Source organism: Physcomitrium patens, chromosome 20 (assembly GCF_059467195.1).
Source record: "Physcomitrium patens ecotype Gransden chromosome 20, ASM5946719v1, whole genome shotgun sequence".
Taxonomy (NCBI): domain Eukaryota; kingdom Viridiplantae; phylum Streptophyta; class Bryopsida; order Funariales; family Funariaceae; genus Physcomitrium; species Physcomitrium patens.
Genome location: NC_143429.1, coordinates 1584567 through 1656655, shown reverse-complemented (window position 1 = coordinate 1656655; position 72089 = coordinate 1584567). Strand labels below are relative to the sequence as shown.

The 72089-nt window shown below is 32.0% G+C and overlaps 2 protein-coding genes, 1 long non-coding RNA gene and 1 pseudogene across 6 annotated transcripts in view; all 4 read right to left on the bottom strand.

Annotated features, from left to right (window-relative positions):
* Positions 1 to 28721: 28721 nt before the first annotated feature.
* On the bottom strand, positions 28722 to 29965 carry LOC112273558 (glucan endo-1,3-beta-glucosidase 3 pseudogene; annotated as a pseudogene).
* Positions 29966 to 31281: 1316 nt separating this feature from the next.
* On the bottom strand, positions 31282 to 37787 carry LOC112273556 (sugar transporter ERD6-like 6). Of its 4 annotated transcripts, none has more exons than XM_024502480.3 (20): positions 37462 to 37787; positions 37160 to 37207; positions 36742 to 37012; positions 36462 to 36524; positions 36201 to 36290; positions 35866 to 35925; positions 35375 to 35440; positions 35089 to 35154; positions 34772 to 34847; positions 34381 to 34445; positions 34147 to 34239; positions 33976 to 34056; positions 33768 to 33852; positions 33486 to 33532; positions 33297 to 33359; positions 32956 to 33015; positions 32750 to 32821; positions 32488 to 32547; positions 32201 to 32315; positions 31282 to 32059 (listed from the first exon to the last, which is right to left on the bottom strand). In XM_024502480.3, exons 3-20 carry the CDS (start codon positions 36970 to 36972, stop codon positions 31947 to 31949), a joined length of 1506 nt encoding a protein of 501 aa, XP_024358248.1. In that variant the 5' UTR covers positions 36973 to 37012; positions 37160 to 37207; positions 37462 to 37787; the 3' UTR covers positions 31282 to 31946. The 4 variants fall into 4 exon arrangements, with proteins under 4 accessions (XP_024358248.1, XP_090101410.1, XP_024358249.1 ...); XM_090245284.1 differs by having other exon boundaries at positions 36201 to 36259; positions 37462 to 37747; XM_024502481.3 differs by lacking the exon at positions 37462 to 37787 and adding an exon at positions 37346 to 37422.
* Positions 37788 to 41554: 3767 nt separating this feature from the next.
* On the bottom strand, positions 41555 to 42189 carry LOC112273672 (60S ribosomal protein L14-1-like). Its single transcript, NM_001378216.1, has one exon. It carries the CDS (start codon positions 42116 to 42118, stop codon positions 41714 to 41716), a length of 405 nt encoding a protein of 134 aa, NP_001365145.1. The 5' UTR covers positions 42119 to 42189; the 3' UTR covers positions 41555 to 41713.
* A 28739-nt stretch (positions 42190 to 70928) lies between these two features.
* The window catches only part of LOC149987247 (uncharacterized), a 1432-nt gene continuing 271 nt past the window's right edge, over positions 70929 to 72089 (bottom strand). Inside the window, exons 1-2 of the long non-coding RNA XR_016499011.1 lie at positions 72077 to 72089; positions 70929 to 71485 (exon numbers count right to left, since the gene is read on the bottom strand). The exon at positions 72077 to 72089 is cut by the window's right edge and continues 271 nt beyond it. This is a non-coding gene — a long non-coding RNA (uncharacterized LOC149987247). The remainder of the gene's footprint in view (positions 71486 to 72076) is intronic.

The window sequence follows — 72089 nt, the reverse complement described above, 5'->3', positions numbered from 1 at the left end:
TATGGCACTATTTATAAAGAGAAATTCTAAATATATCAAAAAAAAATTTATTAGCATTAATATATAATTTTATCATACTTTATTAATATTTTTTGATCCATTTTTAGTTTGATTAAGTATTAGAGATCTAATATAGTAATTAAATTAAAGTGGCCCAAAAAAATAGCTTTAAAAATATTACCTTGTTTTATATAATAAGCTACAAGATTTGTAATTTGTTAATATAATTACATATGTTTAATGTCTTTTATTTTATTTTATGCGATTGAATGATATTTTTGACAATACACATAAGATGATGTTTCTATTTTGAAGTAAAATAAAATATTTATTGAAAGTCTTGTAGCTTTTCTTCATAAAATTATATGCTTGATTGATAGTTAATAAATTGATTGACTGCATATTTATCTTAAAGTAAAAATTTCTTAATTTGATACTCTTGAATCTATACATTATATTTTTAAACTTATATTTGATTTATATATTGTTAAGATTTTCTTTTAATATTAATTACTAATTTTTTATCTTTTTATTTTAGCTTTATTAAATATATAATTTTTATAATTTTTATTTATTTATTTATTTAAAATTTACTATATCACTTATTCAACCATTATCAATATATCATGTGCTTACACAAATTTATCTTTAGTCCTTCTTAATACAATATAGTTAAAAATAAATTCTATATTAAGTTAAATATGATCTTTAGGTTTTAGTGCCAATTTCTTTATTATTATTTTTATTTTACAAGTATGACTTTAATATTGATAGATGAAATAATAATATTGGTATTAATTCTTAAATCATTATTAACTATAAAAAAGTATCAATACACTTTAATTGACTCTATACAAAGGTTAAGTTTTTGTACGTCCACATTTTTTATAAAAGATGTTAAAACGCCTTATTTACTACATAGGCCAAAAATCTTATTTCTATTATTAATAATAGTCACCTTTAATATTATTTATTTATTTATTTATTTATTTTTTAAATATTAAGGACTTCTTTGACAAAATCTTCTTTCTTCTCTTCCATCTTACATGTCAAAAATAACCTTAATTATTTTAAGAATAACTTTAAGAATCTAAAAAATTCTCTATAAAATTTTTAAGGACAAAGTCGAATAGCTCATTAATACTAGATCCTTTGTTTTTTAGATATAACTTGTGGCAATAATGTGGATTCATTCTATATTTTTTATATTTCATAATACAACACATATATTTTTACTTTTCTATTATACACTTATTATTATAGTCTATATAATTGAATATAGAATTTTTTCTATGCATCTTTAGTAAGATATTTTTAAATTATATGCTTTAAGTATTAAATCAAATTCTAATCTTTCTTGATATTGAAGATCTCTTTAACTTGACTAGTGGTCTTTATATACTATAACAAAACTCCAATCCTATTTTCTTCCAAAAGAATAGAAATTATTTATATCTCTATTTAATTTTTTGGAAAAATAGACATAATATCTATAGAAATCAGTAATAAAAAATAAATTAAAGCTTCATTAGATAGGTATTATATAATAAGAATTTAAATTTATTATATTAATGCATAGATTTTATTAATATATCTAATTTTCTATATTTTCAACTAATAACAACCATTAGTATAGACATGAAGAGTTATCAATACTGGTATTTTATCAATAATACTTATCAATTATTATAGCAATTTTTTTTTATAATCTTAATATAAAAAAATATTAAAATATTCAACTTGTAATAGTGGACAAAAGATAATTGATCTACATGCTCTAATTGCTAATTTTTAGTAAAACATATATCAAACAACTTTTAGGATAACCATATTAAAAAAAATAACATACTTGAAAGTAATTTAGTATATGTTGGCAGTTGTTCTACATGAAACTTATTCCATCCCTTCTTGTTGTCCATCCTATATAATATTTGGTGATATTGGTTCAATAATAATAACAACTAACAACAACTCTTATGCTACCAAGTACAATCTTAATCCAAAATAACAACTCTTTTTACAATTTTCACCAAAATGAGTAAATGAGAAAACCATTAGCAAGATTAAAAAATAAAAGAATTAAGAAAATAGCAAAAAAAAAATACTCACTTAGTTGGTCAATAAGTCCACAATTTTTTCCTACCACCACACTTCTTAGAAATACACATGTCTATTCATATGGACTCAAGAGTGTTTAATATAGCCTTTACATGTCAATATCTTAACATGATATCACCTCTACTACAAAGCATGTGCAGAAATACATCTATTTCACCTACCATAAAACTGAAGGTAGAAAGCATGTTTTCAAAAAGTTATAAAAACACATTTAAAAAAAAAATGGAATGTATAATGAAGTCAATCATGGATAACTGGGCCACACTGATTTTGACCTACAAAAGGTAAGTAAAATTGATTTTAATAATTGGACACCAACATGTTGCCCTTGTAAATCAGTTCAGAAATAGTTCAAAATAGTATGAGCATTGCTGGGAACCTAGAGAGTTCCACTGGAGGGTATGGTACAAATATCATACCAAGCTTTTATTATACCAATGACTGGTCTTCTATTAGGTACAACCTGAGTAGGTCTTCTATAAAATTGGTGGCTTAGTGTTTTGAGATTCTACATTGCTAGTTTCAATGGAGAATTAGGAATTTTGGTAAGCAGTAAATAGAGTGGCCTCCACTGCTGCTGAAAATTTTCTCTCTATACATGTACATAGAATTGTGAACACATAGGCCAAAACATGTTAGATTTTGTGAGAACCAAATGTCAATCACTTGGGCAAACATGAAGCTGCAAAGATTTTGTTAGAACCAAACATAAGTCAATTAGGCAAACGTGGAGCTGCAAAGATTTTATTAGAACCAAACTTCAGTCAATTATGCAATCATGGAGCTGCAAAGATTTTGTTAGAACCAAACATCAGTCAATTAGGCAATCATGGAGTTGAAGAGAGTTTGTTAGAATCAAATGTGCAAGGCTCCCTGCCTTGCACATAGGTCAGATTCTCTATAGACTCTCAACCTCTCATATGTGCATTTGCCAAAAATAGATTTCAAGAAGCTTGGATTTTAAGAGAGTTTTAAACTACTTTAATTAGTAACGCCTCATTAATTCTTAAGTCATATGAGGTTTGAAAATTATTGTCCAATAGGGGGTTCAAATATGGCCTTTATAGGTGGTATTTCACCTGTGATGAGATCTTATAATATCCTTTGATATTTTACAATATCAATTCATACTTCACAAGTTATTCACCTTACGAGGTGGATGATTTTGAAATTTAAATATCAAATGAGAGGTGGATAAAATATCAAAAACCATGTTGCTTGCCTTCGTTCTCTTCTTTCTTTGACTTCATAACACACCATTGACCTACCATGCTTTACTTTAATTCTCTTCTCTCTTTGATTCCATACCACATTGGTTACTTACCATGCCTCTACACTCCAAAAATTAGCAAATCTTAAAATTCTATGATTCTATATCACAATGCAACTTCACCATACTTTAGTATTTCAAAAACAAAATGGATCCTTTAAGACTTAGAAATGTTGACCACTTTTGTAGTTAATGACGAATTTGATGAAATGTTTGAAGAACAATGCCAGGAGGTTAGTAACAAGTTTGAAGTCAATTTCTTTAAGTTCAATTATGTAAAAGAACTTATAGTAGTTTATAATGCAATCAACAATTGTTATTACATGTTTATTTAAAATATCATACATGAATTGTACAATTGGATTTTGAATTATTTTATGCAGGAACTTATTTTTTAATTTTTCCAAAATATAATATTAAAATACAATGCTACTCTCAACCATCAAAGACCATCTTATTTTTAAAAATAAAAGCCATTGCGTATAAATTGATATTGCCTAGTTATTGGTTATAGCATTAGAATATTTTAGATCATATGGAAATAATGCTAATATTAAAAGATTGAGAAAGACTTGAGATGTTGGCAAAAACATAGTAAATGTCTTTACAAATTGTATGATTTATCTCATTTTTTTCACTCAAACAGTAATATATGTGGTAGCTAGATATTGCTTGAAGGTTTCAAATTAACTAGTCTTTTAGTCTTTTAGGATTTGAGGGTTGCATTAGACTTGTCAATGGGACACAATTCTTCCTAAGTTAGAACCTTAAGAATTTTGAAGACACATTCTTTGACAAGAAAAAGAAATACTTTGTGAATACCCAAGGTGTTTGTGATCTTCACTACTATAACATCAATCTAATCATTCATTGGCTTAAATTCTATGTAGATGTAATAATGTTTATGAAGTTGGAGATATTTATTAATTTCAAAAAATACTTCAATCTTAGATAGTACTTGTTGGCAAACTCAGCGTATGATATGAGCTAAACTATTATTTCTAAGTATAAGTTTCTAACCACCAAATAATTGATCAACAAGAAATTTAATTATTTCTTGGTTAAAGTACAATTTTTAAATAAATATTGCATTGCAATCTTAAAAGGAATAAAAGTTTTGCTTAAAAAAAATCCATATTCAATTCAATTGAACAACATATATCAAATTTATTATGGATTAGATTTTTGCTTGTTGCATTTTGCATAATATGTTGGCTGATTTGGACAATGTGTGGATAATTGAATTTATCGAAACTAGCCAAGTTTCATCAAAGAATTCTATTACCATGTTAAGAAAGGTTATTTTTTAGAAAAAAGATTTGGAATAAAGTTATGGCATACAATTATGCATTGGACATTTTAATAAGAGATGATTCAAACTAATATATTGCAATTAAGTTTAGGATTTAGGATCTTCAACCATTAAGATTGTCAATACATGGTGTTTTTTGTGTATTACATAAGTAAAAATAAAAACAATCATTGTGATTCTTATTGCAGCTTTTTTCTTATTTGTATTGTAATGGGATGCATTGTGGAATCTCAAGGCTTCTAAAACTATGAAAAACAGAGTAAATTGAAAAACATAGTTATAGGCAAGCAAAACTCAACTCTTTTTACATAGCTATTATATTTTGTATATCATACATATTTGTATTAATATTTTATACTCAAGTTAATTAATGTATCATATGATATAATATTAGATACCAAATTCTATCAAATATATGTACTTAAATTTGATTAGTGGTTTTTCATCTATTAAATTTTTTCTATTAGTTGACTTTATTAATATCAATTAAGATTTAGAAACTAAGGTTGAAAAAAATTCTTGATTTGATATTCTTATCAAGTCAAGTCTTGTGAGTGATTTTTAAAAGAAATAAACTTATTGTGAGATTTTTCTTAGCTATGGTGATTTAGCCATTTAATAGATCTTAGGATGTTTTCTATTTACACACTTGCATTCTTGGTGTAAGTTATCAAAATAACTCACTTCGATATTTAGACCGAAAAATATAATTATTATGCTTAAAATCACAATATATGGTGAATAGTATAGAAATCTTTAGACAAATAAAAAAATAAAAATGGAATCTTAGTAAGTCTTAGAGGTAATTATCTGAGCTGATTTAGTATTTTAATTTATTATTAAGTATTAAAGATTAACTATTAAGATCAATATCTATATTGGTATTCTACTTATATGTATTACTTGTAAAAAACTATAAATATTAGTTAGTAGTTAGAAGAAGCATGAGAAATAATCTCATGTCTTTTAAATTATTGATTTAAAAAATAAGATTTATAATTGATTTATATTTATTTTATTACTATAAAAAATTATTAAGATAAAAAATGATAGCATTAAATTGGTATGAGCATAATTAAAAGCTCCAATGGTTAGTTACAATTCTTTTTGTAATTTTTAACATACTTTTACTAATTTTAATGCTAATATAACTAATTGATAGATTCAAATTAGTTTTTTAGTTAATTGTGATTTTGATCATATCTTTAGGTTATCAATTAGATGGATACTTCTAATTAGTAGATTGATTGATTATTTTAAAACTCAAAAGTAAAAATAGTAAATTTAGAAGGTCTATGATTTTTTTTCTTGAATTACTTTAAATTTTCTTTAGTGATAAAACTACAATTTTAGTAGAATTTTTCTTCTAATTCTTAGGAATTATATCTTAATTTAATCCAAAATCTTAATTTTTAATCCAAAAGCTAATTTCTAATTTTACTATGGTTAGAAAGTCCTTTAAACCTAATTCCTCTATCTTTTAAATTAATTTTGAGCTTTTTCAGCTTAAATTTTATTTTTCAATTTAATTGGATTAAAAATATAAAGTATAATTGTTAAATTAATGATGATCTTAAAAGGATGGAGACAAGCTAAATTTTTTGGTGGATTTTCCTCTCATAGTGATTTTAATCACTACTTGAAGTTGAAAAAAAAGAAAATTGGAAAAAATCACAAGCATATTAATTCAAGGCCAATTTCTAATTAGATTTTGGATTTGCCAAGAGTTCATGCTTAAGGGAGTTTAAATTGAAGAATGGTGATTATGAAGGCTTTGATGGCAAGAACCCTTGCTGATTTCCAAGTAGGCTAATTAGAATTAGAATTGTAGTTGAAATTTACAACTAAATTAGCAAATTAATTGATTCTTATGATTTAGAACTCAGATTTGGGCTTGTGAATAGTCGATCTTAGGATAAAAATATGTTTTAGAGACATTGGTGGTATTATTTTCACCAAAAAAGTGTTAGTTTTTGAGTTCAAGGCATTTCCAGCCTTGAAATCGGGGTTATGCTGAGAATTATTGAGGACCCTTGATCTTGATTAGGGACTTTTTGATTTTGATGGTGGAGATGTGTCTGCCACTTTTGGACCTCCTCCCACCTAGTTAAGAGGGCTTGGGTGGCTGAGCTCCCTCTCTCTCTCCATCTTCTTGTGGCAAAGCCATGGCAAAATGTCCCCCCATCTTGTAAATGCAAAACTTCTTCTTTAAACTTATATGGCCTTGATTTTAACTCGCTCAATCTATCTCTTTTTATTTTCTTTTTGTAAAACTTTATAATCAGATTCTATTCACTCTTAGCTTTGTAACTGCATAAGGCATGCTTGATTTAAGTTGTGACAAATTTTTGGTGAGTTTTGAAGGTGGCAGGGATCTACTACTTAGCAGTGTAGGAGCATTGGCTTAAAAAATCTATAACTCGGTGACCTGTGACTCAACTTTGATGTGAATTATTGAAATGAATGCACTCTAAAATTTAATTTACTGAAAAATTTAAATTACTAATTTTTGAGCTATATCAAATTTTTAATGAATTTTTAAATGCAAAGAGATCTGCTGCCTTGGCAGTTTTGAACAACCAGCTTTGAAAAATTGTATCTTAATACTTACCTATATTTTTGTGCTAAAATTCATTAAAGAAGAAAATCTACTAAGTGTGGTTTTAGAAAAATTATACTTGTCAATTTTAAACTATTAACCGATTTTTAGTGAATTTTTAAGTAGAAGAGGTCTGATGCCTAGGCAGCTCAAGTCACCTTGCTTTGAAAACACATATCTCGGAAGTCAAACCTCTGATCACCATGAAATTTGGTAGATAAGAGCAACTCTAAGTCAACCTCAACCACAAAAAATTTCAAGCACATAGGAGTTGTAGAAGAATTTTGAAAAATTTCCAAACAACAAGGGATCTGCTACCCCCAACTCGACATACTTTAAGTAAGTTTTCCTTCCCTATTCATCCTCTAATCACATCTTTTAGCACCTAAATTGCTATATTATCACTCATTCGTCTTATTATCATTAATCAATGTTATTTAATAATTTCAAAGAACTTTTTACCTCATTCTGGAAATTAATCTTAAATTCTTATCTTTCCATCTATTTTTACCCTTCAAGAATAAAATAAATAATAAAATAAAAATTAATCTGATATTTTAATTTTTTCTTGTTTCTTTTAACCTTAAGCTTTATACTTTAACTTTTAAATTTTAACTTTAACTTTTAACTTTTAACTTTAACTTTCAACCTTAACCTTTAAACTTTTACTTTTAATTGTCAACTTTTACTTTCATTACTTTTGAACTTTCTCTTAAATTTTAATTATTAATTCTAACTTTAATTTAATTTAATTTTTTAATTTTAATTTTAATTTTTTTAATCTTCCAACTTTCATCTTTTATCTTAAAAATCTTAACATCATTTTAATGCTGAACTTAAATATTTAAGGCTATTTATTACTGAATTTCCAATTCCAGATGAAATTTTGTCATCAAAACTTCATTTGTAGATAACTTCCTATAAAGAATTCCAATTTACATGGTTAATACCATCTTGGAAAGTCCTAGACTAGCACTCTAGTGTCGTATTCATTGTTTATTTTATTTTATTTTATTCTAATTCGTAATTTTCAAAGTTTAGGTTTGATGAGATAAGTCTTGCAAGGTACTTAACTAAATGAACTACAAATACTAAAAATTTAATCATAAAAATGTGTAACTATCTTGTTGTGCTATTGGACTAATCTTGATTATTATATCATTTTGTTTTTCCTATCTTATATATGATTTGCATCTCCACATGAATTAATATTGAATTCTAATCTAAATTATAATCTAATTAAATCAAATTTAAATGAGGGGAAAAAATCCACTCATAATTGGTATTAGTAATATTAAAATATCATAATTTTTTTTAGAATTTATTTAGAATTTTAAAGGATTTTTTAGAGCAATTTTTAAGACTTTGATAAAAATAAGTTTTATCACTTTGAGAGCCATTATGAAGAAATAGAGTATGATTTGAAGGATGCATAAGATTCTCAAACTAATTTGTTATTTTTAAATACCATGGTGAAATAAAAAATATAGAAATATTAATTCTACTAGTAGAAAATAGCAAGACTAGCAGCTAATATAGTCCTTATTAGAAAGAAGGTGCATAAATTCTATATAGACTGTAGCACCTTGAATGTACTTAAGAGGATAAGACTAAGGCCTTGTGACCTCTTTTAGGTACCTATATATACTACATATGAGCCTTGGTAAGATTTAGGATTTAAGATTTAGGATTTAGGATTTATTAATGTAATTTATTAAATACTAATTACTTTTTAAGTAAATTTTTGATTTTCTCTTATTTTTCTAAATTTTATTTTATTGAAATTATCTTTTATTATCATAGATTTTGTAATTTGTCACCATCAACTATATAGAGGTTCCAATTTCTTTTATTTATTTTTGATTTTTTGCTTTTGTATTATTGGAGATGAAGATCCAATATAGATTTTTGGATTTTTTTTTTTTTTTTTTTTTGGTACCTTCTAGTTGCAAGTATTATTTTCAAAGATTTTTTGTAAATACTCCATTTTTTATTTATATTAGTTTATATTAATAGGTATATTATAGAGACAAAGTTTGATTGATGGTCTATAAGATCCTTCTATTTGTATGTATATTGGACCTTCAATGATCCAGAAGTGATGACTAATAAAAAATAAAGCTTGGTAGTATTTGCAAGCACATGATGCCCTTTTAGCCTTTAGATAGTCTCAAGTATTCAAATAGTCTCGTTTATTAATTTATTGCATTAGACTATTTAGATAATGACCACATTGAGGATTTTAGGCCAACAATAGATACATATGAGGCTTTTTAGCATGTTTTAATGTTGGATATTATTAAAAGACTTTGAATCTTAGATGTAGATATGTTTTGTGAAATGAAAGATGATCTTTGTAATATAGTGAAAGATTAGTTTTTAGGAAGAACTGGGGGCATTTTTTTGCCATATTGGAAATTAAAGTTTTGAATATGAATGAAAAGGAAGTATCAAAGGTGTCACGGACCAAAAAATACAAACAAGAAATCTAAACAAGAAGTTCAAGAAGAAATGACAAGAACTAGATTATCAGATGAGTACAAGAGCAACGCCAAGAGAATTGAGCTAGAACTTCAAGAGATGCGTTGTCGAGACTGAAGAACTCTTCAGCCTCGACTCCTATATATACTACTGGCCTATGGTTCTAAGGAAGCGCATCAAGAAGCTTCCCAAGAATTATGAAGCTTCTCGAGCAACTACCCAAGAGCTAGGAAGCTTCTCAAGTAACTTCCTAGAATCTACTAGAATATTCTAAGAATCTTCTAGAGCTTTCTAAGGGAATCTTTAGGGAATCTTCAAAGAATCTTTAAGGAATCTTTGAAGAATATTCTGAGAGAATATTCAAGGAATCTTCTGGAAGTTTTTAGAGACTTCTTTCTAGAAGGTTCTAGAAACTTGTCTCTAGAAAGGTCTAAGGACTATGTCCCTAACATCACCTCCTCCTTTAGCTTCGAGGTCTCCGAGAAGCAATGTTATCATCAGTCAATACCAACGCAAGAAAATGAAGATCTGTCCCATAACCTCTGCTATGAACTCCAATTGTTGTTTACGAGGCATGTGATTCAATGGTCCTTGAAGCCAACGGTAGTGGCCCACGCCTTCAACTTCTGAGCAAGCATGAACCTTCGTGTCTTCATTGTGAAATTGTCTTGCAAACACTCCTTCTGGCTGACCATTGTAGGCAGGCTCGACCTCAAATACAATCACCAGCGATCTGTTGCTCGAAATCCTTCGACGTCGTCGTGGTGCAAGCAGTTCTTCATCTCGCAGTCATCTTCGTGAGCTAGTTGCTTGAGATGACATGACAAGTGTAGTATCTTGGCTATCCATATTCAAAGGCTAAAACAATAAGAACAAACTTGGGCTACTAACAAAGTTCTACGCTATCTTGGAGAGAATGACTACATCAACTATGGATTTTGGTGGTGCTCTCTCCTCTTTTCTGTTTTCTGGATAAGCAAGCTTCAGTAAGAAGCTATCGTTGAACCGGCTTGGGTTTCTCAGGATATCGTCGATGAAACTCTTGTACCTTTTGCGGCGCATTTGCAAGATTTTCGGTCGGCTCCCATGTTTGTTCATTAATATCGTAACCGCTCCAATGCACAAAGTATTCTAATTTACCCTATCTTTGCCGTGAATCCAGGACCTTTTCCACCTCGTATTCTTCGTGGTTCTCTATTTCTATGCTAGGTGGTGGACATTGTACTCTTCCAGGAAAAGACGATTCTCGATAAGGCTCCAACAAAGAAACATGAAAGACAAGATGTACCTTCATAGTAGCTGGTAACTCCAGACGATACGCTACAGGATTGATCTGCTTCTGGATAACAAATGGTTCCAATCTCCAATAGTCCAATTTGTCACATGGCCGCTTGGTCTTAATATTTCGTCGAAGCAGCCAAACTTTGTCTCCAATCGTGAATTTAGGTGCCTGATTCCGAAATTTGTCCGCGGATGCCTTGTAAGATTCTTGGGCAGTTTGCAATTGAAGCTTCAATGTAGTTTGAAGCTGCAAAAGCTCCTTCACCAATCCTTCAGCTGCCGGATTGTTAATCATTGACGAACTCCATAAGTCAAGCTTCGGATGGTATCCATAATTAGAAAAGAATGGCGTTTGTTGAGTTGACGCATGAAGGGTGTTGTTATATGTGAACTCGGCTAGCGGTAGATATGCGGCCCAATCATCTTTTTAATAGTTGATGGTGCAACGTAAATATTGCTCTAAAACTTGATTCACCCGTTTTGTTTGGCCGTCCGTTTGAGGATGAAATGCCGAAGAAAGTTTGATATCCACCTTCAATATCTCAAAAAGAGATTTCCAAAACTTTGAAACAAACTGGGTTCCTCGATCCGATATGATATCATCTGGTAGACCATGATATTGATACACATTATCAAGAAAGAGTCTTGCTGTGTCTTCGCTTGACGATGTCTTCTTGCAAGGGACAAAATGCGCCATCTTTGTAAGCCGGTCTACGACAACAAAAATGCTGTCAAATGAATTCGATGGTGGTAGATCCGTAATAAAGTCCATGGAAACCGAAGACCATGGTCGGCGCGGAATAAGCAATGGCTGTAGAAGTCCATAAGGCCGATGTCGAGGGTTTTTGGATCTTGAAGAAATGTCACAAGATACAACAAAATCTTTCACATCCTTCCACATTTGATGCCACCAAAAATCACGAGAAATAAGTTCCAAGGTCTTATTGAATCCAAAATGTCCCGCAGCTGGAAAGTCATGACGAGATTGAAGAACTCGGAGTCGTGTTGGCCCTTTTGGGATATACAACCGCTCTTCGAAATATACTAGATCTCCTTCCATCTTGAATTTATCATCACTAGCATGTTGCTTGATATCAAGGGCTAGAGAATCTTCAATGGTTGCGGCCCGTACCTGGTCGAGGAAGTCAGCATCAATTGGTACAATAGCTGCGTTGAGCCGAAATTTCTCTGGCTTCAACAATGTCGTGCACTGTTGATTAAATGCTGCATCTCCAGCCTTTGGCGCGAGATACGATCTCCTTGATAATGCATCGGACAACCCTTGTTGCTTTCCAGGCCGATAAGTAATAACAAAGTCGAACCTGGATAGCGACATACTCCACCGAGCTTGACGCCGATTCAAAACCCGAGCCAACATAAAATACTCCAAATTCTTGTGATTTGTATATACGATCACTGGATGTGTAGTTCCTTCGAGAAAGTGGCGCCACTCTTGGAAAGAATCTACTATAGCAAGGAGTTCCTTATCGTGGATCTCATAGTTGATCTCAGCAGCAGAGAATTTTTGAGAATAGAACGCAACTGGATGGAGCTTCTCATCTACGCCCATCTGTGAAAGTACAGCTCCCAAAGCAAAATCCGAAGCATCTGTCTCCAAATAAAAGGCCTTTGTAAAGTCCGGATGTACCAAGATTGGAGCTGTAGTAAATACCATCTTCAAATCTTGAAATGCTTTTTCTGCGATAGGTCCCCATTCGAGCTTGTCCTTGTACATTAACCGAGTGAGGGGGGCAGCAACTTGAGAATAATTCTTGATGAAGATCCGATAGTACTTAGCAAATCCAAGAAAATATTGTACGTCCCTAACCGTCTTCGGAACTTTCCAAGACATGATCGCTTCCACCTTCTTTGGATCCATCTTCAAGCCTTCCGTAGTCACGATGAATCCCAAAAACTCCATCTCAGTTTGGTGAAATAAGCACTTCTCTAATTTGGCATAGAGTCCTCGCTCCCGTAGTTTTTTGAGTACCATACGAACGTGCTTCTTATGTTCTTCCTCGTTCTTAGAAAATATCAAAATATCATCTAGATAGATGACAACAAAATCGTCTAGATGCTCTCGAAAGATGTCATTCATCATGTGTTGAAAGACCGCTGGAGCATTAGTAAGACCAAATGGCATGACATTGTATTCAAAATGGCCATACCTTGTTCGGAAAGCTGTCTTCCATTCATCTCCTTCCTTGATTCGCACAAGGTTGTAAGCTCCCCTTAGGTCAATCTTTGTAAAGATCCTTGCATGCCCAAGTTGTTCTAGAAGACCAGAGATCAAAGGCAGTGGGTAGCGATTCTTTTTTGTCACCTTGTTGAGACCTCGATAGTCCACGCACATCCGTAGTGAGCCATCCTTCTTCTTCACAAATAAGATTGGTGCCCCAGCTGGCGACTTCGAATGACGGATGAAGTTCTTGGCTAGATTCTCGTCAATGTACTTCCGCAACTCAGTCAACTCCGTCTGCGACAAATTGTAGATTGGTCCAAAAGGTGGTTGTGTTCCTTCTTGCAATTCAATGGCACAGTCATAGGGTCGATGCTCTGGCAGCATATCAGCATTCTTCTTTTCAAAGACATCTTTGAATTCTTCATACTGTTTTGGAATAACCAAAGTCGGAGTTGCATCTTCTCGAGTCGGAGTTGCGAAGATGACAAGAGGTGTATTTTGCTTGGCTTCCTTCATAAAAGCCCTTGCACCTATAAACAAGGATTTGTTTCTAGACATTGTCTTGGCAGATTCCACCTTCAAGGAGTTTGTTGGAAATGTCACTTTCCGCAACTTCCAATCTATCAATGGATTATATCTATCAAGCCAAGATAGTCCCAAAATGATAGGACATGAAGGGGTCTTGATAATATTAAACACAATATTGCTCTCATGGTTTTCAAGACGTACCTTCAATGGTTTAGTTTCATGGATAACATTGCCCGAAGACAATGGTCGTCCGTCTATGACTTCTACATGGACAGGCTTAAGTTTCTTTACAAGAAAAATATTGTGAAGCTTGGCAAACTCTTCATCTATAAAGCAAGCGGATGCACCCGAGTCTAATAAAGCATCGACTTGTAGTTCTTGAATACCCAGATGTAAAGGTACCATAAAACAATCTGAAGGTTGAGCTGAGAGAAAGGGACCTTGATTAATTTTGGATGTTGAGATGTCCAGCCGCACGGTCCCTATTGTGGCTGGGCGTCCTTGTTTTCCTGCATGCTTGTACTCCTGAGTCTTGTTGTTTGAGGCTTCTGTTTCTTCCGACAATCTACAGCTTTATGGCCCGCTTCTCCGCAATATAAACACAAGTTTTGTTCAAACCGTCGCTTCCTTTCCTCAGCTGTGAGGGGTTTGAAACGTACTGCATCAATTTGCATGGATTCAGGATCTGTGGAGTGATTCTCTGGACCTTTTGAAAATGTAGCAAATGCTCCATCATTTCTCCAGCCTGATCGTCTTTCTTGTCGTAATTCAAAGAGGCGGTTGTCACAAATAATTGCCTGAGATATAAGTTCTTCTAAAGTATCCGCCTTAGGCATGGTGATCAATAAGTTCTTGACATCATCTCTCAGTCCATATCGAAATCGTGTCATAAACGCCTTATCATTCCAATTAAGATCACATGTAAGCTGTTGAAATTTTGTAGCATAGATTGCAGCAGAATGTGATCCTTGTCGCAGATTTTGTATCTTTCTTTCAGCCACTCTTTCTCGATCGCTATCTCGAAACGCAGCAGTAAGTCTCTCTATGAAAGCCTCTAGGTCGTACAATATTGGAGAATCCTTCTCCAATAGTGGAGCAAGCCAAGAGCGAGCATTTCCTGATAGAAGAGTACCTATGAAAGCAACCTGGGTAAATCCATTCGGATAACGAGAAGGGTATAGGCGTAGGTAAAGCCGTACTTGTTGCACAAAACCTCGAAAGTTAGCTCTTGTTCTGTCAAACTTGTCTGGCATACTCGCTTTTGGTTCTTTCGTACTAATCCTTGAAGTATCTATAGGGGTCGTATGTGACACATGTCTTGCTTCTCTCAGTCGAATAATCTCTTGTTGTAGGCTATGAATTTCGCGTCTAGCTTCTTCGGTCACTAGATCAATTTGAGGTTCTTTACTTGGATTGCGAAGAAATGTAATCTCCTTTCGTACACTATTCATAAGAGCTTGAAGATCTGTAAGAGTTGCCACTCTATTGTCTACTTGTAGAGATGCACTGTCTATGACCTGATCTACTTCCATATTTAGAGAATAGATGGATTAAAATTTTGAGAGAAGAAGAAATTGTTAAGTCTCTTGGAGAAAATTGTAGCACTACCTGTCACTAAAACCTACTCGGAAAAAAGGAAAAAAAAAAAAAACACTAAACGATTTCAGTTTTAGAGGAGGGTAATCCGCAACCTCTAAAAATGCCTCAATGCTTTCGACAAAGGGGTAATCCGCACTCTATCAAGAAGGCAAAGCTCTGAAATCGATGTTAACAGTCTTTTCTACTAGCTATGCTAAACAAAAAGAAGGAATTAATATCAGTCCAAGAGAGGGTAATCCGCAACCCTTAGAACGCTCAAGTATCTCCAAGGAAAGGGGTAGTCCACTCTCTGCCTCAAAGAACTAAGCTCTGATATTGTGATTGAGAAAATATCAGTTTAGAGGAGAGTAATCCGCAACCCCTAAAGCGCTAGAATACCTTCAAGAAGAGGGGTAATCCGCTCTCAAACAAGAAGGATTCAGCTCTGATATTAAGATAAAGGTAGTCTCGACAAACTGTCACGGACCAAAAAATACAAACAAGAAATCTAAACAAGAAGTTCAAGAAGAAATGACAAGAACTAGATTATCAGATGAGTACAAGAGCAACGCCAAGAGAATTGAGCTAGAGCTTCAAGAGATGCGTTGTCGAGACTGAAGAACTCTTCAACCTCGACTCCTATATATACTACTGGCCTATGGTTCTAAGGAAGCGCATCAAGAAGCTTCCCAAGAACTATGAAGCTTCTCGAGCAACTACCCAAGAGCTAGGAAGCTTCTCAAGTAACTTCCTAGAATCTACTAGAATATTCTAAGAATCTTCTAGAGCTTTCTAAGGGAATCTTTAGGGAATCTTTGAAGAATATTCTAAGAAAATATTCAAGGAATCTTCTGGAAGTTTCTAGAGACTTCTTTCTAGAAGGTTCTAGAAACTTGTCTCTAGAAAGGTCTAAGGACTATGTCCCTAACAAAAGGTCTTCCACTTTCAATGAGTAGTATATCTTTAAGCTATTACTATAACACTTAGAATATGATGCAATCTAAACCTATGAAAGATGGAATGAGGAACACTTACTTGAATTGTAAAAAATAGAGCATTACAGGAAGGCAAGAATAGAACTTATTTCAATTCTTAAAGAGGGTATTATTTCAAGTTTAATGCCTATAGTGAAAGAAGAAGATCCAATCCAAGGAGAAGTTGGTATATACTTTAAAGAGACTAATGAAAAAGAAATAACTACTTCCCTAGCTAGTACTCTATTTTTTTATTACAAATGGCTAAAGTAATAAAAGTGACTTTGTTTGCAATGGAAGAGCTACCATGATTTGAGCCGCTCCAAATATTTATTAAATAGTTTGAGAATAAGAATAGAAATTTTACGCTTGATCAAATGCAATGCATTTAAGACTTTTGATGTAAATAGAAGATACTCCATATACCATATATACTTATTTGATTCAATTTGCAGTAAAATAAAGAGGTGTATTTTTTGAGAGCCAACTTACAAAGATTTTCCTATTTAAGATTGATAAGAAACTTTTGGATTTAGCTACATGAAGAATTATTTTCAATCATGATTGCAAAATAATATTAATACAAATATTTACTAAAGTTAAGAAATGTAATAGGATACTTTGTCAATATGATGCTATTTACATGGTAGCCTAGGTGATAGATGTGTTTAGGCCTAAGAAGGTTGTAACTACCACAAGTAGCTAGGTAGAAACTCAACTTGAAAGAACTATATATTGTTGAAAGATAGAGTGGATCTAATCATACCAAAAATAATCCCAAATATCCTAAGAAGAAAAAAGCCTTATATATGGAGAAGCTTAAGTTAAAATAAAAAATGGCTAAAGTAAGAAATAAATCTAAAAAAAATAATTAAAATATATTTATTTTAGTAGATTTAACTAAAATGAAGATAATTGCTTCATAGTATATCCACACAAGTAGTCTACTTTGGATAAGAAAAAAACCTTAGAAGCTAAAATTACTGAGATGGAGAAGAGATTCAATAATGTGGCTTCATAAGGCTAAGTCACTAGTTCTCATGTAAATTCTAGAGATAGAATGAATTCTTTTTTTTTAAAAACTTATATTTTTGGTACATCAAGATAAATAATAGCTGCAACTATCACATCTATGTAAAATATAGCTAAAAATATGGCACTTATAAAAAGTGAAGCACCAAAAATTTTATTTGGTCGTTGAAGCAATTGTGGAGATCCTAATATTCATGTATAATTGTATTTATCATTTGGCTTTATAGATGTTAATTCTACAATAAGGCCTTGTATTTTCACTTCAATATAAGATGAATATATTAGTATTAAAGACACAATACATACTTTGGCTTACAAAAAATTGAACATGCATATATTATTTAGTACTAATTAGTTGACTTTAGAATTTAAAGTAATATGAATCTTTTAATTACTTAATAAAATGTTAAAAAGAAAAGTACCTATGTCATCTTTACAAGTAGTTCAAACAATCACTAAGCCTTCAACAAAGGATGATTTAGATAAGTTGCAAGCAAAGCTTACAACTAAAACTATTGATATATTTGATAAAAGTTACTTGAAGAGAATAAATATAAATCCTTTAAGGGAGGTGCCCTTGGCTTCATGGATAATATTTTTATTTAACATTACAACTAAACCTAATTAAGAATATCAAAACTTATGCCCAAGAGTTATACAATTAATTAATGACAACAACGTGCTTGTTGTTAGTTGTATTAGTGGCAATACATTATGATGGATTTTGAGCTTATCTAGTTATAATTGATAAGTATCTTACTCAAAATTTAAATCTTACTCCTATGTGAGTGTAAATTTCAATCCTCATTCCCAATTACAAGATGGCCTCAATTAAGAGTTGCTTGTAATTGGTGGTGTGAAGTGAAGTAAGCAATTGGCAAAAGACCAAGGAGGAACAACCACAATACAAATGAAAGAGATGAAATCAAGTAATCACAACATCCAAAACAAAGTCAAAGTCCGTTTATTAGATTTTCACTTAGTAAAAAGTAAAAGTAAAAAGTAAAAAATATTTTTAGATAGATAATTTTTTATCTTTCCAATGACATAAAAATCATGTAATTTCAAGTTACTATGAGTAAGTTATGATAGATTAAAGATAGAATGTAAATAATAGAAAAGTTAAGTGAATAATTTTTACCTCAAGGATAACTTGCTTAAGAAATCAGGAGTTCGAGCCTCACCAAGGCTCACAATTAGTGTATATTCCTCCCCTCAAGAGGCCTTGAGGCCTTAGTCTTATCTTCCTACCTATACCCAAGGTGCTACAACCCAATTGGGAATTGTGCACCTCTCTTCCTACAAGGACTACACTAGCTGCTGGTCCTCCTATTTTCTACTAGTAAAACTACTTTTTTTGCATTTTTGACTTCACCATGGTCTTTAAAAACATCCAATTAGCCTAGAAATCTTGCATAGTCTTCAAATCTTGCTTCATTTCTTCATAATGGCTCTCAAGGTGATAAAACTCAATTTTACCAAAGTCTTGAAATTTTCTCTAAAAATTCATAAAAAAATTCTAAATAAATTCTAAATATATTCTAAAAATCCTATAATTTTTCTATAATACTAATATCCATATGAGATTGTATTTTCCTATCTTGATGATTTTTCATAGTAATAAAATTAATTTAAATCCATTAAAAATCCTATTTTTTATATAATTAACTATAAAGACATGAAGCTCTTTTTCATGCTTCTTCTAACTACTAACTAATCATTGATAGGATTTTATAAGTAATAAATGTAGATAAGAGCCAATGAAGATATTGGTTTCAATAACTAACTTTTAATACTTAACAATAAGAAAAATACTAAACTAACTAAGATAATTGCATCCAAGACTTACTAAGACTCCATTTTTACAACTTTTCTTCTACTAACACTTTTGCAACTTATAAATACTTCTAAATTATAATAAATACTCGAATAGTAAAAAAAAACTCTCTATTCTTAACATTTTTATAATTGAATGACTTAAAACTATGTTTTTAACTAATCCACTAATTAAGATCAATTTGTGGGACTCACATCCTACAAACTTCGAGCCTTATCTCTTCACCATTGTTATTTTAGTAGGAAGTACAAAGCATACTACTAGCTATACCAAACAATCATTGCAATTAATATTTTGCATTGGATCTAGGCTACTTTATTCAAACTTGTCTCTAAAGTTTGCAATGACTAGTGACACTAATTATAATATGATAGTTGGTCAATATGCATTTTATCCATATGGTTTTTATCTAGATAATTTGACTAAAGAAGCATGGATTAGAATGAGATGGTCTATTGGTAATAAAAGAAAAGAATTTATTTCAATCACATTTGTAACAATTGCTATGATTATGTCAACAAAAAAATTATTTTATTATAATACATTGGCATTTGAGTTGCATTAAAGTACAATTTTATTCAAAGAGATATTAGCATTTATATCGAATTCTATAGAATCAAATAATTCATCATCTTTAGAAGTTCATGCAAGATACTAGAAAGATCTATCTCTTCTATGGAAAACACATACAAATTTTTTTTACTAATATCAAGGAATTATATCTTCATTGAATATATTAAAGATATTAAATTCTTATTTATTACCTATCTTTGCTCAACCTATTCATTGGCATCCATTAAATGAGAATATTATCTTTGTGGAATTCTTGGTAGATATTTATATATGATTGGTATTAATATTAGAGGTTGGATTTATTATTAGATAGTACATCTATATAAATATTAGAATTGTAATTAATCAAGGTGCTTAATATCATCTCAAAAGATTGTTGATTTTGTATCTTAAGCAATTACAACCTTTTGCCATTCTTGATTGATTTAGCTAATTTTTTTAAAATTTCACCTTCATTAGTGATGAAGATTTGAGAAGATTAGGTAACATTGACTTATTAATTGCTGGATGGCCTTGTCAAAGTTATTCACATATTATAGTAGATCAAAGGTTTGATGACCTTTGATCCAATTTATTTATAAATTTGATGCGGCTTATATATTAGTGGTTTATACATCAAACCACACTATTTGGATATAATTTTAGAAATATACATTCATTGAATGATACTTGAATACAAGTGTTGGAGTTTAATCAATATATTAACCAATTCATTGGTCCTTCAATCTTTATAGATGTTATAGCTTTTAACTCATATGGCTATTGACCTCATTTGATTTGAACTAATTTGGCTTTATCTTACGTGCTTATAAAAGAACTTTTTAGAATTAAACAACCTCTTAGATGCCATGTTGGTAATATCTTGGATGCCAACCAAATTTCTTTGATTGCTACTAAGGCTAATAAACCTCTTCTTGCATTGGTTAATAGGGTGAGAGCACCTTATAGCACATTTCTTACCTTTTGAAATATTTCCAATAATATTTGTAATTTCAACACATTATTGTATTATAATTTTTTATAGTGTTTAAAAATTAACTAAAATATATAATATATTTATAAGTATTGATGTATATTAAATTTTTTAATAGGATTTATATATTATATCGGATCATTCAGATACTCCACGTTCTATCAACATTGCTAATTTTTACAAACATTCTGGTGATGAAGTCCCTCGTTTGGCTATAAGTGAAGATATTGGAGGTATAAGAATTTTTTCTTTAATAAATTACTAGTTAAAGATCATGCCAACATGCAATAGTACTCTATTGGTAAAAAAAGAGACTAAAAAATTTGATAATTGGCCATTGGATTTAGGGCCACATCTTATTGATACCAAAATATAAATGATAAGGGCTTTTATCTATTCATATTGTATTTGTTTTGCCTATAATCTTGAAGATCTTAAAAGTTATAGAGACAAATATATTCATATCTAATTAGAAGATGATCACCTAATATTTTAACAACCTTGAAGAAAGCTAGTATCTAGGCTCATTATTAAGAGTTATTGGCTACAAGCTTGATTAAGCTTTTTAATAGCAAGTATGCTTATGCTACAATCATGCCTTCAAAAAATAATGTTTTTAGCAATTGAATAGAAAAGTGGATGTATAGAAACTATCATCTAATTAATCAAAAGAATAAATTTAATTGATATCCAGTATCAATACTAGAAGAGTTATTTAATATAGTGAAATTCTTCCAAGTATTAAATACTTTGAATTTAAGATGTAGTTATCATCAATTGCCATTATTTGTTGAAGGCCAAGTAAAGATAGCATTTTAAGGAATTGATTAAGATAGAAAAGATCAAGTCTATTACTAAAAATTCTTTCTATTTGGTGTAAAGAATGTACCATCTAAGTTTCAATGGACAATAGATTATAAGTTATATGACTTGTCATTTAGTAAATTCTACATTAATGATATTATTATTTTTCATAGCAACTCACAAGATTATGAAAAGCATTTATAAGCAATATTTAAGTAGTAAAAATAATGGAGATTATGCTTATATGATGGCAAGTATAAATTCTTCTATAAATAATTATCATACTTGGATTACATCATTATTCTAAAAGGTCTTGACATACAACAAACAAAGATAAATGCCTTGCAAAAAATCCCAATACTAAGTGGTATTTCACAACTTTGGACTTTTTTAGGATTGGCAAATTATCATAGAGGATTTGTTAAAAAATTTAATCTCATTATTAAGCCTTTAATTATTTTCATAGATAAAAATCAACTATGGACTTAGAATTATGAGCAACAACATACATTTGACATGTTGAAGCAAAAGCTGGATTTAGCTTTAGTGCTTCAACTTCCAAATGCCATTAGATCTTTTTAATTATAAATGGATTGAAGTACAATAGGACTAAAGAAAACCTTGACACAAAAAGATGATTTAGGATGGAAATATGTTATTGCATTTGCTTCTAGAAGAAATAATAATACAAAGTTCAATTACTAATCTTATCAAGGAGAAGCTTTGTTAGTACTTTGGATTATTGCTCACTTCCAACCTTATTTGTATGATCAATTATTTATATTGATAACTGACTATCAACATTTGAAGTCATTTATGGAATTAAACAACCTCACTGGCAAGTTTGTTAGATAGGCTTTATTACTTCAAGTATATGACTTTGACATTGTACATTAAGTAGACATTATCAATATGAATGCTATTAGACTTTCTTATAATCTAAGTCCTTTAGAAGAAGACTTAATTGGAGTTAGGTGGCATAGAGATTTTGATAGAAAGATAGTCCCTAGATGGCATGCACCCACATACTTGATTTTGATATTAGATTCTACAACCATGGTTCTTGATTAAAATTCAAATAAAAAATTAAACAAAAATCAAGTGATTAGTAATATGTTAGAAGATCTTGCAATCTTACACAAGCTTCAATAAAGACCATTTCCTTCAACTATCTCTAACATAGAAAGAGTTAGGATTAGTTATTGAATAACAAGGTTTTGTTGGGAGAACAATTTGTTATTTTGTATATAGCTTGATAGAGCTAGTTGCATAGTTTTAAGATCAAATAAAAGAGCATTCTTAATACAGCATGTATATGAATATCTTGGATATTTTGGAATATATAAGATACATCTTATATTTCACAACCAATATTGGTAGGGTGATATATATGAATAAGTTGTTACATATGTTTTTCAATGTGAAATGTGTGATCAAATTAGATTAAGATTTAATACTTTATTACTTTAATTAAAGTCTTTAATTATCATGGATTTGGATTTCTATTGATCTTTGGACTTTACTAAACTACTTATTATTATTTCATGTGGATCTAAATATATATTGGTGATGGTAGAGCATTTTAGTAAATGAATTGAATTTATGGCTTTAATACAAAATTCTTCAAAATTGGTAGCTATGGCTTTTTTTGATTATATATCAACATGTTTTGAAATACCTACTGAAGTCTTAATAAATCAAAAAAAAAAAAAATTGGGGTATTTGAAGCTTTATGTACTAAAACTTTAATAGATCATTGTACCACCTCTAAAAATCATCTTGACGTAGATGGCTTAAATGAACACATTGTTTATACTATCAAGCATAATTTATAAAAGTATGGATTATTTTATAGAAATTATTGCCATAAATTTGATATTGCCATGGATCATTTTAATAAACAAGTATCTTTGGTATCTTATAGTCCTTACCAATTGTTGTATAGATGGAAGTCAATCCTATCTAACTTAATATATAAAAAACTAACTCTAGTTATAGACTTAAATGATATTGATTTTTGGACTCAATATTTATATGATCAAAGAGATTTTTTTAAGAAGGCCATGCCTATGGCTATAAAAAACTTATATATTATTTAATATCATGATATCTTATGATATATTTGTATTTATAGTGGAGCTTTTCAACCTCAATTGCAGAGATTTTTCAAGAAAGAATATGTATATCTGTAATACGAGATACTTATAATACTTAATGTTAAAGTATGGCGTACAATTCTTTGTATAAATCTTATATTGTCTAGTAATATTTTGTTATTAGAAGGCAAAGATAGACAAGAATGTTGGAAGCATTCAAAGAATCGTGCTCTTTATCATCTACTTGTTGATGATTTTATATATCCTAAATTGATAGTTGTGCCAATTAATCTTTTTTGTTTTATATAAGGTAAAAAGAAATAAATTATTATTATACTTTTGTATAATCAATACTAATATAGATGGCATATGGCATGTTTAAATCATCTCTTTTAACTCTATTTTCAAAAAATTGAATTTTTCATTATTGTAAGAAGTCTTCTAATCATATTTCATCTATTGAAAAAAATTGAAGATTTTATTACTATATTTGTTATACACTGTCATAGTCTAGTTACTACAACATTGTTTTAAATGAATATAGTTTGGCAATAATATCATTGTAATGTCTATCTTCAATAATATACATTTTTTGGTCCTAACTTACTAGAAAGACTCCTAATTAGCTAAAGAGGATACTTGAGAGTATTTTAGTTGTATATTTGTATTTGATTTAGATTACATAATTTGTAATTGATTTAGATTATATAATTTGTAATTGATTTATAGCAATCAATGTATTATGTATAATGATCTTTATTTATATGATAGCTATTATGTAATATAGCATCAAGTACCAAATCCTATCAAATGTATGTAAATTAGTTTGATTAGTGGTTTTTTATTCATTGAGATTTTTTTGTTAATTAATTTTATTAATTTAAACTAAGATTTAAATACTTAGGTGAAAAGAAATCCTTAATTTAATATTCTTATCAAATCAATTCTTATGAGTGATTTTTGAGAGAGAAAAAACTTGTTATGAGGTTTTCTTTAGCTATGGTAATTTAACTATTTTAGTAAAGCTTAGGATTTTTTTTATTTTCACACTTATACTCTTGGATTCTTCATTTGTAATGTAAAAGATAATTTAACTTAATTTGATATAGATTTTTAATCTTTCTTTGAAATTTAAGTGATTGTGTATTTGTATTTGATTTAAATTACATACTTTGTGATTGGTTTATAGCACTCAATGTGTTGTATGTAACAATCTTTATTTACACAATAAATGTGTAAAAAGAGAAGAAATAAGATCATTGAAAGAAGTGATTTATTATTGGTGGTTTTCATATGAAAGAAGTATTAGTAGTGGGATAAAATTATGGAATATAATGTAGTGGAATTTAGAATACATAAGGTATTTGAGAGATTATATCAATATCTTCCTCCTCCTTTAATTCAACACATCATCATATTACAATCAAATATTGCAGCAATTAATAAACATTTAAGTTTTAGAGTACCTCAAAAGAATTATTGAGGAGCTATCATTGATGAGATATTATTCTTAAATTTATTTTTATAATTTAATTGTGATAGAAATTAGAGAATTTATACATATCTTTTGACATATACTCATCTTATACCTTCTATCCATCATTCTTTCTCAGATTTACAATGCTTTGCCTTTGAGCACATCTTCCTATCTTGTATATTTGATGCAATGTCATTAAACAAATAACATCTGTCATCTCATGGATTCCATGCAACGTCATAAAACTAAAAATACTATAACAAAGTGTGAAAGTAATTTCTAGCTTTTAGTTGAAGTAGCTCCATCATGAGGACGTATTTTTCTATCTTTGATCAAAGTGAATTCTTTATTTGAACAAATTAATTTGCTATCAATTGAGGAGGTTATGTATTAAATGAATTTAAAGAATAGCATCAATTCTTTAGAACAAAGTTTGTAGTTTGTGTCAAGAACTTCATTGCATTAAGGATTGGTGAAATTTTTCATAGTTCAAAAAAGTTGAACTTTAGGAATATATTTCACTTGGTTAGATTACATTCTCCAAGTATCTATCTACAATAAAGCAAAATTTCAACTTTTTATTTCTTGAGTCAAAGAAGTTAATTTAGACTTGGCCATGGAATTTATGTTATTTTATTTTATTTTAATTTATATTGCTAAGTTTTAGATTTTATATGAAAAAGACTTTAAGTACTATAATTTTATGAAATTAGCTATTTTGTAAGAAATATAATGTAATAAAACAAGAAAAATTTATAAGATTAGAAATTTTGTATAAAATACAATGTATTATTCCGAGGTACATAACATAATGTGTTGAGTTCTGCTTTCTTATGTATCAGCTTACGAAATTCTATTCTCCAAAATTTGAGGCTTCTATAACCTTGTATCCAAAACCACCATAAAAACTTGCATCTAAGGCTTTCATAATCTCGTACTTAAGGCCTCTATAACCTTATACCTAAGGCTTTCTCACTTCTCCTAATATGAACTATGTACAATGAAATTTATATCAATGGATCACATTTTAAGATTAATAATGGTGCAACCTTGCAATGCAAACTATGAAATTTGAGACATGAAATAATAATATAATTCAAGTTATAATCTAATTTATTCATTTATATATTTTTTTTTATAAGAATTATAATTTGTTTTATTTCTTATATAGTCTTCTTTTGATTTAATTAAGACTAAATCAAATTAAAGAGCTTATCTTCTCTATTATATTTTTAAATCACCTCCCTTTTTTCCTATTTTAGAACTAATTTTTTTCTTTCAAATGTCATTTTATTCATCTCTAGTTTTTTTTTTTTTATTTCTAGTTCTTTTTATAAATAAGTCTTGGCTCACTTATTTTTTTTACTTTGGTAGAATCAAATCCTCTATTATTATAATAATTTTCTGTCATGATGACTCTACAAACATATTGGCCATTGTGTAGTGCTTCTTTGAAGGTTCTCTTTTGGATTTTGGTACAAATAGGTGACTCCTCTTTTTTGGAGTGATGATAGTAGTCTTGCCAAGAAATGATCTTATGGAAGATGATGCTAGTAAAATAAATGAGAACCAGAAAAAAATAAAAAAGAGCAAGAAATTATGTTTTTCTTTATATACCTCTATTGGTTCAACAAATTTGTCTTATAATAAAACTTCTTAAGTATCCTCATGTAACAATTCTTGAAATAATAAATTTAAATTAGACAATGGATTTGGAAAATTGGTCATTATTGTTACTATGGAATCTTACAACAACATTGTATTTGTTACCATGGTGGAGTCTTTCTAGTAGAATAGAGTCATATTTAGTCTTATACTATACATAGCATGTATCTTTCTAAAGAATAAATAAATATCATCTAACTTTGCCGCCATTGTATATATACTTTTGTTTTAATCTTTATCATCAATATCAATGCTAATACCCATTGATTAGTCATACACAACTACAAATTTTTCTTTGAAAGTATGTAATTAACCTAATATCTTTATTGCGGAAAGATTGAGCTTGTCCTTTGACGCTTTGTTTCATTCGACAACCAACTATACCAAAGCTCTAGTCTTCGTCGTATGCTTCTCATATATTTCTATCTTGCTAGAACTATGCAGCTTTTAGAAATTTGTTGAATCTTCCAACTAGTTGACAATCATTACATACTCATTTATCTAAAACAATTGCTTTTTCCACTATCTACAAGGCTTGAGAACTTCTTTAGAGGCATAATAAATAGTACAAAATAATGAAAAGAATAGATATAGAATGTTAAGTTAACATGTCAAGTTGACTTGATATTACTTGATATGGTACCAAAATATCAAGTGATACTTCACAAATTTAAAGATGGTAATATAATTTGAATAGTGATATTTTGGATTTAATATTTTGAATGATACTAGAAATATCAAGTATTTAATTTTAGTTATTTGGTTTTGCAAAAGAGCCATATTTAAATCCTTCTAATGATCTAAGCTCAAATACCAATGCTAGCAGAAAGCCATCCTTGATCAAAACTAGAGTTGAAATACCTCCAACCACTAGCACACACTTATTGCTTAAAATTCAAAGATCTAGCCCAACCAACAAAGTCAACACAAGTACCTCAACTAGTACTTTAATGTCTTTCAAAAATATTATACACAAATTTATCATGGAAATCACAGAAATTGTTGAACTCAATATATATATATATATATATATATATATAAATTAATTGTGAAGCAATATCAAGATCTTCAACCAAATTTTTAAATCAAGTAAAAAAAAAATTCAAAAAATTAGCATTACAAAGGAGCACCAATCTTAGAGTCCAACACAATTCACTAAAGATTCTTGGTATCTTAGATATTAAAAACTACTTTCTAAAATTTGAAGAAATTGTCACAAGTATCATGTTATAATAAAACTAGTAAGTGAAAGAACAAAAGAAGACCTATATTATAGAAGAACTTAAATAAAAACTAAGAAAAAAAATCATTTAGAAATCATAGATGAAAGATAGAAGGAAGTATAAAAATTGTATATATGTTGTTTTTTTTTATAAAATGACTGCTATCTACTTTGTAGAACCATAAATAAAGCAAAACAATATAGATTAATAAAAATGATACTATAAGCATTAATAAAAATGATACAAGATTTTTACAAATGTTGGTTTCTAATGATTTGAATAGAGAAATAATTTTGCAAGAGCCCTCGAGAAATATATCCCTCCTCTCTATTCTATTCCTGCGATAGGAACTAAACCTGATCACTCTAACTCTTACCTCTGGGTATGCACATCTCCCACTCGCTCATGGCCCAAAGTGACAAGCACAACAAAGCTCGCATACACCATGAGGAAGCAGTAGATGCAAACGTACTGCCGCTCTAGAGTGGAACCGATCACGATCACATTCACGCACTCACAAGTATGCCCCATCATTCAGCAGATTCTTAGACAAAGAGCAGCAGGCCTGGGTACACAACCAACTTTATTCACACCGTTGAAGTTACCATCGAACATTTTGTTCATTATCAAACCACTTTTCAGCTCTTTGAAAAGTTCTACAGCACTGCCTCGACTTCCTAATCCGAACCGCATCCGATCGCAAATGACAGTTCTCGGTTGCGGTCTAGGACTGACTCCGAGAATTCATTGTCATTGGCTGCACATGGCCCCAACTAAACAACCAATGTCTGCCGAATGTTGCAGAATCTCTAAGAATCATCGATAGAGGTCCTAAACGGATAGATTGATACTGTAGACTGGAGTCATGTTGGGGTGGTACAAACCCCAGTTGTTCTCGATCCCACCACCTTTCAAGTTCTCGTTGAAGAGCGCGAAGATATACGTCGGCATTCTGACGTTGGGACGCATCGGAGTGCCTTTGTTGCTCAGCACATGCTTCACCAAGTTGTTGTTGTATGTCTGCGCATCCTGGATGTTGACTCCACGAGCGTTGCTTCCGGCACTTGGCCATCCGGACTCCCCAATGACCAGAGGAAAATCGGGGTAGCCAAGAGTGGCCATAGCGCTCCTGTGAGTGTCCACCAGGGCGTCGAACAAGTTCGTGTATGTCCTTCCCATATCTATCACAGGTTTGTTGTTTGGATTGAAGACCGCGTAGTTCCTATCTATGGCAGCATTAAGTGTGTAAGCGAAGAATGGGTAGACGTTCAACATGAAAGCAGAATTCTTTTCCTTGAGAAATTGGAGGATACGTTTCATGGCGTCTGGTTTCGGGAACTTTCCCTCCGATGGGGGAAAGCCTGTGGCGTCGGAGGCGTGGGGTGTTGTCACTTTGATGTTGAGGCTGAGCGCCACTAGCGACGCATGAGTATTCTGCATCGCAGACAGAAGTATGGACACGTCTCGGCCCTGATGCAGCCACTCGTTTCCTACTGCTAGCGAATGGCTTGACATTGGTGTTGATCCAGTTCAAGGCCGCTTCCGGGCTGCTGGCGAAGGTCCCCACAGAATAGTTCGGAACTGCCACAGTGACTATGATGCTGGAGTTTTTGAAAGCGGTCAGCATTTCTCGATCGGCATTGTAAATTCTCACATTCGTCACTGCGCGGGATCTCAACAGTTGAACGATCGCGGTTTAGGACGGCAAGTCATTCCCAACTACTCCAATAGCGATCCCAATCGTGGCACTCGCCGTGAGCACAGGCTCCATGGCAACCACGATAAGAGCCGCCACAAACACAATCCCTCCTAGGGTAGCCATGAACGTTATCAATGCGACAGATTGTTCAGCTACATCAAAGAATTTTACGCCAAAGAACAAACTGGCATAAAGCTAAGTTGACATGCGCAATCCACAGAAATGTCAGGGCTCCATTTCAAATTGAAGTCGGATCGCCCTATATACATCGCCGAGGAGACTGTCGAGCGAATCGGTTGACATGAGCGTGTCTCATGGTCCACGGCTACCTCTCGCCGATTTCCCTGATCGACGGCATCCGTCGTCGTTGCTGACAGAGGAGTTCCCTGAGAGTGACAAGTAAGCTAAAGATCCTCGATAAGCAGGTTGAGTCTTTACCAGTTGGTAGGAAATGTACAGACTATGCTGTTCTCGACGCAAGATGCGCCTCTACTTCACATCACCCGGACAGTCAATCATTTTAACCACACGCATTGAGGACAAATGAAGCATAGTGACTATCCATTCTACAAAGATCGATCAATCGGTTAGTGTAGTGCGGCCTGATTACTTCCAAGTTGAGATGAATGCGCCTGAAACAGTCGTTGCCCTTATCGGAACAGTGGTCTCCAACCACTAGTCGGGCATGCGTGGTGGACTAAAGGGTATTGTTGTGCAGGTGATGCAATGGCGATGATAACAGCAACATCGAGGTGCCGCATCCCCGCTCCAAAGGCGACCGGGATTGTGTGTCGTGTGAGTGCCTCGACATCGCTGGGAGCTTCACTTGCGCTCGCGGTGCAGTGTTATTTTGTGGGCTGTTTGTTTGCTTGTTGTATGGATGAACTCCTCGATGCCTGACCCATTTTGAGTTTTGCTCTTTTGAACATGGATTTATTGCTTTTGCAGTAGCATTTTTGAATATTTTTAGGTTTGGTTTGCCACTGTCATGTGTGCTTTTCTTGTGCTTTTCTTGTGCATTTTCCTTTTCCGAGTTTGTACAACTATTCAGATTTGGCATTTTCTAATTGTAATATGTTCTTAATTTTCTGTTTAAGTCAAGTTTCTTCAGTAAGACACTTTGTAAAAATAATATTTAAAAGAAGCAACTGAACAAAATTACTGAAACATTAACATACCATGCCATGATCTTGAAACTTGAAATGCCATGAAGTATATTAAAATGTATTCAGCATGCGATTTTATGAATGATATGAATAACATTACTTCCTAAGAGTAACAAGTCAAGAAACATGTCGAATTTCTAACACTAAATGTTTAATAAATATGAATAAACATCATAAAATAAAATTTGAACTCCTTGTGTGGCTGAGGATTAGATTGTAAGGCAACAGAAAATCCCTTCCAACCTGAGCTAGAGTTTTGAGGTGGCTATATGTCCAGCCTCTCATAGCCATCGTTGTTCGATCTCAAGTAAGAAATGACTTCCGACGGATGTCCATGATCCACAACCGAAACCGACCTTCCTCATGAAAGAAAGGACTTAAACAATGCCAGGACAACGGTGGGATACAGTGTATTTTGTGAGCAGAAGTTGCCAATTCTGAGCGTGCGTACTGGCTTAAAGAAGATAGAAATCCGAATCAGAAGTTGCATGGGTCCAAAACTAGAGTTGGACCTCCAAGAGATATATCTGTAATAAGACTAACTCTAATTCAAAAAAAATCTCATGCATACTACCAGTTCAGACTCGTCAACAACTCAAACTCCTCTGAAAGAATCATTTTCTCGCCTACAAGTCCTACCAAGCTAGCCTTGGCACATTAATCATATTTGGGTAATATACCGTGACAACCATCTGCCACTTTATCTGTGCAGAGCGTGCAAATTGCCAAACAGTTGTCCCAACAGATCTGAAGGTAAGAAAGAAGACGAGCGATTGGAAACTAAAAACTATGGACACGATGGACCATAAAAAATAGGGGTTAAATCAATAAACCAAGAGGCAAAGAATGCTTGCTAACACTAGACTGAGTAACAGCCTTTCTCCTCGGAATGGGAGAATAGACGCAATCATGTGGACGATAGATATACTTGAACTGGGTACTGGCGTCTGATTCGGAGTAACTGAACTATGGATCTCCTTCCAAGTTCCTCTTGCCTCGTCTTAACGCTGATGGCGCAACTCCTGGTGTGGCTGAGGATTAGATTATAAGGCAACAGCAAATTCACTTCGTTGGGTTTTCACTTGAACGAAGCTTCAATCTGTTCCAGAGTGCGGCCACGGGTTTCGGGTACGAACATCGCAACAAATATTACGGTGCCAATACATTCCGCAGCAAATAACCAAAAAGACCCTGTACAGACAAAGGACTCCATGAATGAGTGCTACCATCATCAGCAATTGACGAGTTGCATGAAAAAAAGACAAAATACATCATCACCAAGGCAAACATTTAATAAAACAAAGAAACAATTTCTTCCGAACATGGGTGTACCTATTGCGCTCCAAAGAAGCATGTAATTGAAAATCATGGTAATAGCATAAGCGCAAAACCAATTAACCAGAGTAGCAACACTTCCAGCTATTCCCTTGACGTGTGCAGGGAAGATCTGTACATTTTACAAAGATAAATGGTAAGACAAAAAGAGACTATCGACACGATGAAACTGAAAGGAGAATATTTTCAAGCAACATGGAAGATTTTAGCCTATTCTGCATTTATGGAAGAATTAGGTTACTATGAGTGAGGATCAAGAACTTTAGAGGAAAAAAGACACTAACCTCGGACATGATAATCCATGGAATTGCACCAATTCCCAGTGAAAAAGTTGCGATATAAACCTGCGAGAATGACGCAATCAACAAAACAATCGAAAGAAACAAACTCACACGAATGGTTTCGAAAGTTGAAGGACAAGGAATAGAGGAACACATAGCGGAACTAAAAAGATTAAGCTAAATACTAAGTTGAGCAATGGTGGAAAGTAGATGTGCTTACAGATCGTCACAAGTTAAAGAGCAGAATGGAACCTAAAACACTTACCAGAAGGCTAACAAGTGCCAGCTCACAAATGAAGGTGTCCAACGCTTCTGACATCTTCTCTGGTTGCAAAGTCTGCATCAGGTGAATATAACTCAGATCAGAACACAAAAACAATCATGTAATACATTGAAAAGTACGATTATATTCAAACATGAAACACTCAAAGGCATTAAGGCGCTGAAATTCAGAGAGTAAGAGAGACTGACCCGCAAGTAGAAGGAAAATCCCACAAGGAAGCAGCTGAGGGCCATGCCTCCAGCAGAAATCTACAAGCCAACACTTTTATCAGTAGAAAAGTCAAGGAATAACGGTTACAGACACATTTGTCTTCCTTTCAAAAGTTTTAGTTATATTCACCGGCACGTTCCTTTCTAGCTGACACTGCTCAATGGCCACGACAGAAAACGATGCTCAGTTGAACCAGCCAGCCAGCCACAATGAAAACCAGAATTATCAACCACAAAGCAAGCAAAATTACTGCTAGACCTGCAAATCCTAGAGAGGTAAACTTAAGTATAAAGACATGAATAATGTTTTCGAAGATTACCATGAGTAAAATACGTCTTCCAGCTTTGTCCATCAGTCCAGCTGCAGCAAGGGTCATAAACACCTGCAAAAGCGCACTTATACAGGTAACATCATACTCCTGGTCTTCACCCCTGTCAAAAAAATTCTATCAAAACTTTCTTAATCATGTAGCCAAAACAGAATGCCAAAAAGAAGACAGCATTGGCACCTGTAGAGTACCCAAAGCGACAGAGGCTATATCTGGATTTGATACACCTGCATCAAATAAAGGTGATAATAAGACACGCTGATTGAAGGAGTCCATTCGGTACACAAAGGAGCAGCATTGTTAATTTATACTAAGAAAATTCGCAGATGAAGGTAGAACTAATCCTGAAGATAACTCTTTTTGCGCGTTTATACGATCTGCTCTAGTTCTGTGTATTAGTGTCATTGTCATCTAATAAATCCCCCAAAACTGCACTTTGAACATTTTGAAATGACTACTTACCAGCAGTAGCAAAGATTCCGCTGGAGTATAACATAAAAGCGTTGATACCAGAGAATTGTTGAAGAACCATCAATCCTATTCCAGCCTTTACCCAAGGAGAACATACCTCAAAACCAACTAAAAGCACTGAAACAGCAAATTAACAATGAAGTAAGAAAACGTAATAGATAATAAATGATTTGAGATGTGATCGAGTCAGAGAACTCACAACAAGTGGACGGGATAGTTTCCGCTCCTTCAGATCGCTCAATTTAACGCTGGGCAGAGCATTCAAGGCTTCCATTGCGGCCTGGACAAACATTAAAGAAATACTCAATACTTGGTTTAGTAAATTTTACACGATGAGAAAGAGAGGATAGCGTCTATTTGAGAAACGTACTTGAATGTCCGCGATTTCTTGGGTGGTGTTGAAGTCTTTACCCCGCAGCTTTTGCAGACATAATGATAGCTCCTCTTTCTTACCCGCCTTAGCCTGAACACATAGAAATTTTTCGACTTTAGAGTCCTCACATGTCAGGACTCGAATCTCAATAATGTAAGTATTGTAATAGTCTGAACTTTGAAGGTACGCAGACAGGATCCGAAAAACAATAAAACATAAATGGGTACATACCAGCCAGCGAGGGCTCTCGGGAATAAATAAAAGTCCAACAATCAACGAGACCTCTGGTATGCAACCTGCCGAGGCACCCAACCCAACACTTGGTCCCATTAGCAAGATATTGAAGATTTGTGACCCCTTCGAAAACGATTAACTTCAATCCAAGATTAGCTAGATTTTCTATGTAACCGTAGTTCACGAGTGACATTGTTTACACACCACTCAAATCAATAGTATCTAAAATTCAGACAATTTCTCAACCAAGGACGCTGACAATGTCACACTTGCTGTACTGATCCAAACACAGAAGAATCAAGTCTTTCTTACCAGTATTACTCCACACACAACCGGCTCGCTGGAATGGAAAGAACCTAAGAGAAGGTAACCTAATTCTGAGACGTACCAAGTAAACCAAGAACACGCCAATTGAAGAGCATGCCGAAGACGTATGAAAGAGTAATTCCGATAGTGATAGCAAGCTGGTCAAAAAGATAAGAAGGAAAAGGAAGAGACGAAGTAAGACTGCATTCAGCCTCAATGTTATCAATGTGCTCCAAGTAATACGATATGATTACTGTGACAAAGCAAGTGGGAAGGATCACCAACCCAATAAGCAACAGAACTGTGCACCTTAATGATATTGCTACTAGTAACATCTGACTCAAGCGCTTATTATCAATTGGCGAGTTAATGAAATTGAGAAGGGCGAAAAATTAGCACCTGATTCATGGTTCCAAGAGTGCCCCTCAAATGTTTCGGTGCAATCTCTCCTATATACATAGGAACCTAGCAAATAAAGTAACCACGATGAATGAATAAATAAATGAAAATGAAGCAAATATAAAGATGCGAGAGTTTCACATCAGATCCAGAGAGCTATGAGTATAGTGCATCTATCTTCAAAGATTTTAAGATTTATGGCAATCAGGTTATAAAACCGAAGTTCTAGACGTGTTACTACAGATGAAAAAGGTGAATAACAAAGGCACAAAGGTTAAAAAATTACAGAGAAAGAGATGATGCCTCCTCCAAACCCATTAAGAATCCTCCCAATGATCAAGGGAGTGGCAGTCTGCAAGCAGGTGACCAAACAGCTCTCACTTCAGAATTATATAGTGCCGTATTTCCTACACCAACATCAGAATACTACGTGGTGTCATAGTGAAATGGGTATCATCTACCGAATTTCAGAGCAAAATTCTTAGCGACTTAAAATCCGATACCAAATAGATGTAGACTTTCGTCATTAAATATTGTCCGCCACCTCTTTCAAATATCAATACAGGTGCAGTTCTTGGACTAAAAGATGAAGAGTGTAAGGTTCTTGCATAATCAAACTAAGTGGAAATTGAAAATTGTTAATCGTTTATCACAAGCTATGCTAACATTATATTTCAAGCTCCTGCTCAACAAGTTTCATCTTAAAATTCCAAAATGTATCTATAAAGAACATCAAAAAGGATCAACGAATAATGTGGATGAAACATGACCGATTACCTTGCCTAATACAATAAGGCTCCATCCGGCTAGCAAAGGGAGAGCAGCTAGCAATAGTGCCTATTAATCAGCAGGGAAAACAACGTAAGAATCAAAAATTAAAACCTAGACAATATGACTTTCTCGTGCACACCATCATTATTGCCAATCAAACAAAGTACCAACTGGGAGAAGCATGTTCCACGAATCTAGAGCATCTCAAGGAACAACGCTCTGAAATCCTAGTTAAACCAACGAATAAAACTCGAGACCACACAGTGCACCAAGAGAGATGAAAGAGATCGAAGTATTATGGTTATAATCTCCTAAACGTCTTACAGCAGAAAGAAACTCACTCGTTTCCTCCCAAAGTAGTCAGCTATGCGACCACTTAAAATTGCGCCAATCATACAACCTACATTCAGGATAGATCCAAATGTCGAGAACTGCAGAACAAGAGGAATTTGCAATTATGCATAGGGCATAGAGAAGAACAGGTGCATCTATTGAGCAGAAAATAGAAGACACAGAGGCTGGCACCTCAAGTAAAAGAATGCACTCTTAAATTCCTCTCGACTAATATCATAAAGATTGAAACCACTGTGCTGGAACATTACCTGTGCAATCGTAAAATTCAGATCCTTGATTATTGCAACTTGAGTTGGAGACGTGTAGCCAATCTGTGAAATGGAAAGAATGTGTCTAATATAAGTAGAGCCGTACGTAAAATTAACTAATTAAGAAAGAAACAGAAGAAGAAAACAGAATGAAGCATGACTTTCCTGATGACTTCTAAACCTATCAGACTACACCTACTAAACATGATCGCTGGCACAAACCCGAGCCTCGAAGAAACTGATTCGGTACAGTGCTAAAGTCGTGAGTGAGCAAACTCACAGCAAATCCCAGAGCCAATGGGCCAAGGGCTACCATAAGGGTAGAGAAAATAGCATATCCTGAATTTGGCAGCACGGCATCCCTCCTCGATCTCAGAGTGTGTCTCCGGTGGTGCGAAGTCCTAGGTTCCTCGGATCCTTCCTTTTCCTTCTTCGCCAATAGTGGTTTCTCTAAATCACGACTACCGCTACCATTGCCTTGCTCCATTCCATTTAAATCCTTCTGCACCATCGCTCCTCAACTACTGTGGGTCTTCTGCCCGCCTCAAATTCTATCGAAGGGATCACATTCAATCACTGTCAAGGTAACACCCAACTCCTTCTGACCTAGAAGTGAAATGGAGACGAAGATTCGCATAAATTCCGATCAAACTTGCATCTTGAAACTACGCGGAAGGCCAGGGGTGCAGCAGCAGTACCTCAAATTTACCACGTTGCTCTAGTTACGTCCTCCACACGCTCTTATCCTGCATAATGAAATCAAACACACCCTCAGCCCGAATCATCGACCTCGGAAATCCGCACCTTAAGCCCTTCCACACAACCAAATCACGCATCTAACCATGCCACAAGACCCAAAGGCAGTTCCCAGAACTGAATCTGACCACCTCAATGCCCAAATCGAACAAAGGACACCCCGCAAAAGCACTGATCGGACGAGATCGGGGCCCAAATTTAGGGCCTTTAGCAAATACTGGCTAGGACGGAGGATGGACCGAACCCATTAAGCTCGCAGTAAGCTCCACTCAGCTGGAAAGACTTCAAGCGACGGCTCAGCAAGGTCCACACACACGGACGTGCTCAAGATGAAGCTCCCGCGTGACCATGCAGCATTCCCAAACGATAGAGTTCCGATGTTTCGCACATGGAGGAGAGGAGGGGAGGGGGAAGGGAAGGGAAGGGGAAGAAGGAGGGATAGGGGTTCCTTCAAGAATGAACAGACGTGAAAGCATGCGAAGACGACACGGGAAGTACGGGAGCGAAGGAGAGATTTTGAATGTGCCAGGGTCGAGGAATGTGGGGCTTGGCTTGTGGTGTGATAGTGATCCACAGGCGTTGCTCATGGCTCTCATCCTTATTGAGCTTTTAAGTTGTTGGACTACAGTGCACTGCAGGATTCTGTTCAGGGGGAATGGAATGCGAATGGAATGGCAAAAAGGAGAAGGGGAGCTATCCTCTAGCTGGCCTGATTGTGATTGCGGGCTATTCTGTGCCTATTACACCTCGTGCCACGTTGTCTCTGTAGGGAAGAGGGGGGGTTGTGCATCTTCTATTCTCCTCCTTCTCATGCCCCCCTCTTCCCTTCCCTTCTCTTCCCTTGGCTTTTCTGCTTCCTCTGCTTTGCTTGTTTGTTACTATGGCAGGCTCTTTTTCATAGCTGGGTCACAGCAGCACAAAAGAATAGATTAACAACAGAAGCCAGTGGTAGTGCATTTTGCATCTCAAAGCTAGTGGAACAGAATCAGCTATGACTAGACCTGAGTGAGAAGCAGGTTGGCATCTTTCTTTTAATTTAGGCCTGATTAGCACCAAGCTAAACTTAGAAAACAGTAAACCCCTTTCAGAAAACTAGAAACCTCTGAGCCTTGGTGGGCATGGATTTATTTTGAAGCCAAGTGAAATTCTTACCTGAAATTCCTGGACAAGTTATTGAGCCCTTCCACACATGTGCAACTTTCACCCTATTTAGAAAATAAAAACTTGATATTGGTAAATGTGTCCAAAGATTACACTCAACAACCAAAGTAACATCATTTTCTATCACACCTGATCAGTTAACCCATATGAGAGAGAGGGAAGAGAACATATAGTTTCTAGCAACAAAAACTTCCATTTGTGCAGATGAAGGAAACTGAATCTTCCATTTTTCTAATTTGAAAACTGACCCTTCAGGATTTTGATGGGCAGTGCCTGTGAATGGATGTTGAAGGGCAGGGCAGATAAACACATGGACAAGAAGGATGTAAGTCCTATGCTCTTGGCTTCCTTCTTTGCTTTTGCAAGACTAAATTAAAAACTTGACAGGAGGAGGAGAGAGGGGGAATGGATGTTGGAGAGAAAGAGGTCATGATAAGAGTTGCGTGTGGTGCAAAGATGAGATGAAAAATGATCTTGTACTTGTTCAGGCTGGGTCCTACAGCCGGCCCACCCATGGAGGTCTTGTGAATGTCTATCTCAACTCCCCTTTTCCTTTTCCCTTGGTTCCCTTTTCACGCTACTTCTTACAGTCACTGTCTTGTTTTCTCTTCCGTCTATTCATGGCTCTTCCTTTGTATGGATAGCCATTCATTGTTCTTTGACAAAACAAGTAGTTACCTTGCACCTGTGGATTTTTACTTCATTTATTAAGATGGATGTGTGGCAGCAACAAATTCTTAATTGGGCACCTAAATCTGCCCAGCCAAAGACTAGTTGTCCAAGGTGTACTATCTACTATGATGCAGGCATTCCATAACTTTTGTGGCTAGCCATGTTTGGTTTACCCAAATATACCAAGAACCCTTCAAAATTTGAAATGCAATGTAATATAGTGTAGCTACTCCAACAATGTGGCAGTGCCAAATAGAGACATTGTAAGTGTCACAATATTCCTTGTTTGCTTTGGCATGTTGCAAGTCAGACCTGATAATTCATTCCTCCCTCCTAAGATTACATGTAATTAGTGTGCTTGTTTATGATCCATTGTGCTTGTTGATGTTGCTATGATTACAATTATTGTTGTGCTTATCATCACAATAGTCACAAAACCCTTGTCCCTGTAGCTATCCTTGAGTTTGCCAGGAAGAAGGGGGGGACTTAAAGGCAATTCTAACTCCTTCCATATATTTACCACCATATATTCACCACCATAGAAATTGTTTTATACTCAAATGGACACCACTCATCCACAAATTTGTCAATTGAAGACCTATTTTGTCACATCCATATTCATCAAATTTGCTACTGTTCTCACTATATAGCACTCCTTCTAACCCTGCCCTCTGTTGTTCACCAGACTCTGCATTATCTAGTCTTCATTAGCTCTCTTGCCATCAGGTGTTACATTTTAATGGGCACTCTTACCCTTGGTTCACAGCTTCCACCTCACCCACAGAAACACTTAAACATTACCAATGTACTTTTTCACCCCAGACTATTCTTGTTAGCATCACACAATACACAAAGCATGCACCCATTATGTCACCTAGAAAAATAAATAAATAGATAAATAAAAACCTCAATCATGGGCATAGCACTTCATTAAAATTCGCAGACAACATCCATCTGCCAAGTACACAGGCTTTAGCCTGCACAAATCCATAGAAACCACCTATGATTATCACTACGATCGACAAAAACTACTCTGGGATACTAACCACACTCAGATAAAACCTGCAAAATACCACCTGAATACCACAAAACAATGTCATCCCTGTAAGTATAGTGAGGAACATTAGAGTCCACTTTCGTTGTCAGACTGATCGCCTCCAGAAAACTTTACTTGTTCCCATGGAAAATTATGTAGGGGCCAATACATAAAACCACTACCCACACAAGTTACCACTTAGGGGTGCATTTTATCCCTCAACGAAAATGGATACGTAAGATAACCTTAAGATGACTAATATCAAACGAAAGTACGACCTTCTGAGTGAAATATTGCATTCATCGTGCTTAGAGGTATCACTAGATGGGTGAAATTGTTCCCATGAATAAATTTTCATAAGAGAATCTGAACAAAACTCTCTAGCTTCACACTCACACAGCTACTGATTGCACAAAGAAGAATGACGCCACCGCTAGCGACTGCAAACACGGCTATCTTTTTTCTGATATGAATGTCTTGGCAAACAACATGATGAAATACATTAATGCGTATCCAAATGATATTCAAAATCACGTTGAGAATTGAATTAACCTAATAATACCAAGAATGCTCATGACATAAAAAACAACTCGGGATCGCACTAACGACCATGAGACATTCCCAGCTGGAAAATGCTGAAGCACATATGGTAACAAGCCTCTCGTACAACGAGTATGTTAATCTTTAGCAGTGCTAACACAAATCCCACAGAACGCAAAAGACAGTTTACAAGATAGATTAGAAATAAAGGTGGAATACTTCATCTTGACATAAAAGTATTACTTTCACTATCTGGAAGTATTGAAAAGAACAAAACTCGAAAGTAACTCGACAAGTGAGTTGATCACCAACCATATGAAAGAATCATCTTATCAAAAGCAGAACCCAGGATTAAAGGAAGATCCGGAAAAACCCAACGGTCATTTCTCATTCGCGAAGCGTGATGCCTCTGGTTTCTGAAACTTGACTGCATTGTTTATAAACTCATCGGCAACCACTGTATCAATATCAAGTGTGTTACCCCATATACCAAGCTGTGGGGATAACGTAAACCACTGCAATGATTCCTTAAAATGAAAACCAGCCACGGAAAAGACTATCCAATTAAATGAAAATATCGTTTCAACTGATCAACAAATTTACTACATAAATTATTTGAAAATTCGACATTTTCAGATTTGAACCAGACCTAATCAAAAAGCAAGTTAAGGGAGTTAAAAATATCGACAAGCTTAGCCCCATTTCTCTGCTGGCAAGTCCGAAGGACCTTCCGCACCGACTACGCATGAACACACCATGGAACTACTTCAAATTCAACAGAATGGAAAATCTCATGAAAACCCCTCACAAGGGGGATCACTATTTGCAGTGTCTAGATCTAAACATCAGACTAAGAATCAGAAAAAGGTTCAACAAACCAAACATCAATCAAGTAATTGTGAATGTGGATATTAAATTGGAAGAGGTGACAGATAAGCTTTTACTATGCTGAGCTCACGAGTACAACCGGAACTACATTAAAAAAGTCATTGGCATAACGAAATTCCAGTTCTGAGAGTTACAGCAATCCAAGTGATAGAGAAGGAACTAACACTGCTCAAGGTACCATATCAAGTATTCACTCAACTTAAGCCTTTTCCCTTCTCAACTTCCCGAGCTCCCGGCGCACAATGGAGCTTCTCTTGACGCGCGCCACCATGACCTTGAAGCGGTCGAAGTCGTTCAAACTCGCCCTCTTGATACGCACAGCGAGCTTCTTACCCCAAGCGCTGTTACTCCACTTCCCTTCCACATCCGCGTCGTCATAAGCCTTCTTGAGCACTTTCTTCGAGGGAGTCCTCGGAAGCTCAGGGATAGTAATATCGGTGAGGGACAGGCGCTTGAAATTGATCTGAGTGCGGACCATATCCGGCGCGTCAATAAGCGCCCTGTTCTGGTCGACAACGTCGACGATCACGACGAGCTTTCCATGCTCGGGGCCATAGTTGATAAGAGCAACGCGTCCGATTTCCACAAATCTCCGGAACACCATGGCAGCTGGCTTCGGAACGCACGACGAGAGTGGGAGGGGAAGGGAGGGATGTGCGCTTAGCTGCGAAAGAGAACCGGCTGGGGCACCATGGCCCTGCTTTACACCCGCAGCCTGCCCAGAGAGAGCTCCAAACCCTAAATCCACGTCCCCATCCCACGTCCCCATATTCCTCTTCCTCTTCTCTTCTCTTTCCTTCATTTGCCTTCATGCTCTGCAACTCCCCGCTTTCGACGTGCTTGTCTTTTTGCACACAAGCAAAGCTCATTCATTCATTCACGCATGACAATACTATCATTTTGTAACCGTCTCTTTTCAAACTCACTTTTCCATTGACTTCAAAAGTTTTTGTGTGCATATGCTCATTTTTTATCTTCTTTTCTTTTAGGTGTTATAATTTCATTGTAGTGTATGACGTTTGTGTTGAAACGATTGTTGAAACACATTCTAACATTTTAATTTTTGAAACATTGAAAAAAGTCTTAACACCCAAGTTCTTAGTGAGTTATATTTGTTTACTGTTTTTGAAACACGATACTAAGAGTATAGTTCCGCATTTTGGTATTCGTGTGTTACTGATTATCATTGTGACAGCTATTAATTTTCATTGTAGTGATACGACAATTGTTCACTCTCAGATTCTAAAAATAGGCACCTGTACCAAATTTGAACCATCCCTATTCAATAATCATAAATCAGGTCGTTTTTTCAGTTTTAAAAGTATTTTTGTTGCATGTAATAGAGGATACAACACTCTTACAGATAGGCTTTATATATACATCTCATTTACATTATTTAAGAAACTAGTGGTGCAGGTCATATAATCCATGCTAATCTAGAATTCTTCTCAGACCTATCATGGTTTGGAAAAAAAATGCCAGAGACTTTTATCAAATAGGATACACCAACTAAAAATGGAGTTTTGATCTTGTCAATCAAATCCTCTATGCAAACAACATATAAATGCTCCACAAGACTGGAAACAAATTATGCAAATGTACATATTCATAAGAATTACAAAAAGTAATTTAGGCATTCATCAACTCTACTACCAATTCATTGATCAATATGTAGTTTTAGACACCAAAATTTTAAAAATTACAAATTTCTACAATTGCCATGTAATTTAACTAAAACAGATATTATTGAATAATCCATTGATATCAGAAATCTTATATTCCATTATTTTTTAAACTCACAAAAAATTAAAATAAGTATTAATCATTTATTATAAAATATTTTATAATAATTTCTAATTAAATTTTATCTTAATATAGACCTACTTATTTGTGGATATCATAGATTTGTTTGGAAGTTGTATTTACATCAAAAGTGCTTCACTAAAGTTTTTAATTATGATTTTTCAAATTTGAATGAAATATATTATTAAATAATTATTTCAAATTTATTTCTTAATATTTATATGTAACATGGTGACAATAAATATCCAATGTAGAAAAAATAAAAATAAAAATACGAAATTAAGCCATTAATAGTTTTTTAATGAGTATATATTGAGTCATATTGTATTCATTCCAAGGTCATTTTTTGGAAACTTCATCTACTTATAATTTTCTTGATTAGTAGATTGTGGATGTAAATGTTAAGATATAAATAAGAACAAGATTTGGTTTATATTGGATTTATAAACAACGAGAAATACTTACTAGTATTAAATATATATATATATATATACATATATATATATATATATATATATATATATTTTAATAATCTTATCAATATAACAAATCAATCTTTTAGACTACTATTTCCTTCAAAAATTATATAAATTACATAGATTTGTAACAAATATCCATATTTATTTCAATAACTACCTAAACAATATGAATAGGTAGAAGTAGGTAAAAATAGATAATTTTGATAATATCTTGTATAGAAGCTTTATAGATGTGGCTTTGTCTTTATATGTGTTTATAGATGATTAGTAGGTTGAATACTTAGCTAACAAGTTGGCTATGTATCGTACATATTGATGACTTGTGGTATAAGTTGGACATGTAGTGCATATATATGTGATACTATAGGTATCAAGGACATGAATCTTGAAGAAAGAAAATCCTCAATATACTCTTGTATCACTGAAAGAAACTAGAAAGTCACTCAAAGTTGATATAATATTAAAATAGAATGGCTACTGCCAAAAACAAGAAGAGTAGAAAGTCTTGAAACAAGACTAAGGATTAGAAAGGGATTGACAAGACAAGAAGGCTTTAGTCTTGTCTCTATATATACTCTTAACTAGGAACTATGTGGCAATATTCTATAGGACCTCCAAAACGTGTTGACTTTGCAAGACACGTATTTTAACTTGCAAGGCAAGTTTTTTATTTATATGCAACATAATTAGCTTGTTTTGCAAGCTATCAACACATGATTAACTTGTTGACCAAGTTTCTAACCTATCAATCAACTAAAAATATATGTAAAATAAAGCAAGGTCTAGGATGCTTCTAAGAAGCTTTTCCAAAAGGTCTTATGAAATTAATCTACTTTTATCTATTTTTACTTATTTCTACCTAATTATATAACTATTTACTAGAATACCTATGTATGTCTATGAAAATAGGTGATACATGTGTCTTGTATATATGCCGCATATAAGTCAAGGAAGAAAGAGAAGTTTTTTTGCTTTGCTTTCTTATGCAGCTTTATCTTACAAGAATAAGAAAGAAAGAAAAGCTTATAATATCAAAAATTTGTTTTTTTTCTTAATTAAAAGTAAATTACTCCTTTCTCTTTATAAGACATAAGCATATTAAAATTTGCGGATTACCTATTTCTAAACTTATATTGTTCTTAGAATTTTCTTTATTCTCAAGTCATTTTTTTATTTGTTTTCAATAATATCAGACATCTTTTTATTTTTTATTATATTATCATGGAAAAGTTTGTAAAAATAAAAAATACAATGGCACAAATATAAGAACAATTGATAAAGTTAATACTTGCAATGCATCAATTTAATTTACTACCTTAAGGAGCAACAAGATTAATAAGAATTAAAGATGTAGAGATGATTGGAGGTGCTTCAAAATCTACACCAAATCAAATTATTTTTCTTATGGTAAAACATCCTTCAAGTATAAGAGAACCAATAGTTGCTTTGCTTGAGAAATTTAATGGTATAATTTTAGAATTTTACAGATTCATCAACTAAGTATAATTGTTGATTTAATTTCAATTCTAAAGCTATCTAATTTTAGAATCATAAGTCAAGTTTATTAGAATACTACTTCCAGATTTTACTCTATCTTAATTTTTATCTTTTTTTAAATAATATGATTCAATATTAGATAATTTGAAGGCTTTTTTTGGCAATATTTTAATCTATATATAAAAAATAATATAATTTATATTACAATCAATAAAATTTGCATTTTTTGATAAGACAATTAATCAAAAATATTATATACTTCATATTTTTCACAAATTGTGACCAATATTAATTAAAATGATGTTGCACTCATTACTTCATTTTCTTATAGATTAAAATATGAGATAAAAAAATTAATGCTAAACTTACCAAATCTTCAAATATTTAATCAATTAATTGACTTTATTATAAAATATAATAATTAAATATTTGAATTTTAATTTAAAATTTTTACAAGTGAACCACAACGTTTTTATAATTCAATGGCAATACCAACACCTTCTTAACACATACATTTTAGAAGCTAAAGACATGCAATTTGACACTATATATTTTAAACTTCTTATTAACTATTTTTTTTTTGTTGTGATTAAGAAGAATTTTTCTTGTACTATGGAAAACGTAAATATATTGTTCAACATTTCCTAAAAAAATAATGCATCTACAATAAAAAATTATGGTTATCAAAAAAGACTATGTGTTTGAAAACAAGTTTATCCAACTACAATAAAAATTGTACAACTAGAATCTTATCTAATATCTAGTAAAGGTCCTATTTTTTCTTCAACATTCTCTCCTTGTTTTAAAATATATATATTTTTAGGATCTAAACATCACAAAGCCTTTATCTTACCAAATTCAAAAGTATCAATTTGTATTATAGATAAAAAGTTATTTAAAATATATAGCATTTATTCAACAAAAAAGAAATTAAACCAATATATATAGAAGTCATAGGTGGTCATTTGTTAACTTTTTGACAAATCATCTATGAAATCTTTCTTATAAAAATAACATTAAATGGTTATAATAGCTTTGTGATATTTAATATTATTAAATCTCTATCTATTCTATTTACTTTAGATTTATCATGGCTAAAAAAATATAATCCTTATATAAATTATTTTTTTATAATCTTGATTTTTTTTAGAGTATAATTGAGAGTTTTAAAGTCATAAAAAGTAATAAATCTAGTCCAACCAATATCTTATATGTAGGTGCAAGAACTTTTTTGTATATTATAAAATAAGAATCACCTTGTATTATTTATACTACACTTGTTTCTAATGGTAGAAAGACTTCAAGTAGCATTCTAAACTAGTATCAAGATTACTAAGATTTATTTTAAAAAAAGAATGCAGATATTCTTTTGAAGCATTGTCCTTTCTTTACGATTGCTTAATTAATCTTCAAGATGGAGCTCAACTTCTATTTGAACCAATCTATACTTTATCTTTAAATTAGTTGGTTGAATTTAAGGAATACATTGATGAAAATCTAGCTAAAAATTTCATATTCTATTCAAAAATTTTAATTAGAGCTTCTATCTTTTTTATAAAGAAAAAAAATGAATCTTTATAGATGTTTGTAGATTATCAAAGATTTAATAAGATTACTATAAAAAATAGGTATCTTCTATCTTAGATATCAAAAAATTTAATTAATTAAATCAAGTCAAAATCTATATAAAAATAGATCCACAAAGAGTATATACTCTAGTATATATTAAAAAATGAGATAAATAAAAGATTATGTTTTAAATTAGATATGGACATTTTGAATATAATGTTATATTTTTTGACTTACAAATACACTAGTTACTTTTCAACATCTAATGAATGATGTTTTTTAAGAGATTCTAGATGATTTTCTTATCTATTATTTAACTAATATTTTAATCTAATCTAAGGGCACAAAAATTGTAAAGTTTATATTAATTGTGCATTACAAAAACTAAAAAATGAAGGATTTTATGCCAAAACAGAAAAGTGTGTATTTCAAACTACTCTAGTTGATTTCTTAAGATACATCATTTCAAATGATGGCCTTATGATGGATCTTAAGAAGATCTAAACTATTATGGATTAAAAGATTTTAAGAATAGGAAAAAAATATTTTATATTTTTAAATGTTTGCTAATTATTATCAAATATTTATTAAGAAATTTTTTCAAGTTTCAACTTTACTTATAAGTTTGCTTTTTATTCAAGAAAATCTTTAGCATCAAAGATCAAACATATTATTCACAACAAAAAAATTATAATTATGGATTTATTTCAAGAATAGTATTATTATTTGGAAGGCACTTTAGGTCTTTTAATTTTTTTATATAAATCACAAAAATCTTAAATATTTCATGTTAATACATGTTTTAAATTTTTATCAAGTTTATTTTAGCATGTTTTTATTAAGATCTAAATTCAAGGTTATATATTAGCTATGATAATAATAAGATTAATTAGAAATTATTTTTAGATATTTTTATTTTATATCAAAAGAAAAAAATGTCATTTTTAATTAATAAAAAATAATTTTCTTGAAGTTAATAGAATTTCATCGTTAAGTAATGAAATAAATATTGATTTTTGATTCAACTTTTCTTAAGCAAGTTCACTTAAATATATTCTTTGATCTTTTTATTTGTGATATTAAAATTAATTCTTTAAAATCTCCTAATACTTTTAAATTTGAATTTAAGAACAATCTACTCTATTTCAAAACAAGCTTATATGTTCTAGAAGATGAAGCACAATTATAAGCTCTTCAAGCTTCTTACAACTTTTCAATTACAAAATATTTTAAATGCAACAAGACTTTGGAATTAATTTCAAGAGATTTTTGGTAGTCTCAAATATGGAAGATATTTAAAGGCTTTAAACAATCATGTGATATTTGTTTAAGATCAAAAACTCTTTATCATTGGTCTTATAGATTCTTACAACTACCACTTATATCTGAATAACTATAGTCTTTTGTTTCTATGGATTTTATCACAAATCTTTCAAATTCAAATTCATATGACTCTATATTCTTGATAGTATAATATTTCACTAAAATGATATATTTTGTGATATGTACAAAATCTATCATAAATAAAGAAAGAACTAATTTTTTTGATAATATCTATTATTATAGTAGATTATTAAAAGATATTTTTTTTGATAAAAAAATATAATTTTTATTAAGATTTTGGAAAATCCTTTTTAAGATATTAAAGATAAATATAAAATTATAATTTAATTTTAATCTATAAATTAATGAAAAAATATAATTTGCTTTATGAGCAAAAAAAGCCATGGATTATGTCAAAATAAGGCAAATGACTCTTCTTTATTCAAAAAGACTATAACTTTATACTAAATTTTCTTAGAACAAGTAAAAGCTTTCTAAAAAGCTTATAAAGAAAGAAACATCCTCTTAAAATCTAAAATCTAGATAATTCAATAAAATTTAAGACAAGAGAAGTAAAAGCCTCATGTACACAACATTAGATACTAAGTTATAAGCTTGGTTGGCTGATTAAGTTCATGTTGCTCAAGTTGGTTCAAGTTTGATTTTTATCAAATTTATTGATTTACATGAATGACATGTAACTTGAGATTGCTAGTCTGAATTGCAATCAAAAAAACAATATAATTAATTTTCTCCTATGTCTTGAGCTATGACAAGATGCAATTAATCCAAATTTTGTTGTTATAACTACAATCATTTTTTTTACCACTCCATTTCTTTGATTTCTTGTATTTCTTTTTTTTATTATTTATTTATTAAAAACCAAATTTTTATGATATTTAATATTATTTTTATATATTATGCTACTTCATAGCATGATCTCTACTTCTTCAAAATATGTACATATTTTGGCATGTGCCAACTTTAATATTTGTATTTTCTTCATTTCTCTCAAATGCCTTCTATTTTTTAGTTGGTCTTGATTTAGAGTCTCAAAAATTATAAGACTATTTGGACTAATCTATTATCTTTCTTCTTAAATATCTTCAATTATTTTCTAACTATATGTATTTTCAACCTTGTACTATCTAATTCACAAAGAAAATAGATATCATTACTATACATAATCACTACCACATATGGATTGAATCATCTTTGAGCAAAATTTCTAAGAATATTATATTAAAGATCCAAATTACTATCAAATAGTAATATCCAATCCTCATCTTCAATTGGTTTAGATTTAAAATAGTGGATTTTATTGAACCTCTTTTTGTTGCTCAACTTGATAAGTTTTAGTTTCTCCAATGCAATTTCTTGATTTTCAAGCAAGCTTTTAAGTTCTTGGATTCAAAGTTCTAATAATCTTTTTATTGTAAAGCCATCATTCCAATTCAAGTAGGTACATAATCCTCTATAGGTATAATTGGTATTTGGCCCAATATTAGCTCAATAAGCATATAGTTATTACAATGCTATAAATGATTCTATCTGCATATAAAATAAATTGTAGAAGTCTTGACCATTACTTTAGCTTATTTCTATATGCTTTGAGAAGAGTATTTTTGATGGAAAGATGTTGGCTTTCACTCTTGCTATTAGGTTTAAGATTATAAACAATTGTTAGCTTCAACTTCTTTTTATATCTTTGAAAAAAACTTTGGCTTCTATTGCATCTATTTTTTCTTGATCAATTTCCATCTTTCTAATACTATCATATTTACTAAAGATATCATCTAAGATAAATTTTCTCTCTCCATCTATAGTCTTGTTCTTCAAAGTTCTACCTTTAATATAATTTGAGAGATCTTTTTTTGCCAAAATAAGTTATTTTATACTCTATAATTTCAATGGTATAGCCACTAAGTTAATCATCTATTAGAAATGCATAGCAAGTATATAAATAGGTTGTAATTCACTTCTAAATTTAATTTTGGATTATAATTGGTATTCAATATAAGAAACCACAAAAACTTCTATATCTTTATAAAATTCCTTCTACCAATATCATTCCTTAATCATATGATAGGTGGTCAAAATTTCTTTATGGCATATCCAAAATATATTATGAAATACTTTAAAAACTTGGTTCTTAGTCTTTGCATCATTCACCACTCTCAATAGTACTCCATCCTTCCTCTTTGGCCTCTTCCATAAAAAACTATCTTTTAGAATATAGCCATAAGATTGGTGTTTGATGTCTTTAAAAGCCTTATCTTATCGGTCTTCTTTTCTCTTCATTGTACTCAAATAGATGCTAATGCTTCTTAACTTATTTCTATAGAAATCTTCTCTAAAATAATGATCTTTATCACTTATGCTTACTCTATTAGTAGCTAACATATAACTACAGTCTTCATTTTTATTGTCTTTATTAATAACTTAAGTTTTTATGTCTTCTTTACAAATATATCTAGCTTTAGATAGCATATCTACCATAATATTCTTCTTGCTAAAAACATGCACTAATATAGGATTGAGTATTTTAATATAGGCTATTCACATTAGTATGGAAATATCATGAATAGAATAGTTGGCAATCATACCAAATAATGATAAACAATCAATTGTCAACATCATATTAGATCTAATTAAGTAATTTTTATTTTCCTTCATAATTGTGAATGCTCCCAAAATCTCTTTCTTTACTTATAGATATACTCTTTGTTTATTTTTTAAAATTCTTCCTCCAAATTTGATAGAAGACCTTTTTTTTTAACATCAACTTGACCAATAGCTCAATCAATAGTAATTGGACTTGTGTCAATAGTAATAATAATTGTTTTGCCACAATCATAGTCAATATGTTTCAAGATTGGTGGTGACTTTGAAATCTCTTATGAATCTTCTATGACTAGCTCTTGTTTTTGATTCTATGTAAACTTAGTCTTTCTTCTTAAGAGATTGTATAGTGGCTCAACTATATGAGTAAAGTGAGAAATCCAAATCTAACAAAAGATACAAGTTATAAAAAAACTTCTTATTTCAATGTTGCTACTACATGCCTTTATCCTAGCAATAATATAAATCTTTTTAGATTTAGATTTTCTATCATATCTCTCATATAAGTCTTCAACTATCATAATCTCATCTACTCAAAATTTAGACTTATCAATAGACTAGATTAGATCTAGCTCTTTAAGCTTCTTCAAAACCTTTTTTGTAACTTCAATATAATCTTTTATAAATCTTTTGTATCCATTAGCATCCAATTTCTTGATCTCTTCTTTGTAGCCTTTGATAGGTATATCATTTACAAAAAAAAAAAAAAAAAAAATCTTAAACATGAATTTTCTCAAGATTTGATTCATGGCACTCTGCATATGAGCTATTAAGTTTGTAGCATCTTGAGGCAAAGTATACATCTTAATAAGTTCTAATAGAATCTTTATGGTTATTAAATCTCTACCTCTTGATGTAAGTTGAAACTAATCATAACCAAAATAAAGATCTTTAATAGAATAGTTGGCATGTTGTCAATAACAAAAATCAGATGAAAGTAAATAATCAATTGAAATTTTTTTCAAAGAAGTATGATAGAATAGAAGCAATATATATATATATTAAAAAAATGGAATGGCTATTACTTAAAGATAAGAAAAATAAAGACTCTTGAATCTAGACTAGAATAAGAAATCAATTGAGAAGAGTGAAGAAAGCTTCACTCTTACCTCTATATATATTATCTACCTAGGAGATATGTAGCAATCTTCTATAGGACCTTCAAGAAAAGTTGACTTTGTAAGCCACATGTTTTAACTTACAATGCAAGTTTTCTATGTATATGCCATATAGTTAGCTTTTTCCATAAGCTACTCATATGTGTGACATATGATTAACTTGTTGACTAAGTTTTTAATGTAAAAGTCAACTATAAATATGTATAAAGTTAAAAATCATATCTATGAAGCTTTTAAAAAGTTCTTTTAAAAGATATTATAAAATTAATCTATTTTTATCTATTTTTACCTACTTCTATCTAATCATATAAATAATTATTAAAATAAGTATGTATGTTTGTGATAATATGTTCATAATATTACTCCCTTTTCTAGGAATAAGTTTTATGAAGTACGGTTATCATATATTGAAGAAATTTAAGATGTGACAAATTATGTTTGTCATGTATTTTAATCTTTATTTTCTTTGAAGATGATTGATAGGTCTTCTTAGCCATCGATAATGTCTTATATTAGAGCAAGAAGACCACCTTGTTATTTGATTGTTATTAAGGCCTTCATAATTTCCTTCAAATAAAATATTTGGAACACCATGATGAGTTATTCTTCCCTCTAATAAAATCACCAAATATTGAGAGTTTCTTCTAAGGTGATGATATCAAACATGTTGTATCTTACCATCAATTCAAAGAAAAATATGTCATTTTTGAGGTTCTTCATCTCAATTATATTGTCTTGAAGATTGAGAAAATTGTAATGTATCATTTGTCAAGTTAACAAATGATAGCTCTTAAGTTGAATCCGTTAATTATTGGTTCTCTTTTTTTTTAGCACCACAATATACATAGAAGCTAAAAACAAAGTTAGAAGATAGAATATTATCTTTTCTTGATTTTTTTTCTTTTATAACAAAGATTTTTTATTTTTTATTTCAAGTTTGAAGAATATCATTGATAAAAAGCCTCCACCTTCTTTGCTCGCTCCCTTGTGTGTTCACTAATATCATATCTATGCCAATAAATAAGATATTTTAACCTATTTTTGTACCACTTTGAGTCTAAGACTTCTTCTACTTCAAATTCTTTATTATTGTCTACTTCTATAGAAAAAAGTGGCACCTATTTTCTTCTTGATATATTCATTGCTTTGTATGGTTCAAAAAGGGACATGTAGAATATAGAATAGATCTTCATTGGCTTTGGTAGGTATAATTAATAAAAAACTAGATTGATTTGTTTACAAATAGGAAAAGGTCTAAGCTTACAATAGTCTAATTTGTTACAAAAATGTTACAATAAAATAATCATATCTTGTCATCTATGTTGAATTGTGGTTCTTCCTTGTAATAGGCATCTACATTTATTTATTATTTTTCTCGAGCTTCTTTTAATTGCACCTTCATTTTTGCATATAACTTTAATTAATGATTTACCAAATATTTTATTCCAAGATTATCAACTCTTGAAAAGTCAAAAGTATCAAGTAGTCGATGCTAACCATAATTAGTAAAAAAATAAAAAAATAAAAAAATAAAAAATTGATGAGTAAAAAAGTATATTATATTATTATAGGAAATTTTATCAATGATAAAAAAAATTATCTAATCATCTTATTGATAGTTGATGATATACTTCAAATATTTCTCCAAAACTAGATTAATATACTCCATCTATCAATCAATGTAAGGAGAAAAGAATGAAGTTAATTTTATATCTATCTTTAAAATCTTAATATAAATTAAGTCATCTTATCAAATATAATATTCTTGGATAATCCATGATAGCAATAAATATTTTTTAAAAAAATCCTAGCTATTTTTTCACTAATGATGGATTTTCTATAATATAAGCACAATCTTTCTTAATGATAACAAATTTTTTCTTATTTAGTAAGAAATTTGAAATGTACTCCGTCAATTTGCATATCCTCTACTTCCAAATATATGTATGGATAAGATATTGGTGTTGCCATTAAATTATAGTAATATTGAGGTATACTTATACAACTCTCAAATTAAAATTTAAAAAGTCGATTGTTATACTTCACAACAAAGTCAATTGCTTGACTCAATGTTTGAAGATCAAGTAAGTTGAGTATCAATTTTTTTATATCATATTGTAATCTATAGAGAAATCAACTAAGAAGTGTAAGAGCATCTCACTTGATATCAGTTATAAGTTGTTAAAATTATAAAGCATATAATGCTACTAGTCAATTGCCTTGTTGAGAAGTATAGATCTTATTGATTGTAATATATATTACATCATATTTTCTATACATAGATTGAAACTTTGTCAAAAAAGCCTTTAGATTATCCAATATTAGATGTCATTGTTCAAAAAAAGATGAAAATCATCATAATGTTGAACTTGAAAGAAGTGTATCAATGAATCTAACTTGCAATCTTTGAATTGGATAGCTTTAAAATTGAAGTTCAATCACAAGTTGTAGTTGATTGATAAATCCTTGAAACTTGGATCTTGTACCATCAAACTTCTCGAGGACTACAAATCTTAGTTCTTTAATATTGGAAGGATGTTCCACCATAGGAGAAGGGACATGATTTAGTATACATATTGAAGCACCTCCAATCATCTCTATATCTTTGCTCCCTACCATTCTTGTTGCTTCTTATAATCATAAATTGAGTTGATGGATCACAAGTATTAATTTTCTTAATTACTTTTACATTTGAGCCATTGCACTCTTCATTTTAAGAAGCTTTGCCATAATAATATTTAGAAAAGAGAAGATGTCTAATATTACTCAAGACAAATAAAAGAGAGGACTTGAGAATAAAGAAAATATTAAAGTCAATATTAGTTTAAAAAAAAGATAATCTGCAACTTTTAATATGCTTATGTCTTATTAAGAGAAAGGAATAATCCATTCTTAATCAAGAAAAGACAAAGCTCTAATATTGTAAGTCCATTCTTGTCAATCTATCAAGGATAAGAAATGAATAAAAGTAAATTATTGAATGAAACTTTTTTCAAAGAAAAATGATAAAATAGAAATAAAAAAAAACATGTATATTAAAAAAAAATTAGAATGGCTATTGCCAAAAGATAAGAAAAATAAGGAACCTTGAATCTAGACTAAAACAAGAAAAGAGTTGATAAGAGTGAAGAAGGTTTCACTCTTGCCTCTATATATTATCTATCTAAGAGCTATGTGGCAACATTCTATAGAATCTCCAATATGTGTTGAATTTATAAGCCACATATCTTAACTTGCAAGGCAAGTTTTCTATGTATGTTCCATATAGTTAGCTTGTTCCACAAACTACTTACACATATGATACATTATCGTGTAGCATGATTTGTAATCTAAAAATACATGGGGTATCTAGCTATAGAGGATTTAGCTTTAACTTATTTGCTAAGCTCTAATAAGTGATTTATTCCACCTTTAATTTATATACAAAGTCTTAGTTCTTACAACCTCTTTAATTTATATAAAATATCCAAATTGCAGCAAAATGCATCAAAACATATTTTTCTTGTAAAGAATTTTTTCTTCCATAATTTTAGAAATTTATAACTTTTGATCCAATTATTTAGATTTATTTCAAATTTTTATATAACATAGCTATTATCTTTAAGCTTTACTATCAAAAAAAAGAAATGTAAAATTACTAGTGATCTTCTTGCATCTTAGAAACAGTAATAGGTGCTCTAAACCCTAATTTATAAGCACCTAAGTACTATTGTCTTCATATCTCAAAAATTCAAAATTCAAATGCTATAAAATTTGTGCATAAAATTTATTAACATAATTATACATATTCTAGGAAATTTTGAGCCAAAATCTTTTCAAATTGCTTAAAATATAGCTCAAAATACAACCGCTATTGAATAAGGTCGATTACTATCTTTAGATTTATAAGCATTGACTTCAACCTCCAATATCTCCTTTATCGCAACTTAAAATCTATCAAAAAATATGCAAAAGATGTAGCCAAAAAAATTTTCTTTTCAATTCCAATTGCTGATCTTTTATTGCTTTGTATACACATGTATTATTTCCAAAAGAGTCGTATTAGGTACAAAATCAATACCTTAACTTTGAGCGCCCATCTCTCTTTTACATAAATCCAAATCATACCAAATTTTCACCAAAATCATAGCCAAAAACCTAAACTTGCTGATCCTAGCCTCCAAAGCTCGAATGACTTTAAAAAAATAATCTTAATACCTAGTAAGGCTTTGGGTAGCCTCCTTAAAGCCTATTGGGCATGATTTTTGGCCAATAAGAATAGAGATTTTTATCATCCATCTCCATTCATCCATATGGATGTCATAAAATTTTTTTTTGCTACCAAGATTCCTATCCAATCTTTATTCTTATAAGTTTTACATAATATATGTTCATGTTGTATAATAAATTATACATTAAATATTTATGTGCATTATTTTCACATAGTAGCAAAACCACAATATGACAATATGGCTAACTTGTTGACCAAGTTTCTAACCTAAAAATCAACTATAAACACATGTAAATTCAAAATTGTATCTATGAAGCTTTTGAGAATCTTCTTTAGAAGATATTATGAAATTAATTTATTTTTATTTATTTTTACCTACTTCTACTTAATCATATAGACAATTACTAGAATAAGTATGTAAGTTTGTGATAGTATGTCTATGATACATGTCTTATAAAAGCCTCAAAAATCTCATCCATAATTAGTTCTAATTTAAAATAATTATTACCTTGTTGATTTGCTGCATATTTTAAATGAACCACAAAGTTCTAGACTTCTTTGATATTGTAAACCATTTGTTAGAATATGGAGCCACAAATAATTCAAATATTTTTATTTATATCTTTTTTAATAGATTTATTAATTTAAGTAATAAGGCTTTTGGCATAGGAATTGACTTCAAATCCTAAGGTACATGTGAAATATTAAAAATGACCATTGAAGCAACAATCTTTGGATTAATACATCCAATCTCATTTGGTGAAGAAACAAGAGACTTACCATCCTTGAAAATCATTTTTTAGAATCTTTTCTTTTCAAATTTTTTCAAGAATTCATCTCTTTTAATTTTTAGCTTAGCCAATGTCTCCTCTATGAAATTATAATCAATCTTTCTTGCCTCTCTCAATCCAAGATCTTCTTCAACCTTCTTGATATAATCTTTGAAGTCTAGTGGCAATTGTATTGCTTCCAGCTTCATCTTTTTTATCACAATCTTGTAAATAGTATTTATCATTTATTTCTTGAGTAAATTTATACCATCACATCACTAGATGCAATGACCTCTCCTTGTGAAGTTTCTTAAATTTAAAAAATATCATTTAAAAATCCTTCTTCAACAATTCTAAAAATAAATTCATCACTCAAAATCATACTAGTTTTTTATAAATTTTTTTAATCTTCTTAATTGATCTTTTATAAATAGAATCTAAATCTTCAATCTTTTAAAAAATCAAAAATCCATCTTCTATTAAACTCCAAATCTTACATCCACTTCTTTGTACACTGAGGCATGTAATAGTAGATGATTTCTTTACACCCATGACATCCCATATTCTACATGTGCAATTTAAAAATCTATAAATCATCATGTTTATGGTCAATAAAAGTTTCTCTAAATTAATCTCTATGCCTTTCATGATTTGATCTTATTGTAAAAATTTGAATTAACCTTTTATCATCAAAACTATGAATCTTAGTATAGTATGAGCCATCATTCAATAACTTGGTCTCTATTCTTATTGCAATGATATATGGTGGTTCCAAAATGATTGAATAATTTCTTTAATTTTGCATAAAGAATTTTTACTCCACTTTCACATTATCAATTTTAATATCTATTACTCAATATGTTTTATAAAAGTTACTTCTTTTGTTGTAGGCAGGTCTCAATATTCATCCATGGTTGGTATTAATTTGCCATTTGCCCTTTTCATAAACCTTTTTGGATAAGATATTGATCTTAGAGCCATGATCTATCAATGTTAAGATTGATTCTTCAAGGCCTTCAATCTTTACACATGTCTTTGTAGTAATTCTTGCCTAAAATGAATGAATATAAGTTGTCAAAACTTCACCATTATTCCTCCATAGCTTGTTAGTTCCACATCGTGATATCTTGGCCTCCATTGTAACTTCTTCTTCTTCAGTTTTGCTAGTATTTGCTTCCACCTTGATTTTGGCTACTTCATTATATAAAATATTTGTAGTATTTTATCCTAAATCTCATACACAAAATGTCTTCCATTGCTTCAACTTCTATATTTTCAATCTTATTAGAAATGATTCCATGATTTTTGCTTTAATCACCAATGCCTATATTATCACATATAAAGACAAACACTTGTCCAATCTCTTCAACTTTTTCCTTAGTCATCCAATTATTTAGTGCCCTTGCCATCACTATTTTAGCTATCATTTGTCTCTTCTTCTTGATGAGATTGATAATGACCTCATGAAAATCTTTCTTTTCAATATTAAGAACTTTTCTCAAAATTAACTAAATCTCTTAACATTTGAAATCCTCTCTTCTAAAATGCCCTTCTTACCAATTGAGGATTTAATGTTAGATTGGAATGTAAACCACGAAATCAAATTATTGGTGTGTTTTAGTACAAAAAATGAACTTATGGTGCTTAAATCACTACTTTAATAATAGTGTAGGAATTTTGAGATAAATAGCTAAATAATAGAATGGCAATTGTAAAAAAGGACTCTAGTAGAGTTTTTGAGTAGAAATTCTAAAATAAATATTTTCTCCTTAAACTAACTAATATAAATTTTGATATTTTAATAGTAATTTCATTGTTGTAAATTTTTTAATTAAACTAGAATCTAAAAAAGATTTTTGATCTAAATCAATCCAAAAGAAAAAAAGTGAAAAAAAGTAGAAAAAGAAAGAGTAGGGAGGAAAAGAAAATGCAGAAAAGAAGAAAGGAGAAAGGGAAAAAATAAAAGAAAAAAAAAAGAAAAAAAGAAAAGGATGGAAGAATACCTCATCCTCCCTAAATTTTTGGAGGGAAGTCGGATCCAACTTTCTTAGGGAGGATTTGCTGGGGTCTGGCAAAGTGCGCCTCGGGCCTCTATTCTCTCTCCTCTTTTATTTTAGTGTTAGATGGAGCTCAAGAGAGCAGAAGCAATTGGCCGTTTGACATAGTTTTTCCATGTGTCCCTTTTTGAGAGAGTGCTGCGGTGTAGCAGTACCCTCTATGCTTTTACTTTTGTGTGCGGGGAGTGCCGGGACTGTGTGATCCTTGGCAGTGTTATTGTTGGCGGTGGATCTTGATTTTAGAACTATTGCGGTGCGACCACAGACTCTTTTTTCTTCTTGCGGTGGAGTGGTGCGGCGGCGTTGCAGATATTTGACCTGCAGTTGTGCGCGGGAAGGCATCTCTACTTTTTTCTTGGTTTTTATTCTAGTTCATTGGGGGGTTGTTGGTTCCGTTCATGGTTTGGCTGGAAAGGCGGCAGCATTGCAAATCAGCGTCACGGCTAGAGCATCGGCAAGCTGTGTTGCATGGCGTGGTGCATGACTGCTAGACAACCCTTTGTGCTGGATCATGGAGCTCCTTGATCAAATCTCACTGGTAGCGTTAAGTTTTGTGTGTGCATTGCGGTAGTGCGGTGCAAGTTCTTTGTGATTTCGACCAGAAGTTTGAGCTGGAAGGGCCGCTCGTGTGGATTGCCCTCGTTAACTTCCCTGTGGACGTCCTACTTGCGGTAATCAAGGTGGAGGTTGTTAGGCGGGATTCACGATAGTGCCGCCCTGGTATCTTCGTCTTCATCAACTTCTGGTTTAGAGGGAGGTCTTAACAAAGGATCATTTTTTCTCTGACATTGTTGGCTAGAGTGGAGGAGAAGTGCGATTCACTTTGCGACGTTGTGTGGCATTGACCAGTCATAGTCAAAGACTCAACGCAGGTTGGAGTGAAGTCGTTCCGAGAATCCAAAGTGGAACTGGTTGAAAATTCAGCATGGATCATTGCGGCATTAAGCTGGATTTAATGCAGCTGCTTTGTGAGCTGTGAATGTCCTTATGGATAGATTATAGTTCAAGCACATTTTCTTGTATTGTCGGACAGGGACTTGCTTGCGAGGGAAGTGATGCAAGGGCCATGATGATCTGTCTTGTGTTGTGAGTACTGAATCTGAGATCTCTTCTGGGACATACTGGAACTTGAAGTGTTGCAGAGTGAGCTTATTGGAAATACGATGAGTGAGTGCAGCCATTCCTACGAGGAGTTTGAGTCCACTCTAGTTCTTTTCAAAACAAGTTCAAATATTGTAGGTGGAGATAGTTCGTGTTGTCAGGGTCGATTAGTTGATCATGAATGATCGGCACTGCATGCAGCACTTGTTGCTCTGTTATTTGGTTTGGAGTTTCTTAGCACAAACCCATGCTACACATGACAAGTGTATAATTTTTAAGTTATAATTTTGGAGCAACAACTGAGATAGACACACAGCAGCTGAACTTCATTGGCTCGGGTTGGTTCCCTCTTATTGATCCTACACTTGTTACCATTCTTCCGTTCCTTTGCTTTGGTCGGTGTTTTGGGTTGCTGGTCAAGGGTGGTAGGCGGCAGCTCTTTCGAATTTGCTCTGACTTCCTTCGATTCCTTTACTGGTGGCTGCGGTTCTACAAAGGAGAACAACGGAAGTGGTTCGGCCTATGATTGTTGTGGCTCCAAACTTTCCCCAAGTTGCCATCAACCTTCAGTGATGAGATTCTAATTCATTCAGTGATGAGATTCTAATTCAGATGAGCATTTAGCTTTTGATGAAATTCAAGAACTAGAATAAGTTAAATTGGGATGGAATTAGGGCTTTGGGGCAATCAAAGTGGATGATATTTTAAATCAAAGATGAACTTTTTTCATGGATGAACCATGATGGATGATTTTATTTGAATGAATTGATGTGGATGGATGAATTGTTACTTGATGCAGATGATAACTCATTCCCAGATGATGACTTATTCTTGGATGAATTATCCTACTTTGATATTTATTATGGACATATGAATTTTAATTAAATTAAATAAAATAGAAATAAAATAAAATAGAATATATTATGAGTTAAGAAAAGAGATTTCTTCAACATGCATTTGTAAGTGGTTTATTATTATAGGTGGAATTTAATAATAGGCATTGATTAATTATTTGAAGAAGTTAAAAAGAATAAAGAGTGAATTGATTAAGATTTAAACAATATCTAAAATTTCTAATATTTCAATATTTAATTTATTTATTGTGAATTAGAATAAAATTCCAATTAGTAGAGGTTTATTTTACCTTATATGGAGTTTATAGACTAATGCCTTATTCTTTCCTTTAGTATTGTCTTCTTTTTCTTTATCATTGTTGTTGCTCATCTTTTCCTCCCACTTCTCTTTTGTGAGTGGAACATTAGCTCTTGAATGTGAAGAAGAAGGCTAAACTTCTTGCCTTGTGTTGCTTATTGGCCCATTTTTTGGAGCAATATTTCTATCACTTGGGGCCTTTTTTTTGTTAACTAATTCTTCTAGTTCTTCTTTTTCATCAATTTTATCCCTCTTAACCTCCTTTAATGCATTATAGATTCTTTTTCACCATGTTCACTCATCAAATAGGCTCTAATAGTAGTTGCATCAATTAGATCATTCCACCCAACTAATCTTCTAATAACATGTACTCTCTCTACTATTACTTCTCTAGATATATATATATACAAAAGTTTCTACCTTCATGTATTTAGCCTCAATGATAAAAGTCTTTGTATACTTATTAAATGAAGAGCTAATCTTTTTTAATTTATCTTCTATCAATTTTTTCATGCCACATCTCTCAAAATTAGTTTCTAGAAATACATTCATTGTAGCATCTCTGATTCTACTTTATTTAAACATAACATGTTATTCTTTATATCATTTGTATATAATCTACAATCACCGTATTTGTGATTTGGATCATTATATCAAATGCCTTTTACTGCAAATTCTTTTGATCTTTCAATGAGTCGTGATAGTACTTGACCTTGTGTTTTTCTTCAAAGCATTTATTTCTATCTTCAATTCTCTCATGTCCCTTATCAATTCTTCAATGGTATCTTTATCTATAGTCTTACTATTTGAAAAACTTGATGGAATAGAAGTAAGCAAAGTTGTTGTAAGAGTCTTTATAACTATCATTGATATTGTTTCTATTCTTCTTCTTAATCTTCTAACCTTTACACAATGTTGTTTAGTAATGAGGCTCACTGCTTCTTCCAACCTTCTTTATTTGCTGCTAAAGTTACCTTTTGTCATTCCATTTTGAAGATGGAGAAGCAATCTATCTTCTAATGCTTCATCTGTAGCTTGCAAAAACAACTCTAATTTCTTCATCTCTAGAAGGTACTTCTCAAATAATAGAAGTCATCTAAATTTCTTCTTAAATTCTATTATTAGTTCATTTGATCCTATGTATTTACTTGATTATTACTCCACTTAATTAAAAAAATCTTTAATATCATTTTATTATTCTCATCAAAGTACTCATCTCTTAATTTCTCCTAAAATCTAGTCTATGCATTCATATAGATACTTCCATATAGTTGTTTCACTATTTCTCTGATTTTTGAAATAACTACTATATCAAAGGTCTCAATCATCCTATTTTTTGGAACTTGATAGATTTTTATTTCATAAGTGTAGACTCTCAAAAACCTGCTGATATTCTTCCTATCAAACCTCTCTACTTTACTAATAACATCCTTCAATACTTTCGTAGATCTTTGTCTATTTGCATTGGCAACTTATTAGTCTAGGAACATGTACATAATTCTTAAAAATTACTCTATAAGATTTTGATCATCTCTATTTGAGCTTCCTTAATTGTTATATTCTATCTTGCTTTGACCAACCTAATAGCTTTAAAGCTTCTTTCAATGGAAGTATCAAATATCGTGGTGACAGACCTTACTTTAAGAAATCACAAGATTTTTGGCTACAACTAGATATGGTCAAATACTACCTTTTTATAAAGGACATGAGTCAAGAAGAATTCAAAGATCAAGATAGTCTTGTGTCACTCGAAAAGACTAAGAAATCACTCAAAGATGGTGCTATATTAAACTAGAATGGCTATTGCCAAAAACAAAAATACTAGAAAGTCTTGAAAGAAGACTAAGGATTAGAAAGGCGTTGACAAGAGTAAAGAAGGCTTCACTCTTGCCTCCATATATACTATCTAACTAAGAGCTACGTGGCAATATTCTATAGGATCTCCAATATGTATTGACTTTGCTAACCACATGTCTTATCTTGCAAGGCAAGTTATTTATGTATGCGCAACGTAGTTGGCTTGTTCCACAAACTACTAATACATGGTTAGCTTTTTGGCCAAGTTTCTAACCTACAAATACATCTAAAGTCAAAACCACATTTATGAAGCTTCTAAGAAGCTTCTCTAGAAGACTTTATGAAATTATTTTATATTTATCTACTTCTACTTAATCATATAAATAACTATTGAGATAAATATATATGTCCATGACATTACCTCCTCTTTTAGGGACGAGTTCCACGAGGAGCAATCTTCATATGTTGAAGAAGTCTAAGATGCGGCGAATTATATTTGCTACATACTCTGATCTTTGTTCTCTTTGAAGATGGTTGATATGTCCTCTCAATCATCTATAGTGTCCCATACCAAGGCAAGAAGACCACCCTGTTATTTGGACATTTTTGAGGCCTTCATAACTTCTTTCAAATAAAACATTTGGAACACTGTCAGGAGTTGTTCTTACCTCTAATAAAATCACTAAACATTGGGAGTCTCTTCCAAAATTGTGATACCAAACACATTGTATCTCGCCATCTATTTGAGGAAGGATATGTCATTCCTGAGGATCTTCATCTCAATTCTGTCGTCTTGAAGGTTGTGACAATTGCAATGTCTCATTTGGTAAGTCCGCAAATGACAGTTCTTGAGTTGAATCTGATGGTAGTTGGTACTCCATCTCATCACAAATACACAAAAGCTACAATAAAAAATAAAAGTTTGAATGTTATTTTCCTTTGATCTTGTTTCTTTTATAGCAAAGGTATGCTATTCTTCATCTTATTTTTGATGGATGTCATTGATGAAAGACTTCAATTTTCTTTGCTGCATTTACAAGATTCTTTAATGGCTCCTATGTACGTTCAATAATATCATATTTATGCCAATGAACAAGATATTCCAACCTTTTTGGCGCCACCTTAAATCTAAGACTTCTTCTATCTCAAACTCTTGGTTATCATCCACTTCTATAGGATGAGGTGGCATTTGTCTTCTTTCCAAGATACTCACTGTCTTATATAGCTCCAGAAGAGACACGTGAAATACAAGGTGGATTTTCATAGACTACAGTAGATGTAATCGATAGGCAACAAGATTAATTTGTTCACAAATAGGAAAAAGTCTCAGCCTATGATAATCTAATTTATCACAAGGACGAGTAGTCTTGATATTACGATGAAGTAACCATACCTTGCCATCCATATTATATTGAGGTTGCTCTTTACAATAGGCATCTGTATTGATTTTTTGTCATTCTTGAGCTTCCTTTAATTATATCTTCATTGTTGTATGTAGCTTTGATAAGCGATTTGCTAAATCTTTCACCACAAGATTATTAACTTTTGAAAAGTCAAAAATATCAAGACATGGATGATAACCATAATTGGCAAAGAAAGGTGTTTGTTGAGTGGAAGAATGTGTTGAATTATTATATACAAACTCTGCCAATGGTGAAAGAATTGTCCAATCATCTTGATGATAGTTGATGGTACATATCAAATACTACTCCAGAACTTGATTTACTCGTTCTATTTGTCCAATAATTTGAGGATGAAAAGCTGAAGAAAGTTTTATATCTAGCTTTAGGATCTTGAATAGGATTCTCTAAAGACTTGATACAAATTGAGTCCCCTTATCCGATATAATATTCTTTGACAATTCATGATAGTGTTTGATATTGTTAATGAAAAGCTTAGTTATTTCTTCACTTATGATAGATTTTGTACATGTTACAAAATGTGTCATCTTGGTAAAATGATCTACTATGACATATATAGAGTCATAAGAACTTGAGATTGAAAGATCCATGATGAAATCCATAGAAACAGAAGACCATGGATGTTTTAGAATAGGTAACGGCTGAAGAAGTCTGTAAGGTCGATGACGAGGAGTTTTTGATCTTGAGCAAAGATCATAAAATTATACAAAATCTTTGAGTGTCTTCCACATTTGCGGCCACCAAAAATCCTTGGATATTAGTTCCAAATTTTTATTGTACCTAAAATGTCTTGCTGCTGGAAAGTCATAATGAGCTTGAAGAACACGTAATTGAGCTTCACCTTTTAGAACATACAAGCATCCTTCAAAATATAATAGATTATTCTTGAATTTAAACTTCAAAGTATCATGAGACTTAGAGGAAGTATCCTTGATATCATGAACAAGAGGATCAGAGAACATATTTGATTGAATTTGCTTCACAAACGTTGAATCAACAGTCAATGTTGATTTTATAGCTCGAAGATGAAAATACTTGGGCTTCAAGAGAATTATTCTTTGTTAATCAAAAGATGTATCTCCTTCTTTTGGTGCAAGATAAGAACGTCTAAAAAGAGCATTCAATAGACCTTATTATTTTTCGAGTCGATAAATGAGCTTGAAATTGAATCTAGATAAAGACATGCTCCAATGGGCTTGATGATGATTCAAAATACATGCTGACATGAAATACTTGAGGTTCTTATGGTCTGTATACACGGTAACTAGACTTAAAGTGCCTTCTAGATACTGACGCCATTCTTAAAATGAATCCATGATTGTAAGGAGTTCTTTGTCATGGATCTCATAATTAATTTCAAATATTGAAAATTTCCTTGAATGGAAAGCTATTGGGTGGAATTTATCATCTGTTTCCATTTGTGACAACACGGCACCTATAGCAAAATCTGATGCGTTTGTTTCCATAAAAAATGCCAAGGAAAAGTCAATGCAATATAAGATTGGTACAAAAATAAATTCCTTCTTTAAAGCATCAAATGATGCTTCTACTTCTTTATTCCACTCAAGTTTGTTTTTACAAGTCAAACGTGTAAGTAGAGCTACAACTTGAGAAAAATTCTTAATGAAGATTCGATAGTAATTAGCAAAGCCCAAAAAATATTGCACATCTCGTATTATTTTTGGAATCTTTCAATCTATGATAGTTTGAACCTTCTTGAGATCCATCATATGGCCTTTGTTGGAAATGATGTATCCTAAAAAGTCAACTTGAGTAGTGTGGAATACACACTTTTTCAACTTGGCATATAATCTTGCATCTCTAAGTTTTTGTAATAGGTGACGAACATGAAGCTCATGTTCTTCTATATTCTTAGAGTAGATTAGAATGTCATCTAATAACAAACAACGAAATCATCTAAAAACTCATGAAAAAAATCATTCACAAGATGTTAAAAAGTGGACGGTGTATTCGTGAATCCAAAAGGCATGATATTATATTCAAAATATCCATACCTAGTTCGAAAAGCAATCTTTTATTCATCTCTTTCTTTGATACGAACTAAGTTGTATGCTCATCGTAGATCTATTTTGGTATAGATCTTTACTTGATTGAGTTGGTCAAGAAATCCTGAAATCAAAGGCAAAGGATACCTATTTTTGATGGTGATCTTGTTGAATCTTCGATAATCCACACACATTGGCACAGATCCATCTTTCTTCTTCACAAATAAGATAGGAGCCCCAGTTGGAGATTGAGAATGGCATATGAAGTTCTTTGCCAAATTTTCATCAATGTACTCCTTTAATACAGCCAATTCATTTTACAGTAAGCTATAGATTGGTCTGAATGGTAGGTGAGATCCTTCTTGCAGATCAATTGAACAATCATAAGGTTGATGCTTGGAGAGAATATTTACATTCTTCTTTTCAAAAATATCTTCAAATTCTTGATATTGCTTAGGAATACCACTCGACATTGTTTCACCATTAGAAATGGGTGTAGCATATATAGCAAAAGATGATCTTTCTTTTGCAGCATGCATGAAAGTTTTTGTACCTACTAGTAAAGGTTTAGATGTACTAGACTTACATAATTCTACTTTGCTAACATGATCTTAGATTATACTATCAAGAAAGTTAAGGTTATAAGAAATTCAATCTATTTGAGGGTTATATTTTTTTAGCCATAATAATCCTAAAATAACCAGATTAGAGGGAGATTTTATTACATTAAATACTACTACGTTGTTATGATCTTTAATTGTTATATCTAAAAGAATAGTTTCATGGGTAACATTTTTAGAAGATAACAAATGACCATCTATGACTTCTACATGTACAGATTTAATTTTCTTTACTAAAGGTATTAATTGATTTTTGGCAAAATCTTCGTCTATAAAACATGCTGAGGCTCTTGAATCTAATAAAGCAAAGACTTTTTGATTATTAGGTCCTAAATATACTTCTATTATAAAAAAAAGTGAGGAGACTTAGGCGAGGATAGGACCTTTACTAGGTATTGCACATGATTCTAGCCACACGATCCCTATTGTAGTTGGAGAAACTCGTTTTTTGACACATTATCTTCTTTGGTAATTATGCTCCTTATTTTGTAACTGTGATGCTTCTTTGGATAATATTGAGCAGTGTGCTTAGCTTCTCCACAATATAAATATAACCTCTTTTGGCGACGTCGAGTCTTTTTTTGCTTTGTGAGAGGTTTAAAACATATCATATCAATTTGCATTGGTTTCAATTTTGATGAATATATTTCAAAAAACTTGAGAGTTGTTGCCATTACTTGACTTGTTCCTCTCTAATTAAATCTTTGTTCTTGATGCCTTTCAAATAAATGATTATCGTATGCAATGGCTTAAGTAATAAATTATTCTAAAGATTCTACTTTTGGTATTGTTAATAATAAATCTTTGATGCTATCCTTCAATCCATATCAAATTGGTTGATAAGTGCTTTGTCGTTCCAGTCCACGTTGCAAGCAAGATTTTGGAATTCGGCAGCATATGTAGTGGCTGATTGCAATCCTTGTCATAAGGATAAAATCTTGGTCTCTGCTACTCGTTCTCGATCACTTTCTCCGAATGTGGTTGTAAACACTTCTAGGAATGAATTCAAATCATAAAGGAGTCGTGAATCTTTTTCCACTAAAGATACAAACCAAGAGAGAGCACTTCTTGATAGTAGTGCACCTATGAATCTGACTTGGGTAAATCCATCAAGATATTGGAAAAGTTGCAATCTTAGATAAAGCTTGACTTGTTGCAAAAATCCTCAAAATTTTAATCTTGTTCCATCAAACTTCTCAAGCATACTAATCCTTGTCCCTGTCATACTTATAGAAGCAAAACTCATTGGATTTGGTTGTGACGTTGATCTACTTGCTTCTTTCAATTGCAGAACTTCTTGCCGCAAACTCTGAACTTCTTCCATATGCATAGGCATAGTACTTCTATGATTCATGATGGAAATACATGAGATTTCTACTCTTAGAGTAGTGACAAGCACATGAAGATTTGCCATAGTTGCAAATCTATTCTCACTTCCGTTGAGAGTAGCATCCATAATCTTTCCTTCCATAGACAACTCAAATAAATTCAAAAGTTAAATTAGAGGAGGATAATCCATAACCTCTAAAAATAAATCCTACAAAGAGAGGTAATCCACTCTCTTTAAGAAAAAGATCAATGTTAAAAAATAAGATTTTTTGTTTAAAGGTAGATAGTCCGTAACCTTCAAAAGACAGCAATAAAAGTGGGATAATCCACTCACTTCTAAAATAAGATAAAAATAATATATTAGCACTCTTGTCAAACTGTCAAGGACATGAATCAAGAAGAATCCAAAGATCAAGACAATCTTATGTCACTCGAAAAGACTAAAAAATCACTCAAAGTTCGTGCTATATTGAACTAGAATGGCTATTACCAAAAACAAGAACACTAGAAAGTCTTGAAAGAAGATTAAGAATTAGAAAGGCATTGACAGGAGTAAAGAAGGCTTCACTCTTGCCTCTATATATACTATCTAACTAATATCTATGTGGTGATGTCCTATAGGACCTCCAACATGTATTGACTTTGCTAACCACATGTCTTATCTTGCAAGGCAAGTTATCTATGTATGCACCACATAGTTGACTTGTTCCACAAGCTACTATACGAAGATAACTTGTTCCACAAGCTACCAATATATGGTTAGCTTTTTGGCCAAGTTTCTAACCTACAAACACATCTAAAGTCAAAACCACATTTATAAAGCTTCTAGGAAGCTTCTTTAGAAGATTTTATGAAACTATTTTATATTTATCTACTTCTACTTAATCATATAAGTAACTATTGAGGTAAATATATATGTCCGTGATACCTTTCATTCAAATGAACTCCACTGCTTCATATTATTGTGAAATAAAATATGTAATAAGTTTTTAAAAATATACATTTATATATTCTAAATATATATATCAAATCTTACTTTCTAAAATACTACTTATTATGTTCTAAAATTATTCAAAATTATTGCTTATAAAATTCATAGCAACTGATCCACCATTGACTCAAGTAAATATCATGGCTCCATACTATCTTAGAATAGAACATGTAATACCTCATTAAAATGCTAATTATTTATTCTATATGCACATCAAAGCTTATTATCAAAAAAAATCATGTATATTACCTTATAAGCAATCAAATTTATTGTACATAATAGCTCTTGATAATATGTGGCAAGTGACACCTTTCTTAACCCAACTAGGTGCTATAGCTCCATACTTTGTTAAATTTGAGCATATAATAGTTCTTTAGAAATCTACTTAGTATATATATATATATATATATATATATATATGAATAAAATTTCAATTCCTAAAATTTTCTATAACATACTTTGTGAGCAAACAAAGCCATGGATTATGTAAAAACAAGGCAAATGATTCTTCTTTATTCAAAAAGACTCCACAATTTCATACTAACTTTTCTTAGAGCAAGTAGGAGCTTTCTAAAAAGCTTATAAAAAAGAAAATATGTTCTTAAAATCTAAAATCTAGATTCTAAATATTCTATGAAAAAAAACCTTAGAAGAATGGTTGGCTATATCTAATGGAAGAGAGCCCAAACAAAAGAGAAGGACAAAAGAGTCCAAAAGTCAATACAGGCCCATGTTTTTCTACTTCAATCCATATTACTTTACTTCAATACCATACTGCTCTATTTCATGTTCACTTCAATCTATTTTGACTTAACTTTGGATATAAACTATTAATATCTATAACTATTTGATTACTATTTTTTGCCATTGAAAAAGTTTTTTATTTTTACAATAATGTAGTAAATTCTTTAATTTATTTTTATTTTTATTTTTATTTTTTTTCTAATTATTTCTATTAATTATAAATTTTTTTAAATTTTTTTTTTAAATTAATAATCATAAAATAGAAGATTTAGAACAAAAAATATTTGAGCTAAATGCAACTATGAAGGTATAATTAAAAGAAGCCCAAGAATGACATAAGATTAATGCATATGCCTATTGTAAGAAACTACCTTGATTCTATGTTAGAAATAATGTATAATTACTTTGTTGTAATATCAAGAATAGTTGCCCTTGTGGCAAATTTGATTACTATAGACTTCAATTATTTCTTATTTGTGAACCAATCAATCTAGTGGCATTTTGATTACACCTATTGGAGTCTAAGAAAATCCATCTTATGTTCTATATGTCTTTCCTTAAGCCATATAAGACAATGAATATCCTAAGAAAAAGATAAATACTATTTTGACTTATAAAAGATAATAATCAAGAATTTTAAATGGAATAAGTTTTAGACTTAAGGCAGCACCAACTTAGGCTAAAAAATCTTATTCATTGGTATAAATATGATACTAATAAGTACATATGTGAGCAAGCCAAAAATCTTATAAATAAAGCAAAGAAGATCAAAGTTTTTCATCAATAAAATCTATCAAAACAAAAATAAAGAGTCAAAAAATTTCTTATTATAAAAGAATAAAATTTAATTTAGAAACAGCACGCTCGTCAGAGCCGGAGCCTCCCTGCGGGAGCTGGATGGCCCGTTCCCACCCGTCACCCGAGCCTCGTGACCATCTCGAAAACTGTGAGACTTATCTAAACTTACACCGAAGTTCCGGTGCGAACCCCCGCCAGCATTGTGCAGACCTACATCGGGACTGCTCAATTTCGTAAGATCCAACCTCTGTATGGATGCCATCGTTTCGCCACGGCACCACAACGGTGCCACAGACTTCGCTAGCTCATCCCCTTCAGCTCGATCCTCAAAATATTGTCACGTGCTCCAAGTCCTCTCCCTGACCATGCATCATCTAACTCCACCAGATCAGGCATGCAGTAGATGTTATAATTGCTGTATCTGTCACGCTTGCTATGGGCCGTGCCTCAACCATTGCCTGCTATCTAGGGTGTGCAGAAAACCATTCAATATCGCCTTCCATTCTCCAGAAATGAATTATGTACACAGCACTTGGGCGCCCTCTCAACACCGGATTAGGTTACCTGCACAGAAGCGAGGGCGCTTAACAGGGGAAGTGGAACGAACTATCCTTTTGCTCACCCCTCATACAGTGGAGGATTAAGGAGCCTTCTGTTGCCATACATGCCAGAGCACTACAGCATTTCCTAATTCAAATATGACGCAGCCAATTTATCTGTGGCTAGCATGAATGTCGCCAGCCCATCTCTCGGACTTGAAACCATACTATACAGCATAGGAGCGCCACTATTTAAAAACCTGCGAGGGCGTAATCATCATCCATAACAACTGGATGACCATCGCCAGGAGCGGGTACATGCTGTGAGGAAGAAATCTCTGTGGTCTAGAGTACAAGCTGAGATACTAACATACTCTCCTACAGTGTTTCCAAGTGGGATTTTGCAGTGATAATACAAGTACGATGAAACCCCACGCATTGTGAACAGTCATTCAGGCTGGACTTTGATCAGCGTGTCGTTCGTTAATCGGATCCCAAATTGGCGATCAGGAGCTGGAACCGCGATGTCCATCGCCATCCCAGCATAGCTACACTGAAAGCTTTAGCTCACAGCCCTGGAACGCATGCGAAGATGTGGCAATTGCGAGTGACGTACCTGGCGGGGGCGA

Coding starts and splice junctions, on each gene's coding strand:
- LOC112273556 (XM_024502480.3), bottom strand. CDS start 36,972: ATGGTGCAGAAGGATTTAAATGGAATGGAGCAAGGCAATGGTAGCGGT. Junction 33,533..33,767: donor CGGAATCTTTGCTACTGCTG/GTAAGTAGTCAT, acceptor TATTTGATGCAG/GTGTATCAAATCCAGATATA. Junction 32,822..32,955: donor GATTTTCCTTCTACTTGCGG/GTCAGTCTCTCT, acceptor CACCTGATGCAG/ACTTTGCAACCAGAGAAGAT.
- LOC112273672 (NM_001378216.1), bottom strand. CDS start 42,118: ATGGTGTTCCGGAGATTTGTGGAAATCGGACGCGTTGCTCTTATCAAC.